Source organism: Carica papaya, chromosome 6 (genome assembly GCF_054855325.1).
Source record: "Carica papaya isolate Zhongbai chromosome 6, ASM5485532v1, whole genome shotgun sequence".
Taxonomy (NCBI): domain Eukaryota; kingdom Viridiplantae; phylum Streptophyta; class Magnoliopsida; order Brassicales; family Caricaceae; genus Carica; species Carica papaya.
The window spans coordinates 7,992,826-8,056,282 of NC_142314.1; the positions used below are offsets into that span (position 1 = coordinate 7,992,826).

General features: G+C 34.9%; 5 protein-coding genes across 9 annotated transcripts; 4 read left to right on the top strand and 1 right to left on the bottom strand.

Annotated features, from left to right (window-relative positions):
• The first annotated feature begins 25,515 nt into the window (after nucleotides 1-25,515).
• On the top strand, nucleotides 25,516-30,401 carry LOC110818941 (Protein phosphatase 2C family protein). Of its 2 annotated transcripts, none has more exons than XM_022047979.2 (5): nucleotides 25,516-25,833; nucleotides 26,426-26,849; nucleotides 27,278-27,645; nucleotides 29,624-29,860; nucleotides 30,038-30,401. In XM_022047979.2, the coding sequence occupies exons 2-5, from the start codon at nucleotides 26,531-26,533 to the stop codon at nucleotides 30,305-30,307; spliced, it is 1,194 nt and encodes a 397-aa protein (XP_021903671.1). In that variant the 5' UTR covers nucleotides 25,516-25,833; nucleotides 26,426-26,530; the 3' UTR covers nucleotides 30,308-30,401. The 2 variants fall into 2 exon arrangements, with proteins under 2 accessions (XP_021903671.1, XP_021903672.1); XM_022047980.2 differs by having other exon boundaries at nucleotides 25,529-25,833; nucleotides 26,413-26,849.
• Nucleotides 30,402-33,635: 3,234 nt separating this feature from the next.
• Nucleotides 33,636-38,376, top strand: LOC110818968 (protein ALTERED PHOSPHATE STARVATION RESPONSE 1-like). Its single transcript, XM_022048025.2, has 4 exons — nucleotides 33,636-35,241; nucleotides 36,565-36,788; nucleotides 36,982-37,205; nucleotides 37,297-38,376. The coding sequence occupies exons 1-4, from the start codon at nucleotides 34,263-34,265 to the stop codon at nucleotides 38,135-38,137; spliced, it is 2,268 nt and encodes a 755-aa protein (XP_021903717.1). The 5' UTR covers nucleotides 33,636-34,262; the 3' UTR covers nucleotides 38,138-38,376.
• A 315-nt stretch (nucleotides 38,377-38,691) lies between these two features.
• On the bottom strand, nucleotides 38,692-41,881 carry LOC110818969 (chaperone (DUF3353)). Of its 4 annotated transcripts, none has more exons than XM_022048028.2 (4): nucleotides 41,424-41,876; nucleotides 39,968-40,325; nucleotides 39,403-39,524; nucleotides 38,692-39,100 (listed from the first exon to the last, which is right to left on the bottom strand). In XM_022048028.2, exons 1-4 carry the CDS (start codon nucleotides 41,775-41,777, stop codon nucleotides 39,092-39,094), a joined length of 843 nt encoding a protein of 280 aa, XP_021903720.1. In that variant the 5' UTR covers nucleotides 41,778-41,876; the 3' UTR covers nucleotides 38,692-39,091. The 4 variants fall into 4 exon arrangements, with proteins under 4 accessions (XP_021903720.1, XP_021903719.1, XP_088078243.1 ...); XM_022048027.2 differs by having other exon boundaries at nucleotides 39,341-39,524; nucleotides 41,424-41,875; XM_088222117.1 differs by lacking the exon at nucleotides 38,692-39,100 and having other exon boundaries at nucleotides 39,421-39,560; nucleotides 41,424-41,881.
• Nucleotides 41,882-42,493: 612 nt separating this feature from the next.
• LOC110818979 (uncharacterized) lies at nucleotides 42,494-46,834 on the top strand. The gene is made up of 13 exons (XM_022048044.2): nucleotides 42,494-42,952; nucleotides 43,035-43,101; nucleotides 43,379-43,485; nucleotides 43,593-43,661; nucleotides 43,746-43,800; nucleotides 44,308-44,355; nucleotides 44,470-44,627; nucleotides 44,789-45,027; nucleotides 45,390-45,480; nucleotides 45,705-45,833; nucleotides 45,936-46,089; nucleotides 46,366-46,460; nucleotides 46,552-46,834. The coding sequence occupies exons 1-13, from the start codon at nucleotides 42,740-42,742 to the stop codon at nucleotides 46,735-46,737; spliced, it is 1,611 nt and encodes a 536-aa protein (XP_021903736.1). The 5' UTR covers nucleotides 42,494-42,739; the 3' UTR covers nucleotides 46,738-46,834.
• An 802-nt stretch (nucleotides 46,835-47,636) lies between these two features.
• LOC110818953 (V-type proton ATPase subunit B 2) lies at nucleotides 47,637-53,636 on the top strand. Its single transcript, XM_022048004.2, has 16 exons — nucleotides 47,637-47,732; nucleotides 47,828-47,916; nucleotides 48,611-48,675; nucleotides 48,909-48,964; nucleotides 49,076-49,174; nucleotides 49,460-49,519; nucleotides 49,739-49,850; nucleotides 50,002-50,210; nucleotides 50,895-51,023; nucleotides 51,146-51,283; nucleotides 51,655-51,805; nucleotides 51,898-51,980; nucleotides 52,510-52,557; nucleotides 52,681-52,734; nucleotides 52,821-52,904; nucleotides 53,098-53,636. The coding sequence occupies exons 3-16, from the start codon at nucleotides 48,618-48,620 to the stop codon at nucleotides 53,281-53,283; spliced, it is 1,467 nt and encodes a 488-aa protein (XP_021903696.1). The 5' UTR covers nucleotides 47,637-47,732; nucleotides 47,828-47,916; nucleotides 48,611-48,617; the 3' UTR covers nucleotides 53,284-53,636.
• The last annotated feature ends 9,821 nt before the right edge of the window (nucleotides 53,637-63,457 follow it).

Consider the following 63,457-nt stretch of genomic DNA (forward strand, 5'->3'; position numbering starts at 1 on the left):
AGTTTTGCATATTCTTAGAGAAAAGAAGTTGTATGCAAAGCTGAGTAAGTGTGGATTGTGACACGATCAGACTACCTTCCTAAGACACATCATATCAAATAATAGAGTGTCAAAGAATCCCAAAAAAGTTGAGGCAGTTCTTAGTTGGAAAAAGTTGACCTCGGTCAAGGAGATTTGTAACTTTTTGGGGATGACAAGTTATTACCGCAGGTTTGTCGAAGGATTTTCTAACCTAGTTGCTACTTTGACTCGACTCACAAAGAAGAATGTCAAGTTTGAGTGGAACGAAGACTGTGAAAGAAGTTTTTCAAAACTGAAGAAGTGGTTGACTACTGGACCTGTGTTGGCATTGCCTAGCGGGACAAGTGGATATACAGTTTATAGTTATGCCTCCTACTTGGGGTTAGGTTGTGTTTTAATGCAGTATGCGAAAGTCAAAACTTATGGGTTTAGGCAGTTGAAGAGTCATGAGAAAAACTATCCCACTCATGACTTAGAACTTACCGCGATTATCCACGCCTTGAAGACTTGACACCGTTATTTGTATGGAGAGACTTTTCATATTTATACTGACCATAAGAGTTTAAAATACATATTGACTCAAAAGGATCTCCACATACATCAGAGATGATGGATAGAACTCCTCAAGGACTACGATTCCAACAACTTGTATCATCTGAGTAAGGACAACGTGGTAGTCGACGCACTCAGTAGAAAAAGTATAGGTATATTAGTTCACATAATTGTTTTAGAGTGCATGGTAATAGAGACCGTACAACAGATACGATTTCAAGACCTGAAGAGAGTTACATGCTTGACTCACCTGACTGTTCAACCTGAGTTGATCCAGAGAATAAAGGAAGCACAATCCGCCGATTCCACCCTAACAGCCTCAGAAAAGATGCATAATAGAGAGTAATTTTAGAATTTCAAGTCTCCGCCATGGGTTACTCATATTTCAAGACAGGGTGTGTGTTCCATATGTGATAGTTAGTTGAAAAGAGACATCATGATAGAGATTCATAACTTAAAGTTTGTCATGCATTCTGGAAGTACTAAGATGTATCAAAGTATGCGATCTCGATTTTAGTAGAACGGAATAAAAAAAGAGGTGGCTGACTTTGTTTTCAAGTGTCTGGTGTGTCAGCAAGTCAAGACAAAGTTTCAACGCTCAGGCAGGCTACTTCCGCCATTACTAATTCTGGAAGACTTGCGTGACAGGATTCTCTAGGACACGCTCGGGACATGATGCTATTCGGGTAATTTTTGACCGGCTCACCAAGTCTTCCCACTTCTTGGCCATCAAGATGATTGACTCCTTAGATAAGATATCAAGAATGTATATTTGGGAGATAGTCAGTCTACATGGAGTGCTAGTGACAGTAATATCCGACAGGGACCCCAGGTTCACTTCTCGGTTCTGGTTTAGTTTTCAGCAAGCCATGAGAACGAAAATGTCTCTTTGTATTGTATTCCACTCTTAGATTGATAGACAATCAGAAAAGACGATTCGCATACTAGAAGATATGCTCCGAGCTTATGTTCTTGATTTTAAGAGCCATTGGGATGATCATTTACCCTTAATAGAGTTTGTTTATAATAACAGCTTTCAAATAAGTATCAGCATGACTCTGTACGAGGCGTTATATGGTCGCCCATGCAGATCATCAATCTGTTGGGAAGAGGTAGGTGATAGAAAATTGTTCGGCCCAAATTTTGTGGAGGAGACTACAACGAAAATAGTTAAGATCAGAAAGAACATTCAGACGGCTCAGAGCAGACAAAAGAGTTATGTGGACACCCGGATGAGGAATTTGAAATTTGAGAAATATGATCGTGCGTTCCTTAAGGTCACTTATTTTAAAGGAATCAGTAGGTTTGGCAAGAGGAAAAAACTAAATCCCCATTTTATTGGGTTATTTGAAATCTTAAACAGAATTGGTACCGTTGCTGTAGACTGAGATTACTTCCAGAACTATCAAGAGTTCATAATGTGTTTCATGTGTTCAGGCTACACAAGTAAAACTCGGACCCTTCTTACATCTTGACCCACGAGCCCCTTTCACTCTATGAGAATCTGTCCTATGAAGAGGTACGGTGGGCATTGTAGACCGAAAGAGTAGAGTACTCCGCAACTAAAAAATTCTCTTCGTTAAAGTCTTATGGCAGAATCACACACACAGAAAGGCCACATGGGAGCTAAAATCAGATATCAGAGCTTAGTATCCCTAACTATTTGATTGAGTGAGAGGGAGACAAATTTGAAAGACTAAATTTATTTTAAGAGGGGAGACTATTTAATTTGTTAGACGGGTATAAGTATCTCGCATCACACCGAACCTAAACCCTAATCACAAGCCTCCCATCGGAGAAGAAGAATTAGTCGTTAAAGAAGTGAGTCAACTGCCGCCCGCTGCTACGCCAAAGCCACATTTGACAAAAAAATGTAAAAATTCTCCTATCCGCTCAGAATTTGATTCCGAGCTCCTCCATGGCAAAATCAGAGCAAAAGAAATGGTGGATGAGCTAGAAATCGCGGGCAAAGCCCAGCGACGCCGCCGTAGGTAAAATCTTAAATCGCCCTCGATTAGTCCTTTCCTATTTCTCGTTTAGTACGATTTTTTCACTATTGTGTTCACCGTTTTATTTTTTACAAGTTGACTGAAGAAAAAGACCCAACCGCGAAGGTGAGCTGGCAAAGTCACTGCACCAAAAAATTCCACTGCCGTGAAGGTGAGCTTGGCGGCGGTGCCACCGTGCCAGAATTTTGAAATTGGGAAAAAAAAACGTTTTTAACACCGATTTTGGGTTATTTTAGGATATTTTAAGTACGTAAAGCATGTTTTAATCTCCCTAGGAAAATTCAAAAAACCTGAGGACTACCAATAGGCTCAGTAGAAAGTTTAGTATTTCGGATACCAATTTGGTTAAGAATTTCTTACCTTATTCTCTGTTATAGAATTGAAGCTTAATAATCGGCAATATGACATTTTTTGTAATTTAGAAAACTTTGAGAATAATTATAGGTTACCAATGGAGACGAAAACCGGTTTGTAATTTATTTGTTGTCCTGTTTAACTGATTATTGAATTTACAGCTTTAAATACACGATGATATACTGGAATGTTAATTGATTCAATTATGCTTCCTTGATATATATATTGCTTATCTTGCGTGATTTACGGTTGATTTGTGAAATTGGTAGTTAATATACAAATGAAAAATTGATTGATCATGTGAATTAATGAATGGTAGCCTTACTAGATATTCTCAGAGATGGTGGACATATCAGGTACATAGAGAATTCTACAGTGAACGTTGCCTCATACTGGACGGGGTATCGAGGATTGGTAATTTTGATGCTCATATCGAATGGGGTATGGGGACGACCCAATTCAACTTTATACCAGATGGAGTATTGAGAGATTGTATTTTTGGCACTCATATCAGATGTGGTATAGGAATGACCGGTTAGTTGGCATTGTTGAATATTGGTTCACGCGTAGTGGAACATCCCTATTAGGCCCTAGGGATACCAGTAGACAAATAGAAAGGGAAAGTTTTTTTTTTTTACTCACTTGAATATGAGATTGAAATGTTATTTGAGTTATTGTCTCTATAGATCAATTTTAGAAATCTCGCAACTGTAAATATATACAATAAATGGTTTTCTTTATGATAAATGAATATACTTAAATCAAGAACTCCTTTAGTTGTTTTTATAATTTTTACTAACATTTAGTTTCTGTATTAATAAGTAGTGTGATATTCTTACTAGGCTTGTGTAGCTCATCTTTTCATTAACTATTTCAGATCAAGAAGACCAAGACCCAAATCCCAATCAACATGAGAGTTGTAAATAGTTCACCCCCCGAACTTCCTCATTCCCCGTAAAGGTTGTCCTAGAATGCTCAGCATATTGCCTTTTATTTATTTTTTTAATTTTGTTTATTCTTTTAGAAGGGACATTCATGTATCCCTATTGGGCATTCTAAATTATTGTGTAAAGAATGTAAACCCTAAATTCTATTATTTCGCTTTCACTTTTAATTCATAACTTTATTTCCTTTAAAGTTCTGGGCCGCTTCAATTTATAGATTAATTTTCCTAACAAATGGTATCAGAGCTAGTGATTGAGATAAAACTAGATTTGATTAAAGAGAGATTGAGCAAATAGTCCTTAACGCTACCTAAAACAAACAAACAAATGATGACAGTGGTCCAAGAAACCAGAAGAAAGGAGAGAGGCATGGTGACCAAATTTGAGCATTCCCTATATGTTGGCACGAAAGGAGATGAATCGCGCACGATCTATCCCAATAGAAATAGATCGGTGCATGCAGTGTTAGGTCTAGTATATTTGGGGAGCGAAGGACTAGTGCACGATTGTAGCATCAAAGAATCTACTATAGAATTAAGGGATAATAATCAAAATTAGTTGTGACATCTGCATCTGGGTTATATGAGCGACAAAGGTTTATCTGTTTTGAGTAAGCAAAACTTATTGAACGAGCATAAAGAAAAAACCATAAATTTATGTGAATATTATGTGTTTGGCAAACATACCAAGATAAAATTCAACAAAAATGTAGTATATAAGACTAGAAGTAACTTGGATTATATTCATTATGACTTATAGGGTTCATACACAATTTCCTTCAAGGGTAGTGACATGTATTTCATGATGCTGATTGACAATTACTCTCAGATAGTTTCAGTGTACTTTCTGAAATCTAAAGAATAAGCATTTTCAACATTTGTTATATTGAAAATCATGATTGAAAAATAGACAAAGAGGAAGATCTAGTATCTTAAAACTAATATGTTAAAATTTTATAATCATGTATTTGATGGTTTATGCAGTACAAAAGACATAGTGAGACATTACACTTGTGGTAAAATACTAAAACAGAATGGTATTACAAAATGCATTAATAAGACATTTTGTGATAAGACATGAAACATGTTGTCTCGTTCAAGTTTGAAACATTAATTTTGAGTTGAGATTGTGAACACTGCTTGTTACTTGGTTAATATATCTTCATCCATATTTATTGAGTGCAAAATTTCTTTTGAGGTATGGTCTACATCACCGACTGATTACTTTCAATTAAGACTGTTTGATTATTCTTCTTATGCTCATGTAAGAGATGGTAAGCTTAAACCAAAGGCAAATAAATAAATAATTCTAGGATATGCATTTAAAGTGAAAAACTACAGATTATAGTATAATGACTCAAAGTTTTTAAGGTTAATCCTCAACAGAGATGTGATATTTAGTGAGTTTGTTTAACTCGTAAATCAAAATGAGAAGACAATAACAAAATTAGATCCCGGTGTCAGAGAACGAGTAGAACTAGAATTTCAGTCCAATAATCTAAAAAATAAAGTGCAAGTTCTTAATTAAGAATATTATAATGCATTTGATTAATAGCAACCATATAATATTATAATACATAGGGAAAGAATATTAAACCACCACAAAAGCATGAAATCTAGTTGTATATGTCTTGTCAGTTGCATGATAGCTGATTTATAAGAATCAAGTAGTTTAGACACATATTAGGGGGTTGGTGTTGTGTGTGAATAACTTAATGACAGATATCACTTTGTTTGGGAATTAGGCAGTAAGTCTAGGCATAATCTACACTTGATTGGAGTATATAATATTTGATAGTGCCATGTGAGGGCGGGGTGGCAAGACAATGTGATGAAATAGTTATTTTCTTTGTTGATTGAGAGAATTCAAGGCAAGAAAAAAATTTGTTGATGTGCCTTGATTATAAGGATATCTTATTTATATTATAAATAATATTTTATCTTTATCTTGTGAGATATTTATTTATTATAAAAGATATTTTGTATTTACCTTGAAGAATATTTTATGTATACCGTGAATAATTTTGTAGAAGAAAAACTTTATAGAAGGACCTATAATCTTATTGGTGATACATTGTACTATCTCATTTGATCATAGTAGAAAAATTTCTTTTCAATCTTATCTGTAAATGTAGACGCACTTGTCGTACCATGTTAAATTTTGTGTCTTTTCTCATTTTACTTCGTTTTGTTGTGATTATGCCCTGTTTAGTTATATTTTACCAACATTATCATTCTAACTTTCCTACATTAAAAACCTTAAATTCTCTCAATCTCAACAATTTTCTCCTAATAAGTATGTAAAAATAATTTTTAACATACTAAAGCATTAAGGTAGATCACATATATAAACATATATATAAGACATAAATGCGTATGATATGAATAATTTTAACATCGTATCTTCAGCATAAGCAAATATATATATATATATATATATATTAAAGAAATACTGAGAATTGACTCGTGTAAATTTTATAATTTTTTAACATAATTTTTTATTTAAAATAATAAATTAATTATTAATCAGATGCCAAGAAGATCTGCATGACTGGATTTTTTTTTTAACAAAATATCTTCTCACTCACTTTATACTTTAAGAGAGAAACTGATGAATATACTGTTGGCAGCAAAGATTCAACCTGGACTCTAATTAGGCATTAGCTTGCGGGAAATATAATATATATATATATATATATATATAACTACAAGCTCTTATTTAATTAATTTATAATTAATTACAACCTTTTAAATCATTTTCTATATAAATTCGTTTTTGATAAATTCGTTTTTGAAATAGAGGCAAAGAAGAGGGACACTGAAGAAGAGGAAGGGAGAGGAGGAAAAGAGTAGTCGAGCGGGAATGTGAAGGGGGAGCAGAGAACGGCCGCCACAAGGGAAGGAAAGAAAAAGAGAGGGTGGCAGAGGCAGGAGAGTGGTGAAGCCGAAGCCGAAAGGAAGAAAAAATAAGAGGAATCGGGTCGAGATGTCGTGTGATGGTAGAGACTGAAGTAAAAAAAAAAAGATAAAAAGGTAAAACTGGTCCCTTTCTCATCTTTTTTCCCTTATTTTCTTTCAATCTTTTTCTATTTTACACTAATTGGTTTTTAGGCATGAAAATAGTCACCTAAATCTCAAGCAAGCAAGGGAGCCACAGGTGGATGAGAAAAAACCTTCTGGAGCCAAACCTAGGTCGAATCGCACCACGCCGAGAATGTAAACTTTTTTCTGTGCTTTTGGTTGGCTCTTGAGCAATGGGAAGCGATAGTCGGTGTCAAGCTGTCGCACGAGCTTGGTCAGGTCACCTACCTGCTTGAGAACCGAGGAGCCTTCCTTGAGTGTGGGAAACCAAACCACTACTGAAAATCGAAGGGTCTTCCCCAGGCATGGGAACTGGATTCATCCATTCAGGAATCTAATTCACCACTCGGGAAGCTGAAGAGTCTTCTTTGGGACCTGGAATCCGATTCACCACCCGGAAAGCCGAAGAGTCTTCCTCAGGTACGGAACCCAATATTTTCAAGCATTTTATTGTGTTGTCATTGAAACTCGTAATTACGATTGAAATTAGCTTCTGTTTAGTGTTTAAGTTACAGTAATTAATTTGTGTCATGCGTGTACAGGGAATGGGAGGATTAAGAAAAATGGCCATTGCGAGATTCTATGTGTGGGTGCTATCCATGCAATGGGAGGATCCATTTTGTCTCTCCTTGATGAAGATATAAATGGCATTGCGTAATGAAACCTTATAAATTACCTTCTTAGTATATATATATATGATCTTTTGAGTGTAAGTGACTATATTTTGAGGTTATAATTGACATTTTACTGCATTGTCTCATATTGTGTGTTTTGCCTAAAATCTTATTTGGGTTGAAAGAAGGAAAATACTTATTGAGTTGGTGAAACTCATTAAATTTCACCCTGATATTTTTCAGATGAGAAAGAAGAGTCAGAACCGCTGCTAGACGAGGAGAACATGTAAAAAGGTTCCTGTTTATGTACTTTTTGTTCATATTTTAGAAATTTTCATTTTGTTTTATTAAACACTAAAATTTTGACTTAATGTTCTGTATATATAACTATTGTATATATCACGTGAGATGCTAGGTTGTATGATAAATTTTGAGCTATGCATATGAATATTTTATGGGCTTATTGTATGGAAATGACATGAGTAAAAATTGCGTCTCATATCGAATCTGCGGTGTTACAAATGGTATCAGAGCACACATTCCTAGAATCATACCTTGTGCATGAAGTTTTAGAGTTTAAATGTAATTTCTTATAACTTTTGAGATGTTGAGGAGTAGGAAACATTATATGAGAATGTTCTAATCCCATTTTTTTAAGGATGTAGGGTTATAAAATGAGACGTGGATAGGGCTATAAAATGAGACATGGACAACCTCCACTGGGGCAAAATCCCAATTATATGTCTTTACAGGAACACATTGATCGGTTGTATCACATAGTAGAGGAGCTTGTCAATCAGCCTAGGGAAGGGATACTTGATCATCTCCCAGCACCGGCTCCACGTAATCCAAAACTATCAGTTATGGATCCAGATTATCATAGGAAGTTTATGAGACTTAATCCTCCTACCTTCGCTGGTACTAAGAATTTTATTGAAGGTAAATGATGGTCGAAATCAGTTAAAAAGACATTTAGAGTTTTATGGGTGACTACTGAACAAAAGGTGATCCTTGCTACATACCTTCTTGTAGGTGAAGCTAATCGTTGGTGAGCATTCAGACAAACCACTTTACCTGCTCCTATCACCTGGGAACGGTTTCTGGGGGCGTTCAACGCTGAATATTTTCCTGCATGACTTCGACACTGGAAGGAGTTATAATTTATACAATTAACTAAAGGGAACTTATCGGTAGTTGAGTATGCACGGAGATTCACTGAATTGACTTATTTTTCTTCTACAATTCTGACTGATGAATGACAGAGGGCAAATAAGTTCCAGTGGGGGGCTACACTCAGAAATTCAGGATTTTCTTTCAGTTCTAGAATTGAATACTTATGATGAAGTCTTAGCCAAAGCATAGATAGTGAAAAGAAGACTTAGGGGTTCATCCTTATTAGCAGGCAATTCTAGACCCCTTGTAACTTTGAGAATGTTGACTCCAGTGTTTGGTTCATAAGATAAAAGGCCTATAATGATAACAGAAATATCTCCTAGACCACCATCAACTCCCGATAAGGCACCTATTTGCCTTACTTATGAAAAGAATCATGGTAATCAGCCGTGTCATCGTGTCACTCAATCCTGTTTCAAGTGCGGTAGCCAACAAAATCTAATCCACAACTGTCCACTTATGAAGGAACAAATAGAATCTCAGAGATGGGATGAGTGTATACTCTTACTTCATCATATGCTGAAGCAAATCCGGACGTCGTTCAAGGTATATGTCCTATCTCTAAGAGCTTAGTTAGGGTGTTAATAGATCTGGTTCCACAGACTGATTCGTGTCACACACTTTTGCATCACAATTGGGTGTTACACCTATTTATTTGAAATATATCTTGATGATATCCATACTAGACGTGAATGTATTACTTTTTGATATTATATATAAAAATTGTATAATAGAGATAGCTGATAGGGAAGTAAAGATAGAGTTAGTACTTCTGGATGTAAGGGATTTTGATGTAATTATAAGAAAAAATTGACTAGCAGCTCACTATGCGATTCTACATTGTCATAATAAGAAGGTTGTATTTAATATTTTTACTGAAAAAACTTTTACTTCGTAATAGAGTGATGTCATTTACAACATATTATCATTATTTAAGTTTTACAACTTATTAAACTTAACATGTGGAGGTTGACATGGTAGATAATAAAAATAAGGAGATTGATTTTTATGATGTGTTGGTGGTTCGAGAATATCCAGAAGTATTTCTTGATGAACTTTCAGGGCTACCCTCGAACCGTGAAATAGAATTCTATATTGAGCTACAACCAGGTACTTAACCTATTTATGCTGCTCCTTATAGATTAATAAGAGTTAAAATGGAAAAGTTGAAGAAACAATTAACAAAACTTTGAGAAAAAAGATTTATTTGTCCTAGTGTCTCCCCTTGGGGCACTCATGTGACATTTGCCAAGAAGAAGGATGGAACCAACCGAATGTGTACAGATTACAGAGAACTCAACCGAGTCACCATCAAGAATTAATATCCTTTACCAAGGATTAACGATCTTTTTTATCAATTGCAAGGGGCCTAAGACTTTTTCAAAATTGATTTACAATCCAGTTATCATAAGATAAAAATTAAACTAAAAGATATTTCTAAGATCACTTTTAGAACCAAATATGGCCATTACGAGTTCTTAGTCTTATCGTTTGGGTTAATGAATGCTCTGGCTATATTTATGGGTATAATAAATCGGATATTTGAGCCCTGACTAAAACATTTCGTTATTATATTTATTGATGATGTATTGATTTATTGAAAGAGTTAAGAAAAACATGTAGAATACTTGAGACAGGTTATGAAAACCCTTTAAAAAAAAAGAAGTTATATACAAAATAAAGTAAATGTGTATTCTAGCTTGAACAAATTGCCTTTTTAGGTCACGTGGTTTTCAAGGATGGAATATCTGTGGATTTGGCAAAAGTTGGGTATATTATGGGATTGGAATGTCCCACTACTGTGAAAGGTATCCGTAAATTTATGGGTATGGTTAAAAACTACTGCCGATTTGTGAATGGATTTTTTAAGATTGTAACCCCTCTTACCTGACTTAAAAACAAAGATACTAACTTTGAATGAACTCCAGATTGTGAAAATTGTTTCAGAGAATTCAAAAATTGACTTTTGACAGCTTCAGTCTTAACTCTACTAAGTGGATCAGGAGGTTATGCAGTATACACTGATGCATCAGGTAAGGGTTTAGGATGTCTGTTAATGCAACATCATACAATCATCGCCTACGGGTTAAAACAATTAAAGAGCCATGAACAAAATTATCCAACTCATAACTTCGAATTAGCTACAATTGTACATGCTCTTAAGATCTGATATCATTATCTTTATGAAGAGATATTGGAGATTTATATTGATAACAAGAGTCTTGAATATCTCTTCACGCAGAGGGAATTGAATATGCGTCAATGTAGATAGATGGATCTTCTTAAGGACTAAGATTGCAAGATATTCTGCCATCCAGGAAAAGGAAATGTGGTGGTTTATGCACTGAGTTGCAGCACCTCTGGTATGATTGCAAAACTAATAGCTTTTGAATGAAAGACTCTAGAGACTGTACAATAGTTACAATGGGGTGTTCACAAATGGGGAATGAATGTAGCCAACTTGGGAATCGAGCCACTATTGATTCAGAAAGTTAAATATACTCAAGAAACTGACTCTACTATAGAGATTTTGAGGAAAGAAATTGAACAGGGTTTAAGACTTGGTTTCAGAGTTCATGATGATGGGTTGTTTCGATTCAGATGAAGGTTGTGCATTCCTAATGACCCTAACTTGAAAAGACTCATCTTAAAAGAAGCACATAATTCTAGGTTTACCATATACTCAGACATCACAAAAATGTATTAGAATGTGCAACCTCGATATTGGTGGAATGGAATGAAGAAAAACATCTCTGAATTTGTTAATAAATATATCACCTATCATAGGATCAAAGTTGAACATCAAAAGCTAAGGGGATTACTCCAACCCCCTAACAATTCCAAAATAAAAGTAGGAACACATCACTATGGACTTTATGATGATTTTATCTAGAACTAGATTGAACCATGATATTATTTGGGTGATAGTGGACATATTAATAAAGTCAGCCTATTTTCTATCAATAAAAACTACAGACCCTTTAGAAAAACTTGTCAAGCTATATATTAAGGAAGTGATTTTGATTTCATGGCATTCTAATGTCATTAGTTTTAGGTCGAGATGCTCATTTTACCTCTAGATTTTGGACGATCTCCAGCAAGCTCTAGACACCACTTTATCTTTCAGCATGATATTTCTCCAACAAACAGATGACCAAACAGAAAGAACCATACAAATATTAAAAAATATGCTTAGGGCTTGTGTGCTAGAGATGGAGAAAATTGGGATGAGTATCTATCATTAATCGAGTTTGCCTATAATAGCAGTTATTAGTCCAGTATTGGTGCATCTCCATATGAAACACTTTATGATAGACCTTGTAGATCTCCTGTACGTTGGGAATAAATTAGAGAAAGAAAATTAATTAGACCCGAATTAGTTGAAGAAACTATATCAAAGACCGTCCTAATTAAGAAAAGTCTTCAAACTGCCTATAGTAGATAGAAGAGTTATGCGCTTATAGACGATCCCTCGATTCTCTGGATTTTTCTTTGGGAATTAAAATGCGCTATAAGTACCTACAAATGTTCTAAAAAAATTCAAAATCAGTCTCAGGACCCAATTTTGGCTAATTTTGAAATTCTGGTACGGCGGCTCCGCCGTGCTCCGGCGACGGCGGCCCACCTCGAGTCGATTGTTTTCGATCATTTTTGGTTGAATTCGACTGATTTTACATCAGTCCCTGCAAAAAAATACGTTAAGGGGCTTTAGTTGACCAAAAAAATACAAAAAATCAAAACTCACCGGTGGCGGAGCTCTCCGGTGCGGTGACTCCTCTAGCTCACGTTGTGGTTGGGTGTTTTGCTCTGGTCAACCTGTAGATAAGGAAACGGTGATCACAATAGTGGAAAAATTACTCTGAACAAGAATCGAAAAGGGCCTCTCGGAGGCATTGTGTGAAATTCTCCGCGGCGGTGCTGCCTGACTTTGTTCGCAGTTTTCAGCCTATTGGCCGATTCTTTTACTTCGATTTGGCCATGGAGGTGTTTAAAATTGAATTCCGAGTAAAAAAAATTTTTTTTTACCTCTTTTGGCGGTCGGAAGTAGCTCCAGCGTGGCGGCGGGTGGCGATGACTGTGTCTTCTTCTCCGGCGAGGGTGTCTGGCAGTTAGGGTTAGGGTTTGCTGTGAAGAGGATTATTTATATCTATCCCCATTTAAATATGACCGTCTAATCACGTTTGGGGAGGGAATGCATCCAGACTGTCCGTGCGCGCAGGAACAGATTTTGGTCGTTCGATCGCAGGTACGCAGATCGCCCGCGTGGCCTCTCGCGTGGCACCGCGTCAGCATCCATTGTCACGTGGCATGTTCTGGTTCGTCGGAGCTGCTGACAGGCATCCCACGTGGCACAACTTCTTTAAATTGTATATTGACCCCCAGTTTCTTATTTTTCTTTTAAAAATATTTTCAGAACCAAAATTTTCACCTCTTTTTTCTAAAATTATTTTCAATTTCATCCCCCATCAAATTTTCTTCATTTTTACACTAAATTAAAATAAAAAATTACAAAAATTATATTTATAAATTTATTTTAAATTACATTTAAAATTAAATTTGGGTGTTACAGTTTACGTACTTTTTATTCATATTTTAAAAATTTTCATTTTGTTTTATTGAACTCTAAAATTTTGATCACATATTCTGTATATATAACTATTATATATATCACATTAGATGATAAATTATATGATAAATTTTGAGCTATTCAGATGTATATTTTGTAGGCTCTTTGTATGAAAAAGAAATGAGTAAGAATTGTTCATCATATTGAATTTGGGGTGTTAGACAAGGAAAAATAAAATTTGTTGGTGTTTGAAATATAATATTTCAATTTTATATAATAAGCTGAATTCAGGAAAATTTTTATGAGATATCATGTATTAAGATTGAATATAACATATGATCATATAGAAACTACACGACATGCATATAAAGTTAATTTTATGGTCTAAAAAATCTTTACTAAATGTGAAGAACCAAAAATTCTGTTTTAGGATTTCCTATTCAAAAGTTCTAGTAATTTCACTACTAATGATGATGAGAGACTTAATTATTCAATTATATAACTATTTATGTTTATTAAATAAACATAATTTATGAATATTAATTATAGTTATATATCACATAGAGATAAAACTTTCAAATATAAACATAAAATTAATGTATAATATATATATATAATAATTATCAACTTAAATTTTTAAATATAAAAATATAATTTAATTTTTAATTATTTACAATACTTTGTATAATTAATTTTTTAAATCGTCATCTAGTTAATTATGATTATGATTATGATTATGATAATACAACTAGATTATTAATTAAATATTTTCATGAGCTTTACTGTAATTGGCAACAAATAGTGAAGCCAGAAGAGTGACACATTTGAATTGACTCAACAGATCAACTACTATTCATGAAGAAGAGCAGTCACGATGTATATGTATATGTGTGTGTGTGTGTAAGCAGGTGGTGTATTATGTCATCCCATCATATCAAAAACTACCCTATAAATTATTGCATGTGATAGTGGCCTCCCATTTGCCATTTCCATGCGCATGTTACCACTCACAAATCCTCTCCCCACGTGGTGTTTAATTCTCCTGTTATATGCTTTTCATTGAATTATTTGATATTATTATACAGTTGAATCAATTTATGTTTACCTTATTTCATAAATTTAAACCATCAAGTATACATACATACATACATATACATTATGTAGACCTTATGAAAATGAAACTAATCATGATAGGAGTGATCAGTTGTTGGGAAAATTACGATTCAAAAATATATAAGAGATAATATATATATAGAGTTTGTAATCACAAATACAATAATCTAAGAATTAAAATATTTATTATAAGATCGAACTTTATTAAAAACATAAAATTTATTACTTTATATAATTAATAATTATTATTTTTAAGATTAAAATTTTAATTTATTAATATTTTAATAAAATTATAGAGATTAAGTTAAATTTTATTAAATATTAATATATTTAAATAAATAAAATATTAAATTTTATTAAATGAGGTTGTCTGATAAAGTTTTTTTTTTAATTTTTTTTCTATTGATAATATTTTCTATTTGAATAATGAATAAGTAAACGAGATAAATCATTCTTTTGTAAGCTTAAGTGATAAGAATTTATTTATATTAATATTCTTTTAAAGGTATTTTACTCTTATTTGCTTATATATATATATATGTGTATATATTTTTATATTGAATGTATAAAACAAAATTCATCTTGATTTTTGTATTAAAATTTGAGAAATGTGCAGGAAAATATGAAAGTGGATTGAAGTTACGATCTAATTAAGACATGTTAAAAAAGTAATCTTTTTTAATAACTAGAATTATGGCAAAACACTTTAAATCTATAAATTCTTTTATAAATAAAATTAACATGACCTAAACATAGTGATGATATAAATGTATGCAATATAGTAAGAGCATCAACTCTATCTACTTGTATATTAGTTTCATTAATTAAAGTAATTTTGTTTTTTAGTTAACATCTATCATTAAATTGGAGGATAATAGTTTTATTGAATTATTTAGTTTAGTGGGAGGAAACGATAAGTTCTATTCAAATTGGTAATGGTAAGATATATACATATACATATACATATGCATATGGGTGTGTGTGTGTGTGTGTATATATATATATATATTTCATGCATTGAAAAGGTGGTGGTGTATTCTTGCAATGTGGGTGTAGTGATGAATGATGCAAAGTGTGACCTTTTTATCAGGCCAACATGTTCATGGACCTTCAATGGCGCATGCACAAACACGCACATAATGGGGTTGATGGAAAATTACGTACACACACACACACACACACACCATGAATGGACTCCATACTCCCTTCATTTTGAAATACGAGCACAAGAATATTCTTAAAACACTCTTTTCAATCCATTCAATTTTATGTCACCACAAAAAGTAACCTTCAAACATTCAATTCATCACTACCTTCTTTTTCATTCAATTTGGATTATCCTCTCCATTATTATTATTATTTTCAAATAATAATTGATAAATAATCCATGTGTTTAATTTTTCATTCGACTAAAGTCACAAATTTCGATTAAAATAATCAAGTTTTTTATTCACAATTCAAAAAATTAATTAACAATAATGATCTAAATACAAGTTTATTAATAAATGAGAGTCCGAATTAATAGTATTGGTTCAGTTTAACTTTTAATTTTAACGTGCATATAAAAATTTTGGCATGTACTTTAAATTTTAATAATTAACTATACCATTGTAAGCATCCACATTCAACTACTAAATTAATCTCTAAATTAAAAAAAATAATATTTCATTCAGTTTAACAAATATTTGTAAATATTAATATAAGTGGTGGGTCGTGCAAGCTGAGAAAATATATATAAAGCTTTAGGCAATTTAGTAATTGAGATGATTTTGGTACACGAGTCAAGTCTTTGTAAATGGTGTCTACCTTTTTGTTATTCAGCGAATGCTAAGTTATAATATATACATATACTGATCTTCAACATGTATGTGTCTATATCTGTATACATAGACCCTTTGCCAAGTGAATACCAAATCGTCCTGAGAGAGAGAGAGAGAGAGAGAGAGAGAGAGAGAGAGTTAGGTAGAATTGATTGTCTTGTTGCTCATAATTAGTTTGTACATGCATGGAACCCATTATTGACTATGATTTGAATTTAAGTGTTTTAGGGTAAAGAAATCAAACATGTGAAATAGATGTTTGATATTTGAGCTTAGTTAGAAGCCTAAGCTAATGGTTATCATGGATTAAATAGATCTTTTATTTTTAAAAAAATGCAGGATGTATTTTTATATTTATAATTTTGTAAGCAATATTTCAAATATAGAATTAACCTAAGGTTTGTGAATTATTTCTTTTTTTTTTTGTGAATTTTCATTTATCAAAAAACATAACCTACAAGTAATTTTACTAGAGAGCATACACACACACACACACACACACATATAATCATTAAGTTATTAGAATATAGATGAGAACAAATTTTAACTAAGTTTCAACAACATATTCCGCAAATGTTATCATCAATATCAATGACTTTTAAGCAAGTTATATGAATATACATATGTATAAAACTATGGGGATCTGCAGAGCTCGAGTGGTGAATGATGAAGGTTGTAGAGCCTTCTAAGGGCTCCACGCATGCATGTCCCAAATATGTAGATATATGTACTTGTACAATGTTAGGGTTAAAAGGGAAAAATATTCGTGTATGTGCCAAGTACGTGTACCTTATTTTCTCCTCAGTATAAATATTTCTTTTTATTTATCATCAATAATATGAAAAAAGAAAGGAAAATCCTGATTTAGGATTTCTTCAAATCACCACTCATCTTTTCTGTGATTTTTTGTCCTTTATTCTCCTAAATCTATTTAGATATTGGTCGGTTTTAGTCAAAACCCTTCTTCAACTAAAATTTCATATTATCATAGCAACAATAGATAATGAAAACTTTAATTAAACTGCAAACTTTACTCGTTTTTCAAACTCCATCATCATCGAATGAAATTATTTTCAATTCCCCTAATCTAAATAGTTTAGACTACATCAAAGCAAATGAAAGCACAAATGTAATGCTTCTGAGACAGTTAGTAGATTCGAACAACTATCACACCTGAACAAGATCGATGAAGTACATCTACAAATAAAAAACAAACTAAGGTTTTTCAATATAAGCTTAAAAAAACCGATAGATGCAAGCAGTCCGCATATAGAGCACTACCTTCAATGCAATGATATTGTTATACATATATAAGAAATATGTAGTCGGTCAATATTAAGTGTAATACCTTTTATGCAGATACAACTCACCAACTCTGGGTCGAGTTAGAATAAATATACTCACAATTTAATGCTCCCAATATTTATGAGGTAAAATAGGTAATAGTGAACTTAATACAAAATCAGGATAATATAAGTATTTATTTTTTAAAATTGAAAAATTTTATTGATAAACTGCTTACCTACGAATCAATTCCAAACTATACATGTGGAGGGCTAAGAACTATAGTAGGATATCAACAAAGAGATTGGGTAATAAAATTTTTCATGGGATTGAATGAATCATAAAAGAGTATAAAGACATAAACACCATTAATAAAAACTTTTTTCTTAACTAAATGAACTCTATTATATTGTCCAATAAGAAGAAAAATATAGGAGATGTCGTTAGATAGTTCAGACAATAGAATTTTGGCATTAAGCTTTAGGGATTCAAACAAAACTATCAAAAGATATATTTCAAATCATGAGAGATTGTATTATTCACACTATAAAGGTCATTCAGTTAAATAATGCTTTAAGGCTAATCCAAAAAAAGTTTATACATTCTAGTTGTAATAAGTGAAAACATAGTACGAAAACCTATTAAAAGTTGCATGGGTACCTAAAGGGGCATAAACTCCATAGGAAAGTAAAGCTAGCAAGTACGAATCAATTTTCTTCGTCCTCCATATATGAACAAAACAATGTTGAAAAATAGTCAATAATCAGGGGAGAGTAGTACACGCAACTAATGTCATTGTCACAACATAATCACTCAGTATACTTGGTATAATCATTTTTTTATTTTTGTCAAGACTCAAAAGTTTTGGCATGTTTATCAATTTTTTTTGCTACGCTAATACCTCATATCACATTGTGCCTACATCATATTTATACACAAGTAACGGAATGGACAATAACTCTATAATTGTTTCACAAAATAGTGATAAAGTTAATATCATGTTGGAATCAAGAAGATATCAAAAGGATTAGTTCTCCATAATATTTTGTGTTTCATGCTTTAATTTTAATCTTATATCAATCATAAGACTAGTCGCGAATTCAAGATGTTGCCTTATTTTCTCACATCAGCTTTATGTATGATATGAGCTTTCGATTTAAAAGAAATTGAAGTGGGTGAAGTGAAATATGATTTATATGAGGTGCAACAATTTAAAGTTTCTTTAACAATACATTATTAAGCCATGTTTCCAAATGTTACTTCAGAATTAAATTGAGGTGAAGGATTTGACCTATGGCATTACCATATTGGACACTCTTTATTGCTTAGGTCAAATTTTCTTACACGTGTCTCTAAAGACTTTAAAGTAAGCCTTGTTGTGTTTGAGCTCTAGTCAAACTTCATAAACTACCATTTTCAATTAGTCCATGTTGGTCCAAATGTTTCAATATCATGTATTGTGATTGGAGATCTTGCGATGAAATTTCTTACGAAGTTTATCGATATTTTCTTTCTATTATTGACGAATTTAATAAATACACTTGGATTTACCTACTCTAGTCGAAATTTAACACTAACTTTATTTTAAAAAACTTTTACACTCTCATAGAGACACAATTCAACATAAATATCAAAATCATTCGCAACGATAATGGAAAAGAATTTGAAATGAGGGATTTTTTGCCTGAAAAAAGGAGTTATCCATAAAAAAAAAGTTGTGTCGACACTTGAACAAATTGGGAGGATAAAAAGAAAAAAATTGATAGATATTAAACATTTCTAGAGCCTTAAAATTCCAAAGTGGCCTCAGTTTAAAATACTTGTGTGACTTCACTCTCACAACTATATATTTACTTAATAAAACACCTTCATATGTGATTGAGCACAAAACTCCATTTGAATTATTATCTGAAGCCAAGCTACCTAGATACATATAAGAGTTTTCGGATATTTAGCGATTGTCTCTGCTTTAACCAACAAAATACACAAATTTAATCCACTAGCGAATAAATGTATTTTTTCAAGGCATTCTTTTAGTGTCAAAGGATACAACCTACTTTATATAGAGAGCAAAAAAACATTAACCCTAAGAAATATAGTGTTGTATAAAAATATCTTTCCTTATAGGTCCTCAACCAAAAATACATTAATCCCAAGTACCTTGATCCACCACATACTGAACAAGAGATCACACAAGATACTTACCCAACTCAAAGGATATTTGGGTAGATCCTTAAAATGATCACTCAGATGATGCAGACATAAATCAACTTCATTCTTTACCCTCTGATGGAGAGAAACCTTTTGAAATTCTAAAGTATTGATTTTCTTGACCTAGTGAGAAGATCCACTAGAATTAGAAGGCCTCCTACCTACTTGAGGGACTTTGTTTGTGAACGGACCAATGCTCTAATTACCCACTCGCAACTGTCTGATGAAAAGAATACACTGTAGTTAAGCTTGTACCCATATCTTCTAATGTTTCGTATGATAGCCTTACTGATGGATATAAAAGCCTCGTGTTTTCCATTAATTCTCAAATGAACCAAGTTTGTATAAAGAGGTTTGCAATGATTCATGTTGGGCATATGTTATAAAAATTAAAAATGATGCATTGAAGCAAAACAAGACCTGCCTACTCGTTCATTTGCCACCTTATAAGAAGACTATACGATGCAAGTAGGTATACAAGGTAAAGTTCGATGTTGATAAAATAGTGGAGATATATAAAGTAAGGTTTATCGCAATGTGATTGACTCCAAATAAGGGATTGACTTATCATGAAACATTCTCGCCAATTGTGAAAATTACCTCTATAAGATTGCTTCTTTGTATATCAGCTACTATAAGGTGTCATCTTTGCTATGCACATATTCATTTCACATAAGGATTTGAAGGAATATGTACATACGAAGTCACCATTGGGTTAGCCTAATAAAGGAAAACCAAAGTGATTGTTAAGGAATATATATGGCCTTAAGCAAACATCACAACAATGGTATGCAAAGCTATTTGCCTTCAGCATTCAACTAGATTTTATGCAATCTAAGTGAGATTACAGCTTGTTTGTGAGGAATGATGGCTCTTCACTACAATATTAACTTATGTTGATGATATAATTATTAGCTAGAAATGATATGAGCTCAAGAGAACATCTAAACTTGTAATGAATATGAAATTCAAACTTGAGGATCCTTAAGACCTTTAAAGACTTCCTTGGGATTGAAGTTACATGGTCTAAGGACAAAATTCAAATATGTCAACAAAAGTATGTTTTAGGCTTGTTGAATAAGATATGGATTACACATGCTAGAGCTTTAAAATTGTTATTGCATCTGAGCCCCAAATTGTTAAAGGAAGATGGTGAGCTCATTTTCGACCCAACCATGTAAAGAAGGCTCATTGATAAATTGATGTTTTTGAAATGTCGTAAAAATATTAATATTAATGTTAATAAATAACTAATGGATATAATATTTGTTATAATGTATTTTTAAAATTTTAAATTGATATTCCACTAAACCCTTTTATTATCACCATATTGCATGAGAAATTTAGGTATTTTTAATATAAATTAATAATTTTTTTAATTAGAGATATCATTTACACATTAATAATATATAATATATAATATAACCAATTATAACATATATTTTTAAGACTGACAGATAAAAAATCATAACCCAATTCTAATTCATATCTTCATAGAAAAAAATAAAAATATCAATTAGATTGATAGATTGACGACTAATTTTAATAAAAAAATATAACTATTTAAAAGATTTGAATATGACAATAATTGTAACGCCCCGTTTTTTTTTTCTTCTTTTTTTCACGTTGGGCGTAATTAACAAAGCAACCAATTCTATAGTCAATCGGTCAAGCACAAGGAAACACTATCACAATCCCTTATTCAATGATCAAGGTAAATCTACAATCATGCACAAGACATCGCACATAATATAACCGTATACAATGTCTATGCTACCATCAATTTACACATTCTATTCAGTCAAAAAAACGAAAATCTTTATCCTGTTACTCTACACACTAGGTTCGAACGCCAACAACTTCCATCCAGACTTCGTCCTACACCATCTGTAAAGAGGAAAGAGTGAGTCCATTTAACTAAGTACGGTACAAATCAAAATACAGGTGTGAGATGCAACAATATAAACCCCAAGTTCCTACCAACAGTTCACTACCGAACCCCAGTCCCCCCCTGTATCCCACAATCCCACCTACCCAGGGTTTCCGTCCCCCGACGGCACCCCAGGCGTGCTAGTGATACCACCCACCACCAAGATCGGCGATCATTAACCACCTATCGATCCCTACTGGGCCACGCACGGACACTATTTTCCTTCATTTTTGTCACCAACATCGGCGACCATCATCCACCTACCGACCCTTATCGGGCCACACACACACACTCTAATCATTCTCTCCCGTCACCAACATCGGCGACCATTCGCCACCTCTCGACCTGTACCAGACCACACACACACACACCCTGATCATTCTCTCCCGTCACCAGCATCGGCGACCATTAGCCACCTCTCGACCTATAGCAGGCCACGCACACACACTCTTATCATTCTCTCCCGTCACCAACATCGGCGACCATTAGCCACCTCTCGACCTGTACCAGGCCACACACACACACACTCTGATCATTCTCTCCCATCACCAGCATCGGCGACCATTAACCACCTCTCGACCTATACTAGGCCACGCACATACACTCTTATCATTCTCTCCCGTCATCGACATCGGCGACCCTTAGCCACCTCTCGACCTATACCAGGCCACACATACACACACTCTGATCATTCTCTCCCGTCACCAGCATCGACAACCATTAACCACCTCTCGACCTATACCAGGCCACGCACACACACTCTGATCATTTTCTCCTGTCACCGACATCGGCGATCATTAGCCACCTATCAACCTATACCAGGCCACGCGTGCACACAATTTTCATTCACTTTCATCACCAACATCGGTGACCCTCATCCACCTATCGACCCCTATCAACCACACACACACACACGCTACTCATTCTCTCCCACTGCCCCTCTTCGCCCACTACCTGTGACATACTCTAAGTGTCCCTACTCACACCGTCTTTCCCCCGCCGGCATGAACTCTACTCATCCTGCCTACGCTTTCTCTCTCTTCCCCCCCCCCCCCGGTCCCGCTCTCTCCCAAAGCTCCAGCAACCCCACTCCACTCCCTCAAGCACCTCACTTACCCCCGGATCCTTCCCTTCCCCGGCGTTCACTCACATCATTTTTCTATCTCTCCCTCGGACCACATCCTCACCGCCACAACATCTTTCTCTTTTCTCCCGCGTTGCTCACACAACCCGTCCCCTCTCACACAGCTCACTAACCTCACACATCTTCATCTCTCCTCCCGCGTTGCTCACACAACCCGCTCCCTCTCACACAGTTCACACACATCTTCCTCTCTCCCGACCTCCACTCACTCCATACGCCTATCTCTCTCTCGGCCCACATCCTCACCGCCACAACATCTTTCTCTCTCCTCCCGCATTGCTCACACAACCCGTTCCCTCTCACACAGCTCACTAACCTCACACATCTTCCTCTCTCCTCCCGCTTTGCTCACACAACTTGCTCCCTCTCACACAGTTCACACACATCTTCCTCTCTCCTCCTGTGTTGCTCACACAACTCGCTCCCTCTCACACAGTTCACACACATCTTCCTCTCTCCCTTCCTCCACTCACTCCACACCCCTATCTCTCTCTTGGCCTCGCCCCTACCGTCACCTTCTCCCTCTCTCCTCCCGCGGTTCTCACACGGCCAACTTCCTTCTACACGCCTTATTGCACACACTCACCCTACACTACATCCTCCGTACACCACTACTTCCGTAAGCAATCACAACGCACCCACACCTCCAAAATTCCCATACACATTTCAAATCTCAAATCAACACACGTATTTGAAATATGTTACTGTACATCCCATTTCCATCTTCCTTCTTTTGGCCGATCGCGCTGTCACCGTTCGCGATCTCCTCTTCTCTTCGCTCTGTTTCCTTTCTCTCTCCTTTTGGAACCTTCCTTCCTCTCCTCTTTCTCTTTCCCGCTCCCCTTCTTCCTCTGTTCTTTCTCTTTTTTTTCCTTCTTTTTCTTTCCTTTTTCCTTCCTTCCCCCGCCCCCTATTTATATCACCCCCGTTTTCTCAAAACGTCGTCGTTTTCCTCCTTGCAGAATGACGTCGTTTTTTTCATTTTCCAAATGACGTCATTTCCCTCCCCTCTCTCCCTTTTTTTTTTCCAGTCATTACAATAATCATATATTTTTTATACTCACATTATAATTTTCTCTTATTATTTCAGTAAGATTTTATCTTTAGAATTTATATTTCTTAACTTAATGATTTAACTAAACAATAATAGTAAGAGAATGTATCATGATTTATATATGTCTATTTTAACCTATATTAAAATAATAGTCACATTAATTTTCCAATCACCCTTACCACGGTCTATATTTTCTTTTAAGAGGGTGTCATGAGACTTTTAAAGATGCATGATACAAAATGTATATAATTTTATCGGATTACTTATGAAAATATTTATATAAAAATAACAAAATGTTAATATAAATAATATTTTTATAATAAATAAAATAAAATAAAATATATTTTAATAATTATGCTTGCATTAAATAACACTTTTGTAATATTTTTTAATGACAATATTGTATTTTAATTATAAAGTATTTTACATTTATTTCTTATATTATTCCCGCTCACATTTGTTAAAATTTTCACCGCTTTAAACGTAGTTTTAAAATTTAAAAAGTCTTCAAAATGTTTAAGATATTAAAAAAATAAGAAATTAAAAAAAAAAAGTAATTAGTGTATGTACTTTCAATCAGCTTTGGGTCATTTTTAGAGTGATGATAGTGTTGTAATTAACATGTATATGTTATTATAAATGTCTATGAATTATGTTGTCTAAGAAAATAAAATAAAATAAATTGTTTATTAATTTAAAAAACAAAATTTTCAACCATAAAATAGATAAAAAAACCATATCGATGATAAAAACTTTAGAAGTAAATTCCAATTAATTAATAGTTTCCTTCCAAAATTTGGAAAATTAAAAGGAATAATCTTAGCAAAATTCCAAATTAATGGATGGTGGATGCAGAAATTAGATAAATCGGAAGCCTGTGATCCGATCAAACTTCCATTTTGGAGGTCATTAAAGGTCGGCGGATGTAATAACTGTTCTTAATCTTCATCACAAAATGCTTCTTGAGCTAATAAATGTAGGGTGTATCCAAGGAACCAACCAATAAGAATTCATCACGTCATCAAGAAGAGTGCAATGACGAAACTACCCTTTCAATCGTCAACCTCATTGGTGGATTTGTCCCAGACCTGTTGCTCCGAACCGTGGAGAAAATAGTACCCGTCAACATATGAACATTGAGGGCGTGAGCAACCAGAAAGGATGGCTCTGTTACCCGTCTTTAACAGCTACCCAGAGCGTCCATCACCGTAGGGGATAGAGGAATTCTGTGCTACGAGATGGAGGATTTGACACGTGTAGGGATGTGGTGGATGGATAGGGGAAAGTAGCAATGAGTGAGTTGTAGTGGGTTTGTTGTCGAACGGACACTTGTCCCACGTGTACTCACGTGAACGTGAGTTCATGGCGCACCCCCAGGACACAATATCATTGTCCTAAGTAAAACCTTGTTTCATTGACTCTCTCTCTCTCTCTCTCGCCATAGTGGTGTGGAGCCCAAAACTGGACCTGTTCTTTGCTGGCTTCTAGCTCTCCATTGTTGGTCTTTTATGGGTCTTGTCTGCTAAGAATTTACAGAAAGGCAAAACCAGAGAGAGAGAGAGAGGGAGAGAGGGAAAGAAAGAGAGAGGGAAGAAAGAAGAAGTTTAGTTGGGTTTGGGCCAATCCTTTCACATAAGAGATTTTATTTTATTTTTATCATTTGGGAAACAATTTTTTTTTAAAAAAATTATTTTTCTTTCTTTTTTGGGTTTTTCTTTTTGAGGGTCTTCTTCTTCTTCTTTTTCTTCTTCTTCTTCTAAATTATCTCATCATCATTTTCACTTCACTATACAGGAGGAAGTCCAGAACAATCAAAACCCAGCATGTGTTTTTGTTAATTCACATGGTTGATCTGATTGATCCACAGATCTAACAATTTTTCATGCCCGTATCATCTCTTGTCTCTTTATCTCCCCAGATCCTCTCCTTCTTCAGCTGTATCTCAAACTAGCCAATTTCGGAGGTAAAACTTTTATTACCTGCTTTCTTTTTCTTTGGGTGTACAGCAGGAGTTGAATAGTTGTGAATACTGGTCATCTGTGGGCTTAATTTTTTCAATGTGAAACAGTGAATCTTCTGGATTTCTCAATGGCTGACCAAGTACCTTGTGTGTGACAAAAAAGTTAAAATTTGACTGTTTTTCTTTTTCAAAGCGCCCTTTTAGCTGGGTTTGGTGTTGATTTTTTATTTTCTCTTCTCTTACCATTGTTAGCCGCTGTCCTATATTCATGGCTTTTCTATTTTCATTAGTAAAAAACAATTGGTTCCGGGTTATGAGGCCTTAATTCTCCCTATATTTATGCAATTCCTACAAGAAAACCAATCAAAAGGTGGCTTCTTTACATCATTTACCTTGATCTGTCTGCTGCTCTAGTTTTATCACTATTATTTCTTTTTGTAGAACTTGTTCTTGCTGCTGCTATTGTTTACAGGAGTAGAGGATGTATAAATTTCACAATTGGGGTTTCTAGTTCGAGTTGTTTTGAGTTCTTATTTCAGGTTACTAGTTGCTATTGGCGTCCTGTTGTTAATTCTTTTGCAGTGTGTTCTTGCAGTGTTAAAAAGGGATTCAATTTGCTATTGGGGCTTATTCGGTAAAAGTCGTTTCTAATGCTTCTTAGATGTGGAGTATTTGGAGGGTTATTTGGATGAGATGAGGGATGTTATCTGGGTTGATGAACTTTTTAAGGGCCTGTTTTCGGCCGAGGTCCGACCGATATGTACACACAAGTTCGGAATCCGGGGGTCGACAAGATGGGCTTTTGTGGTATAAAGACTCAGGACAACACTTGAATGGTGAATTCTCAATGGCTGTGGTTCAAGCCAACAATTTACTTGAGGATCAGAGTCAGCTTGAGTCTGGTTCTTTGAGCACACATGAGTCTGGTCCTTATGGTACTTTTGTTGGTGTCTATGATGGGCATGGAGGGCCTGAGACATCGCGGTATATCAATGATCACCTCTTTCAACATCTTAAGCGTAAGTAATTTCAGCACTATTAGTTTTTTCAGTGTCCACTTCGTTTTTAGGATCGAGTTTGTTTACGTTGTTGCCTCAGGAACTGAATAATTTGAGTGATTCTTGTATTGTGAGGAACATGCTCATTGTTTCATGTTCCGAGGATGAAAATCACTTCTTTAAGCCAAATCAGTGCTCTGGTAAAAGAAAAGTGCAATTTTTTATAACTCAGTTGGTACTTCAAGTAATTTCTAAATACAAGCTAAGCTGGAAAAAATTTAAATAAGAGGACCATTGTCAAGTTCCTTTTCACTACTATGAACAGCTTAGAGGACTGTGAACCTAATGATCCGACTTTTCTTTTTTCATTGATGTATATAGTAGGTTGTTTTTGTGTTGTATACCAACTTTCTTTTCTGAGGTTCAATGATTGGGGTTGTCTTTTTTAGGGTTTGCTTCAGAGCAACAATCGATGTCAGTTGATGTTATTCGGAAGGCATATCAAGCAACAGAAGAGGGTTTTATGTGTCTTGTTACCAAACAGTGGCCTATGAAACCACAAATTGCTGCAGTTGGATCCTGCTGCTTGGTTGGTGTCATCTCTAATGGAACCCTCTATGTTGCTAACCTTGGTGATTCGCGTGCTGTTTTGGGCAGAGCTGTTAAAGCGACAGGGGAAGTTATTGCCATTCAGTTGTCAGCAGAGCACAATGTATGTATAGAATCTGTCAGGCAGGAGCTGCAGTCTTTGCACCCTGATGACTCGCAGATTGTAGTTCTAAAGCATAATGTATGGCGTGTGAAGGGCCTTATCCAGGTAAATCCCTGCTTCTGCTGAATGGTTTTTGTGGTTATTATTTACATTTTAGGTAAGCTTTCTTTTACGGTAATCTAATCCTGTGCCATCCTTATATTCTAGAGTTTCTGATACTAATCCTTTACTGCTGCTCTTTTGGATTTGAAGGCATTAAAACCATAAGAAGTCTTCTTTTAGTATCTTGCTTCATCTCTTGTCATGAGGGATTGACTTCTTGGAAGTTGAGGTGGAAATAAGTTTCATTTTGGGTTATATGAAAAGGGTCAGTGCTGAGGAAGCATTGGTTGACTTTTTAACTTATGTTGGGTTTGGTTAAAGCAAGATGGAACTATATGTTTCTGATGGTAATAATAAGAAATCCTTTATTGTTCAGTCTGGAGGTAGCCACTGCAGAACATAAACTTCAGCAAGGGCATGTTTGAATCTCTGATTTTTTGGAAGCCAAAGGTAGGCCTGAGAGTGCATGTTTCTTTGTGCGAGAGTGAATTGATCCAGATGAATGACCAAGAGAAGGTTGAGAAGATAATTAAGGTTACATGTTTTGGCTTTGTGGTTGTTAGAAAAGACACTATTGTTTACAAAGGTTTACATTTTGCGTGCTCAAACAAATTTGGAGAGAAGGTTGATTTGTCAGCAGTAGTGGGATACAATCTATTCCTAATCCTGTCAAACTCCTCTTCCACCTCTTCAAAAGTGCCTCTCCTGCAATAAAAATAAAAAAAAATGTTCAGCCAATTCTTATTAGAACAATAAGTTTAGGACTGGGGGTTCATATGAGTGGAGTCTTTTGTTTTTCTTGCCTGGCCTCATTTGATGCTAACCAGAGCTATTCTGGGTTGTATATCTTAAGATTTCTCCCAGCTTCGTGACTCACAATTGGGAGATATTTCTTTCTATGCCCTTATTTCCATGTCATAATGATCCAGAAAAATAAACATGATTCCGTGGTGTATTATTTCATCAATATTAGTTATGTATCAGCAACTTGAACCTAACCAGATCATTTTCTGCCTTGCTTTTGTGAAAGTTAGGTATTGGAAATATGAATTTCCAAGTCTAATTGCTAGCAGTTTGGATAATTGGGAAGGAGAGGTAATATAGCTGCTCTCTTTACATGTCTAAATTTGACTGCAGAAGTTATTTATTGGTGATAAAATGTGAAGGACTGCAAACTATTTGCTTGGGGTTTTGAAACAAAATGGAGAAATTTCTGGGATGAATTAAAGCATAAAAATCAGTTGAAGCAGCCATTCCGTGAGTGAAGATGAGGGGTGATTTATTGAAAAGGCTATATACTGAGAATCTCTAGGTTATTTCTGCTGCTAGGTCTTTTTTATGGTTAAATTATTTGGTCATCATAATCAACATGATACTTTATGAGTCAACTGGGAATGGATAGTCAGCTATTGATTGGTCTTAAGGTCGATATCAATGCAATTCCTGTGACTTGTTTCAGTATTTTTCATCGCTGAATATGAGGATTAATTTTAGCTCTAAACAGGATGAATAGGAGCAATTTGCTGTGATGCTAATTAGTTTGGGATTGATTAAGGCCAGAGAGTTAAGTAGTTGAACTTTGGAGCAATTTGGTTTAAATTTCTCATCCGGCATAGGGTATTCGTAGCCCGGTTGATGCACGAATTTAACTTTCCCTGCCTTAACAACTGCTTTCTTAATGGTTGTATCTACCTTTCATTTCGCGGACACGATATTGGAATTTGACTTTCTATCTTCACTGCCAGTTTCATGAAGTTGGTCTCTCGTGTGTGTATTGGCGTCAGGATCCAGGGAACTGGATTTATTGTTTTCTTTCGTATCATTTTCCTAGAGATTAAATATTAACAAGATGATTAATATGTTCAGATCTATATCTAAATGCTTATGATATAACAGTTTATTTGGTATATATTCTTCTTATTCTTGATGTATCCTCTCTTATGACTTTTTCCTGATGACTATAATTTTTTTGACCCATCAGGTTTCGAGGTCCATTGGTGATGTATATTTGAAAAAGGCTGAGTTCAATAGGGAGCCACTATATACCAAGTTTCGCCTCCGTGAACCTTTCAGAAAGCCAATATTAAGCTCAGAACCTTCAGTTACGGAGCACCAGCTGCAGCCACATGATCAGTTTATTATATTTGCATCCGATGGGCTGTGGGAGCACCTAAGCAATCAGGAAGCAGTTGATCTTGTTCAAAATAGTCCACGTAGTGTAAGACCGATATTTCTTATAGTTCAAGTTGTTCAACAAGTTTTATTCTCATCAGATTCTTTTTGTCCTCTGATCTAATTCTTATGCTTTTTTCCCCACCTATTTAAGAGTAATGAATTCAATGGTAATGATTTTTCAGCTGGTGGAAGAATCTAATATTAGTTTGTTTTTTGGCAGGGAAGCGCAAGAAGGCTAGTTAAAGCTGCTCTGCAAGAAGCAGCTAAGAAGAGAGAAATGAGGTACTCTGACTTGAAGAAGATTGATCGTGGTGTTCGCAGGCATTTCCACGATGACATCACAGTAATCGTAGTGTTCCTAGACTCAAACCTCGTGAGCAGGGCTAGCTCAGTGAAGTCTCCGAATGTGTCTGTGAGAGGGGGCGGAATAAACTTACCCCCAAACATATTGGCACCTTGCACTACTCCAACAGAAGCCGTTGGCTACTGATGGACAAGTTATCTCATGTTTGGCTGTTGTATCATTCTCTTTTGTGTGAATACCAGGTAGCTTCCAGAAAGAGATGAAGAAGAGAGAGGCAAAAGTTATAAAAAAAAAAAAAAAAAAAAAGGATTAAGTCTCCAATTCTTTAATGTACACTGTAACTTTCTTTTTTTTGTTTTTTTAAGAAAAAAAAAACTGGAGAACTAATACTTGCTGTTTAGCTTCTGTGCCAAAACCATATAAGAAGATCCAGGGGAGTACAATGAGACAATTACTATATAGTTATTTAATTGCTATAGTTTTTTTTTTTTTTTAATTTTTTTTAATTAATTTTTTAATTATTAATGTAGCCTTTCATTATTTTTCTCTTCTGGGTAATGCTTTTTCCACTATTTGGCACTGTAAATTTTACAACTTTGGCCAATTAAAACTTCCTGTTTTCTTCTTCATGTGCATTCTTAAGGGAGACCCTTTAAGGAATTGGGTACTGAAAATATGAATGACGAGGAATTCTATGTTTTGCGTTAAAGATGTGAGATACTGTAGAAGAAGTAAGAAAGAAAAAAAAAAAAAGTTTTATAAAAGAGTAATCTTTGTCAGGCATTCTCTTCATTTTTTAAAATGGGTTTCTTGGAACAGAGAAAGCAGCGCAGTCCTCAATGACTTCTTGACTTGTCAGTTCATGAAACAACTAAAAATCAACACACATAGAAAGCTCCAATCCCTAATTTTAACATTATATTCCCCAATAACAAAATAATAAAAACTTAAAACTGGCATTGGGAGTACTAACAATAAAAACCCCATGTATTTGAATTTATAGTTTCTGAAATAACTTACCCTAATCATAGAGTTAATAAAAAAAGAAATGGTGGGTTTTACACGGCGGATATTTGGTTTGAGAAAAGAGAAAGTATTGACTTTTGTTTTTAATGGCTGCTCAATGAAAGATTCAACATCCCTTCCCCTGTCATTCTCTACAACTGTTTCAACTTCAATTATTCATTATTTTATAATTTTTAATAAAACATAATTAATTTAATAATGGAGAATTTTCTAAAAAAATTGTTCTCTTATAATTGTATAATTATATTATTTAAATTATATAATAAATTAACATTGTGAAAAGCTAACTTGGAAATATTTCAATTGAATGATTGGGAAAAGAAAATAATATTTCTACTTCTTTTAACCCTTATTATAATCACTCTCAGTTGTAATATAATCAATCTATATTATTATGTATTAGGAAAAGAAAAGCCATTATATACTCTGCCGGATAATAGAATTTCATGAAAGTATTTTATGTTGACTTTTGGATTTTTATTTTATTATTTAAAAAAAAAAATCTAAATTTTATAAAAAAAATAAAAATCTTATTTTTAATACAAAAATACAAAAATATTACCTTTTGATATAATATACATATAATATATTTTTGTTTCTAATTTAATCTACAGTACTTAATTAACTATTTCTTACATATAATTATTCATTTTGTTAATATAAATTTACATATTTAATATATGATAAAATGTTGATGTAATACAATATGATATGATATTCAAATAAAAATATACGAGAATACAATTTAATTTAAATTTATAATTTTTTTAAAATAATAATTTATAAAAAAAAATAAAATGTTGGATTAATGTTAAGATTAGTAAAAATAAAGTTTTAGACACAAATTAGGAAGGAAAGATAGTTGTGTAATTTTATGGTTGAAACCTTTTTTAGGTTTATTTACATTAAATATAAATCAGTATTTTTTTAGAAAAATTAAAATAATATCTATAAATATTTTAACTATTTTTAATTACATAATTAATATTTCAATTAATCTTTATGAGTTTTAGTTAAATTTTACTACAACTGTGTACGTGTTATTCATTATTCAAACAATATATATATTATTATTATTATTTTTGAATCAAATGTAAAATTCCAAAGTTGAGGTGGAATTGTCAGGCAATGAGTGGTACAACCTGATCGAGTGAAGTTATCATTCAATTCCATACTTACATGACTACATATATATATGTATGTATGTATGTTACCTGCACCCAGATCGTTAGAAAATTTGTATAAAGATGTTTTGGAGAAATATCTGCAAGACATTGACTTTTATTCTCCTCAATCCTCAATTAACAACAAATGAAATGATTATATTACAAACTTATGAAGGTGTTTAAAGAGTAAAACAAGACTAATACGACAAAACACTGTCTCCCTCCTCTGATCTCTGCAGTGGTCTCGTCACTTTCTTTTTACTACACTCACCCAGTTTGACTTCTCCTTCCTTTTTCACTCAATTCTCTGCCAACATTTTTCTATTTATCTCCTTTCATTTCTCCTACAATTTTAATTTACTCTCTCTCTCTCTCTCTCTCTCTATATATACATATATATATATATATATTTCAATTTAGCCTTAAGCATATGTATGGTTAGAATATAATTGATGATTGATTATTTGGTCACTTTCATTTTAAACTTTTTTGAAAGCTCAATTTCTAGACAATTCCAGTCACAGAGTTCGTGCAAGCCAATTATAGTTTTCAAGTTTATTGGCTAATAATTTTTTAATTAGAAGCCAACCATTACACTACAGCCAAAATTTATTAAGTAATTTTTTTATACGAATTGTACTTCATTAATGATTATTTTCTTTTTAAAAAAACATATAAAGAATGTTTATCTTGTTAATATATTATTTGAGTTAGTTTAAATCTGTTTATTGTAGAATTAATCGGGTGTACAATATAAATAAATAAAGATCATATGAGTGTTAAATTATTGAATTCATTTGATATTTTCTTTAAACATGAGATTTCTATATGACAAAATAAACTCAGAAGGAACAATTATATTTATCTTTATTTATAGACTAGAAATTATTACTAAACAAATCAACATAAAATAGAATATTTAATCTTCAACAAATAAAATATATTAATCTATGACTCCACAAATTTTGACAATATAATTGGTACATGTACAAAAATTATTTTAATATCTAGATTAGTTAAATAATTGATAAAAATAAAAATAAAAATAAAGAATTAATTACAAGATAAAATTAGTGAATACATTTAAAAAAATTGACAGGTGGGACGATCATTTTTACAATTACAAACCCAATGGTTAATAGATAACGTGTGCACAATTTTTTGTGAAGCTCCAATTTCACGATTATGAAAGGTAAAACAGTAATTTAATTGACCCACGATAATTAAAAAATAATAATTATTATTAAAATAAAATATTTAATTTAATACGGAAGTAAATTTAAAAATAATGAATATGTTTGGGAGTAGGGTGTAGAGAATAGATTACAGTGGTTGTATGGCGAGTACAAGTTGGTAGACACAATGGCAAACTCTTTTCTCTCTCTTTCTCGAGCCCCTACCTTCTTTCCCAACCCAACCTAGGGACTATGCTCTCTCTCTCTCTCTCTCTCTCCAGATTCTCTGCTAAATTTTTATCATTAATTACTACTAATTAAAACTTATAAAATCTATGTTTTTCTTTTTGTTTTTGGTTCTTGTTTCCGTCGAGCTAAATTTCTTGTGTATACAACAATACAACCATTACACATGCAGAGTCCTTCGTGGTCAAATGGGATGCTCCAAAACCTTTTCAAGAATAATCTTTGCAGAGAGAAATAAAAAAGGAAGCAACTTTTTTTGTAAAAGATGAGATGGGTTCCTCTAGATATCCTCCAAAAGCTTCGTTTTCCTTCCCTCATGCTCTTCAAATCTAACCTTATTCCTAGTTTTTGTCACAGCTTCTCCTCCTTTTTACCAGTTATCACAAAAGAATACGCAGATTCCTCCAAAAATCTACCTTTCTCTCACTTTTACCACGTCCCTGTTTTCTGAAAAAAAGACTCAACTTGGATACAGTCAAAGATAGAGAACAAAGGAAGATAGTTTACGGCTTTAGGAGGAAGGAAGAGATGGGATGTGCAGCTTCTAGGCTGGAGGAAGAACAAGTTGTGTCTATTTGTAAAGAGAGAAAGCGTCTAATAAAGCTAGCAGTAGAGAGAAGATATGAACTTGCAGAGGCACATTGTAGGTACTGTCAAGCTCTGTATGCAGTAGCAGCAGCCACTAAGCTCTTTGTTGCTAGACATTCCCCTCATTCTTCTCCATACCTCATCACTTTCCCTCCTCCTTGTCCTTCACCTCCACCAACTGATCAACAAAATGTCATAACCAACCCAATGTTTCTTCAACAAAAACCATCTGAATCGACCCATGAAGCTATTATTTGTGAGTCATGTCAGCCTTCAACAACATCCACGGATTCTACCGACGAAGAGACTAAAGAAGAGGAAGAAGAAGAGGAGGCGGAAGAGGAGGAAAAGCAGCAAGCAATGGTGAGAGAAGAACCAGAACAAGCTCGTGGGTACTTTTACATGCAAATGCCACCACCAATGCCGTCTCCACAGAGAGATTTCGGGTGGGATTTCTTCAATCCATTTGACGGTGTGAGACCAGAGAGTCTCAGTGGTTACCGGAGAAGCCTTGATGAAGATTTGAGGGTGGTGAGAGAGGAGGAAGGGATACCGGAGCTGGAAGAAGAAGGGGAGAGAGAAGAGGAAGAAGAAGAAGAAGAAGACGAAGAAGAAGAAGAAGAAGAAGAAGAAGAAAAAGAAGAAAAGAAGGAGGTGGTTGTTGAAGAAAATAGTAATAAGGAGCATCACGAGGAGAGTGGAGGTGAAATGGTGAAGGGGGTAGAGGGGTGTAATGTTAGCCATGTAGAGCAGAAGGGACTTACAATGATTGATTCTCCTGAAGGGGGAAGGGAACTGCTGGATGCATTGAAGGACATTGAGGATCATTTTGTTAGGGCTTATGATTCTGGCAAGGACGTATCAAGAATGCTAGAGGTCAATTTGGTCCATTTGCAGTCCGGTCTAGAGGAAATAAAAGGTGGGTATTTATCTTCTTATTATGTTATCTGCATTAGTCCTACATTCACTTCAATATAGCTTTTGTTAATTATCTTTACATTATCTTTAGCGATTCTTCGTAGTTCTAGTTTCCCTTTTCGTTTATGTACATTGTCTTGTTTATGAAGCTCGGTAACTTATTCTTTTTGTCTTTCAAAAAGAATGAGATAGGTCTGGGTGATTATCATGCAAGTATTTGTTCTACAGAAGTTGAAAAAATTGTATTATTGACTGTGCATCTCCTACAGCCCAAGATTTTTGGATGTGGTTGTACAGACAAACTGCTAAAGTGGCCTTTCATCTTTCTAACTTGAATTAGCCCCATGTATCTTGTTTGCCTTCGGCTTTTGGCTTGTCCTTTTGAGTTAATTCTACCGTTAGGAGCTTTTTTTCCTTCATACTTTTTGAGAAAAGTTATTTGCTGCTGCATTTTCTTTTAATATTCCTCTGAGAGAGCTTATGCTCTTCTCTATTGTTGAAGATGTTCTACAGTTTTTTTTTTTTGTGGGGGTGGGGGGCTTGTACGTGATCTGTTAGGTCTTTAACAATTAAGACCATTTATTTTTGCAATTCCAAGTTTGCTAGCTGTTTCATCTTTGTATCATTTTCTGTAATGTGCATTTTGAGTACTCACATGAGAGGGGTGATATACTTGAAATCATCTGTTGAATTTACTGGAAGATAATGAAAAGAGCTTAACATGCAATTCAATTGCCTAATACCTGATAGCCTGGGGTTGTCAGTATTTACTTTCCTGCAAGGCCTAACTCCCTGCGATTACTTAACAAAATTACTTAATAAAAAAGGTTTATTCATCATAATACTAATTTAAAAAAAATATTTACCAGTACATGCCACCATTAAAATGTATGCTTATTATTTTCATAATACATTCTTTTTTATCCAAAAAAAGTGTGTTATTTTTTCTGCATAATTTGGAGATGAATCCCACTCATTGTTTCTTCTTGATGCGTTATGCTATATATTGACCCCGTTAGATAAGTTATTTTTCTCTTAAAGCTGAAATTTCTGAGATCTTTATCTCCTGCTTTGGCATGTGGGTCTAAATTCACTTATTGCATTTGTTATGATTACACCATAGAGTTGGTCCATTTCTCTCCCTTTATTCTCTGCCATAGTTCTTTACTTTCTGATAATGCAAAACTCTAATTATGCTCAGGAACATTTGCAGTCATTATTTTATTCGGAAACATATGAGATAAAATCTATAATCTGCACCATAAGTTTCTTCCAACTAATAATACACATTTTTTTTTTTTTTTTTTCTGGTTTATTCACGCAGAGAACTCAACAAAATTAATCCAAGCTCTTACGTGGCACCGCTCCATTCCATCAAAGCCTTCTTCATGTAAGAGTCTTGTAGCATCTAGTTCGAAAAGTACTTCGGCATGGACTGAATGTAGGAACTATCTCTTTGAGGATTATGGAGGAATGGATTCAGGAAGTCATTCCCTCACGCTTGAAAGGCTATATGCTTGGGAGAAGAAGCTCTATGAAGAGGTTAAGGTAAGTTCAACTATAGTACAAAAATCTAGCATCAGATATCCGTTTCTTTACCTTGTTTACAAATTTATATTATCGACAGAGAAGTTAGTCTATATGCAAAAGGTTAGACAACTCACTACCACTTACTGGGTTAGCTGAGAACGATCGAATCATTTGCATTGAGTCTTTGACATCCACTAGAACTTGTAATTAGGCTGGAGACAGCACGAGGAAGATTTATCAAAGAAAATGTTTGCGGCTGAGGAACCAGGATGTTGAAGGATATGATGAAGTCAATGTAAACAAAACCAGAGCAGCAGTAAAAGAATTGTATGCCCGGACTTTAGTTGCTATTCGAAGTGCTGAATCAATCTCAAAGAGAATTCAAAAATTAAGAGATGAAGAACTGCAACCTCAAATTGTTGAACTGCTAAAGGGGTATGCAAATCTTTTCTAGAACCATGTAATCTCACCTTTTACTTCTTCATCTAGGTTCCATTGGGGTTTTTATTCCCCTTTTCTTGTGCAGCCTAACAAGAACCTGGAAAATTATGCTGGAATCGCATGAAACACAGAATAAGATCCTCTTTGAAGTGAAGTCTTTTGCCTGCCCAACATCTGGCAAGTTCTGCAATGATTCTCATCGACTTGCTACTCTCCAGCTTGAGGCTGAACTTCGAAATTGGTGTGAATGCTTTGATGAATATGTTGCTGTACAAAAAGCATATGTTGAAGCTCTCTATGGTTGGCTAACCAAGTTCCTGGTACCAGACATGGAATTCTACCCGAGAGGGAGGAGTTCGTCAGTGCCATTCAAAGTTAACGGTCCCAAGTTGCTTGTGATTTGCCATGATTGGTTAGCTTCCATGGATATGTTACCGGATAGAGGAGTAGCCTTTGCCCTGCAAAGCTTTTCAAAGGATGTGAGGGCATTATGGCATCACCAAGGGAAGGAACAACAGCAGAAGAGGAAAGTTGATGGTCTAGCTAAGGAACTCAACAGGAGGACTCTAGCATTTCAAAAGGCAGAAACCAGGTTTCTAGAGTCCAAGCTTATGGAGCAGAAATCTGAGTTGGAGATGGAAAACCGGAATGAATACTTGACAGAGAAGAAGACTCAGTTGGATATCTTCAGAAAGAAGATGGAGATAGAAAAAGAGAAGCACCACAATTACATGCAAGAAACACAGAGAATCACTTTAAATGGATTTCAGACTGGATTTTCTAATGTATTTGAGTCATTGACAGGATTCTCTAAAGCCTCATTGAAGATGTATAAAGACCTCATGATATACAGTGAGAATGCTGAAAAGGCTGGGAACCAAACCTATATTGAGGACTCCCAAGTTGACGACAAGGCCAAGAGATAACATGGCATTCACTACAGTTTTAGATCGTGAATTCATGGGTTCTGTAATGGGTTTGTATATTGTATGTAGTGTCAAAGCAGCTCGCGGAGACAAGTTTGTTTATTTACATCAGTATTCTTCACTGGGTTTCCACTTTGTTGAGTTGATAATTGTTCAATAGATATGTAATGGCTTGCACATATGTTGTTGCAAAACCTGTAAATTTTCAACTTCTACTTAGACATCAAGGGACTCAGGAAGTGGAGATTTAGCACTGAAACTCCTTAACCATAATTGCGGAAGTGAATGAATACCCTTGTGAGCTAAGGCATTTGCCTCGGTCGAAATAGCACTGCTTTCTACAAAAAAGCAACAGATTCCCAGAAACATGCCAACACTCATCTTCCTTTTAGAGATATGCCACATCTAGGCAAAAACTCATCTTTGCTTTTCTTTTTCAACAGTAAATGGGCAAAATTAGTGTCCTATGAGGAAAATATCAAGTTACTACCATAATCTGTGATTTCTTCACCAATTATTCTCTTTTATAACGGGATTTAATGGTAAACTGTAAATAGAAGAAAAGCTACAGCAATTCACAATAATCAATCTCAAAATAGAACATCAGATTCATCCCTCTTCCCACCAAGGCTTCAAAATTTAACAATATTATAATGCGATGAAGTTTGGAGTACGGAGATCAGCAGGCGTATGTGACTAGTGAGCAGCACCTTAATAATAAAGACTTTTTTTGGCAACTAAAAGTTTATGTTTTACTAATTATCTACATCAATTGTGAATCCCAATTTAAGAATACAATGGACTCCCCTCAGACTTCCTAATATACTGAACATGCAAGTACACATTAAGAAAAGGCCGAACACAAGGCAAGCTCAATTCAAAAGATTGGGATATAAGAGAAGGGCAGTTCTCAGCAATATAATTGAAGCTCGAGCTGCTCAACAATCCACAATTTCACAAGTCCTAGATATTAAGACAGACGAAAATGTTAAGCAAACTAGAAGGAAATTACAATTGGAGTCCATCTAATCAGAAAAGAAGTAGACGGTCAATTAAGTCCTTAGATAATTCTTAAAGAAGTCAAGTGGCACTACATTCTATTTATAGTTTTGTACAATGCCATGATACACATCCTAAAAAGCTGGGTTATGATCATGCAAATGAATAATTACAGGTTACTATTCAAATTATAATCAGAAATACCTTTTAACCTATCTTAGGTATAGCGAGACCAAGAATTGGGAGAAGAGTATAAATTCGCTAACCACGGTAGTAGGAGAGTGTATGCCTAGAAATGGAACAATGTCCACTTGCAACCAGCTCTCAACGGCTGATCCCACAACAGCGCCAGCCACAAGCCCACCTATGCTTATTACAGTAGCTTTCCCTGCAAATATGGGTTAGCCAATCACTTCAGATGCAACTGCCCTTCAAAAGAAATTGAAAATCTATAAGACTCCCTGTCCAGTACTATCTTTGCAAAAATGTTATCTATCACATGAATCTTTGCAAAGAGGAGACAAATTGTCTTTCCTGAATCCTTCCCTTTACTAGATAAAAATCGACAAACAAGTAAGATGGCCAGAAACAAAGTTATCCTCTAGGAAGGCTCAAGCTGCATGGATTTCCATAATGTGTTGATTTTTTTCTTTCTTAAAAAGATTTTGAATTTTCACTTCATCAGCAACTTAAGAGATTCAAGAATGAACCCTGACCTAATATGAGAGGTTAGAAAAATGACAGCTGCCTAGGCAAAGTTATAATATTTCCTTTTCTTCTGACAAATCTTCTAATTTAGAGAAGCATTTATATGCATAGAAAGCTGATTACCTAGCTTCACATTCTTTTTGGTCATGAAGTACAAAGAAGCTCCAAAACTACTTGCTAAGATCAATCCAGGAACATCAGCCCCGCCATAAGCTGCCCCAGGAGATGCAGCTCCATTGACATATGTCAAAACCATCATTGCTCCATATGCACCTGCTTGCATTCCCAGATCACCAGTTGATGGAGTTTCAATTGAAATAGGTGAATTTTTGAAAGTTGTCCGCATCCACTGAGGCATTGATGTCGTCCCAGAAGCAGTCATAGGTTTAACATCTGCATAGCGAATGTTGCTACTCACAACTTTGCCAGCCCGGCGCTGGGTTAAACTCCGCATAAGCAACATATCATATGCAGCTTCAACCTAAACATTAACCAAAATAAAGATAAGAAGAAGAGAAATACTCAAAAATTTATTAGTCTAATAGTAGTAACTTTTTCACAGGTTAAACCACACAATTCAATCTCAACCATGGAAAACCACCCCAGGACTGCTGAATCTTTTGACCTAAGGGCAACTCATACAGGTAAACCACCTAAAACATAGCAAAAGTTTACTTCAAAGATGAAGTATTGATGGGAGGCTATCAATACCCTTCATTAAAACAAGAAATTTGAACAATTTTTCAGCATGTTACAGAACACTGAACTGTGGGTCTGTAGTATGTTCATAACTACAGAGTACAGAATGAGTTCTAAATTTAAAATGAAAAAGAAGTCTGTGGCCAAAACTTAAACAATGGGCAGGCAGGGCAAAGGGCACATAAAACACTCAACAAAAGGAGCAAAAAAGATTAAGGAAATGAGACATTCCAGAGTTCACATTGCCAAGAAGAATGCGTCATATAGAGCCTACCAATTTCCACTCGCAGAATTTCGAAGGGTCAAACCAAAAGAAACCTGGCCTTTTTAGCGGCTTCATTAGAAATCTTTTGCTTCTTAGCGCAAGCAAAATTAAAAAAAAAAACATAACCAACATTCAGATTTGCACCGCCAATTGCCAAAACAAGGTAACCAAGGAAACAGTGAAAGAATTCGTAGCAAAGCCCAACTTATGTACACTCAAAATCCATGTAAGTAAAATAATTTATAACTCGACCACAAAAGTACAGCAAAGGAATTAACAGTAAGAAAAATAGAGGACGGAACTCTCACTAACAGCGAGAGAAATAATTAAATGAGAACAGACAAAGTGTCAAAATTAAACAAAAATCAGTTATTTAACTGAGTTAAGTAGATAGCCAGAAGCAAAATCTGGCATTTTTACTGCCAAAACCTCAAAATCAACAGGCTTTAAGACCTCCGACTAAAAAAGAAACTGCAATTACAAGAAGAACCCTCCCAAAAAGGAAACTTCAAATATTTGCTAGCTCAAGAATTTCCAGCCAAAAAAAGAAAGCACATGAAAAAGGATAAAGAAATGAAAGGCATAATTCTCTATCGACGTAATCAATGAAATCACCTGCACAATCATATCCTGATCATCCTTACAGGAAGCGACAATTGCGTTCTTTGCGCGGAGTATGTCATCGAAGGAAGCGCCATCCGAGACTCCGAGGAGCTTGAGCGCGTTCTCCACCGACATCTCGAAGGGCGCAGAGTCGTCTGCTCGGGACCCGGCCCTAGTCACGCTGCCGGCGAGAGAGCGTCGGGAGGGCGTACTCACGGCTCTCCAGGGCTCGGTCCTTTTTGCGGCGGGGTTTGCCGGCATCATTATTGTTGGCTGGACCGGACTGGGGTGACGAACCGGCGGTCGAGGGATCGGCGAACCGGGACTAAGCCTATTGGGCCGGACGGAGAGAGTGGCAGCTGCCATTTTTCGGTGACGAATGTGAGGCTTTGGTTCGTTTTTCCTAGAGTTGTCGTGTGTTTTTCACTGAACAAGAGACAGAGAATGAGTAAGAAACGGTTAGAAGAAAGATCTTATTTTGAGGAAATAGTTGGGTGTGGATGTGGTGTTGCTGATCTTTCCTTTCCTGCCGTTTGATTAACTGACCATGAATTTCTGATCATCATACTTATTTTGACTATTTCATTTAAATATTACTTTTTTAAGTGGATTAAATAAATTTTGGGAATAGACATTTTGGTTTTGTGTGATATTTTAAAATTTTGAAGTCCTTTACTTTTGTGTCGTTTTGTTTGTGTTGTCATTTTGTTGATAATTGATTTAGCAGTTTGAGCTCCATAATCTTCTGTTTCTTCAATTTCAGGCTACAGTTGGATGAAGAATATCTTTCATGGACAAAAACAACATTCTCATGCATCATTTATATAAGAACACCTCCCCCCAAATGATGATATTAAAACATATTTTAATATATAAAATAATATATATTAAAATACATAATATTATATATGTCATATCGAATTTGATTCGATTAATTTTTTATGTTTTAAACTCAAATCTAATCAATTTGATCAAATCAATAAAAAAAGAACCTAGAATAACATTTTGATATCAAAATGTTGAAAAAGACTAAAGCAATTGAGTTTGAATTTTTGGAATCAAAGATTTTTAAATTATAAAAGAATGTTTGATAATGAAGGGATGTAAGTAAAATTTTAATTTGGTATCTAACCCAAAAATATATTTTGAATTTTGTAGCTTTTCTAAACATACAGTAATGTTCTTTCTATTTGTGGTTTGGAAACAAGACACATCTCTCTTGCAGATTGCCACTCAAATCAAGCCAACCAATTTATGTAAGGGCAAATCAAACTGCAGAGAGATTTTAATTAGCAAAAAAGAAGATCAAAAGGGAGGGAAAGAAGAACATGTTGACATGTTGGAGAGTAACACCCACAACTCCACCATTACAACCACCTCGTCTTTCAAAAAGACACGGCTCAAGCTTCTGCTACAGAATTAATGCCCTTCAGAGCCCTGTCAATGGAGAAACTAACAAAACGATTGAGAAGAGAAAGAAGGTTCTCATAGTTGGCTCTGGCTGGTCTGGCCTTGGTGCTGCTCATCACCTTTCTAATCAGGTCCTCTCTTTCTCTCCCTCTCTTTCTCTTCACCATATACAATATATATGGATGCCTGATGTTACTTCACGTATTGTTTCAGGGTTTTGATATCACAGTCCTTGATGGTGGAACTGCTTTTGGTAGACCAGATGATCTGGGTATTCAAGGTAATCAGACAATCCTCCTTTAAGGTTGACTGATCATTTTTTTTTTTTCATAAGAAAAAGATGATTGTATTCGAGTGACAATTGGTTCAGCTAAAGATTGGAACTTTATTGACATTAAAAGTTAGATGAAGATTGGAACTTTATTGACACGAATATCTCTTACCTTTGGTAATAATAGCATGGCCAATCCATATAGAGTCCGAATGCGTTTGTTGGATTTTTTGTCAGAGGCACCAAAAGTTGGCTTAATTTCTTCTTCTGAATTTTATGCATCTAGGTTTCTGGTATCCCTATAAGAATATATTTTCTCTCGTTGATGAGTTGGGAATCAAGCCCTTCACCAATTGGACAAAATCTGCCCAGTATTCAGCTGAAGGACAGGAGGTAGTTAATGTTGATTGGCTTAGCTTAAAGAGATTGTTTTCTGTATCTTGTTATTCAAGCAAAACCTGCGCATTATTTTGATCATGCTACTGTCAGTGGGTTTGCAGATTCAATTTCCAGTTTTCCAAGATCTTCCTCAATTGCCAACTCCTTTGGGAACCTTTTTCTACACTCAAGTATTGCCTTTTTGATGTTTTTGTTAATCTAAACGATGCCTTTATTGAGCTTGATGTACATTAATTTTATCCTCCAATCTGCAGTTTGCTCGGGTCCCATTGGTGGATCGATTGACATCACTTCCTCTAATGGCTGCAGGCAAGTGTCACTAACAATTCATCTTTCTAGAGCTATAGTTTCTTAAGCAATGACAAGCAGTAGATGCTAAAATTTTTCCAGAAAACCAAGTTGAATCTTTTTTCGTCTACCTCACTAACATCTGGACTGTTATAGAAAACACCTCCATTTTTTAACTTAGAAAAGATGCTGAAAGTTTTTCCAGAAGACCAAAGTTGGTTCTTTTGTCATAGTGCACAACTCCATTTTTTATCTTACAGCAATTCATATTATCAAAAATGCATTTTTAAAATCATTCTAAACCTTGCTTGTGACCATTGACCCCTTAGATGTCCCTTTCCAAAGTATAAGTTTTCAACTTAAATTTGTCGTGTGAATTCGTTATATATTACTAATAGTCTAATGTTTGCTTTGTAACCTGAAATCTTGATAAGTTGTTGTTCAAGTTTAACCCAGCTCAATCCCCAATAATACTTCATATTGCTTCTTGTAATTTCAACTTCTAACTCTTCTGGACTTCTGTTGCAGTGGTCGATTTTGATAACACTGACCCAGCCTGGAGAAAATATGATTCAAGTAAAAATCCTGATCTCATTTGCTAAATTGCAGTGTAAAATCATTATTTATAACCTGTTCCAAGAAATCAAAGATAAAGTATTCAAGCTTCTTATTCTGAGGTGCAATCGGTAGGTACTGCAAGGGAGCTATTGAAACAGTTTGGCTGCTCCGAGAGACTTTACCAGGATGTTTTTCAGCCTCTCCTTCAAGTTGGATTGTTTGCTTCACCAGAACAATGTAGCGCTGCTGCAACATTAGGACTGCTGTACTATTTTGTCCTTGCTCACCAGGTCAACTAAAAGCTTCTGTTATTGCAAAATAATTGTGCTTTTTGTTTGCTCTCATTTCATTCTCATCAGAGTAAAAATATTCAGACACAGTTCGCTCTGTGCATTCACAGTATTTTTGTACTTTTTTAATCTACAAATTTCCTTTGAATGGATTTATATAGAAAGATTTCGATCTGCTTTTGTGTCGTGGGACAATTAGAGAAAAAATCTTTGAGCCATGGATGGACTTCATGAAGGTTAAAGGTTGTAACTTCCTGGAACAAAGAAGTGTGACAGATTTCATCGTCAATGAAGAAACAGGTTGCATCACGGAGGTAGTTTGTGGCAATGAGACTTACGATGTTGATGCTGTTGTATTGGCTGTTGGAGTCTCGACAGCTCAGGAAATTATCAAGAATAGGTGCGTTCTTCCACATTTCATTTCACTTTCCAACTTGTGTAGATTATATTTGAAATAAGTTATTCAGTTGAGTTGAGCCTTTAGCTTCTGCAGAATTTCATGACCTATAAATGCTAATTTTCAATTAGAAGGGACTGGTAAATTCCACTTTAACTTAGAGAGCTAAAAAGTAAAATAACAAACATCCTTATCGCTTATCAAACCAGAACACTCCGATAGTAATTTCTATCATGTATGAAATAGCTTTCTGGTCTATGGGTTTTAGGCAAAACTAAATTTTATGTCTGAGGATTCAATTGCATCTAGTGCTGTACTCAACTTTCTTCTTTATCCTATTTAACTGGCAGTTGAGTCCTGTTTAGTGCAGCACTACATGAAAAGGAGGAGTTCCTTAAGGTTCTCAACTTGGCTGGCATTGACATGCTCACTGTAAAGCTGAAGCTTGACAAAAAGGTGCTCGCAGAAAATAAAAATTTATGCTTGGTCATTTACTTTGTTCTTCTTGTTAATGGAGATTGATTCAAAAACTCTAAACTCTAAAGAGACCATAACATCAGTCCTCTTCTTTCTTACCAGCCTAGAGTGTTACATGATACAATTCTGCACCACTTAAAAATGCTTGATTGATGAGCTGATTGATTGATGAAATCCATATGTATTGTATACATATTAACCAGGTTGCCATACCAAATCCAAGCAATATTTGCTCTGGATTTGGTAATTCATATGCATGGACTTTCTTCGACTTGAATGCTATTCATGATAAACACAAGGACAGCCCAGTAACAGTTCTGCAAATTGATTTTGTAAGTATTATGCTTTTCTTGTTTTTAACAATCTAAAAGGAGGAACTTTGATTGCGTTTAATATCTCTATCATGTTCTTTCTGATGATGTCCTTGTATGCAGTATCATGCAAATGAATTGTTGCCTATGACCGATGAGCGTATAATTGCAAAAGTAATGTCTTACCTCTCAAAATGCATCGACAACTTCCAAACTGCTACTGTGATTGACCAGGAAATTGAAAGATTTCCCAGTTCATTGACTCATTTCTTTCCAGGTAGCTTATATTTAACAGTTTTCCATTAATCATATGCATGTAAATTTAGTAGGCTGAAAATGTTCATAAAGCAAAACCTTTTAACATTCATTTCTTGAAAGTTAAGTTAATAGAAAACCTGTTATCCAAAACATTCGAATGTACTCTGAAAGCACCAACCGGAGAGTAATAGCTGAATACTAATGAAATAAGTTATCAAAATGAGAATTCTTGCTACTACTTTGAGTTATGAGCGGTAAAAGTTATGTTCTTTTTGACATTCCTTCTTTATCAAAGGTTCATACAAGTACATGCTGCGAGGATCAACTAGTTTCCCAAATTTGTTGGTTGCTGGAGACTGGATTGTAACTCGGCATGGTTCATGGTCACAGGTCATGTTCGAATCTGTTGTTTACCTTGTTTAAGCTGGGTCATGTTTTCAATTGAACGTAAAGTCTTTGTATATATTTTGTGATTAAACAGGAAAAATCTTATGTTAGTGGACTCGAAGCAGCAAACCGTGTGGTTGACTACCTTGAAGAAGGCAATCTTGCTAAGATAATACCAGTGGAGGAAGATGAGCCTCATATCCAAGCTCTTCGCATCCTCAACAGACGCTTTAATGACATCAAAACCCAGATTCCCCTCTCTGATTTTTTTCTCCAATGAAATTTTGGATTGTGTTATTTGTACTCTTCTACCATTTTTCTAGTAACTATAAATGTAAATAAAAAATAAAAGATACAATCTTTATTTTGGTTCTTAATATCTCCTTTGATACCGAAAAATTTTAGAAAATAATTGTAGTTAATATTATTTTTTTTTAAATTCAAATTTTGGATAGGTGTTTTTAAAAATAAAAATAAATAAAAATTTAAATTTAATTATTACGAATATATTCGGTCTGATTGGATCGAATTAATATTTTTTATTCGTATTATATAAAACTAGTCCATATTTGAGTCATTTCTTGAATTAGAAGATGATTTACTCTTTTTATTTTTATTGTTAATTTGTTTTTTTTTCCAGTATTTTATTAATTTTTAAAATAAAAAATATTTTTAAAAAATTAAAATATTTATTTAATTTTAATGTATTTCAATTTAGTGTAAGATTTTCAAGATGACTTAAGGTGGATGAGGATTTAATAGATTATTTTTATTTTTTCAAATTTCCCTTTTTAGCTTTTATTTTGTATTAAAATTTATCAAAATATAATGTTCTTGTTTGCATATTTTCTTTTCATAATTATATGTGTACGATTCCATTAAATTTATTTGAAGTAATAATTTTAGGATTTAACTACGTACAGACAATACCAAACAATGGAAGAAAAATATCATCTGAAATTTAATAGTTTCCAAAAGTTATCAGATTTTTTTTTCTATTTAAGTACAAGGAGAATTTTTATTTATTATTAAAAATAATTTTTTTCTCTTAAACTATTTAAGAGTCAATATATATATATATAAATAAAATAAAATTTTAACTATTTAATATTTTAAGAATACATAGAATAGCATATTTAAAAGTAAAGTTATAATTTTTTAATACAACCTCAAAAAAAAATCCAGCTGTCCATAATAGCCACGTCATCTCTGGTTGTTCGTTGTTCTCGTGCGGAACCGCCCAGCAGATCCAAGCCTCACCTATCTAACTCCACGGTTATCCCGCACGCACAAGTTTCCTTGCTGTCCGGGTGTTATTTACCGTTATTACCATCAATCGATATCTCAAATTATTTATTTTTCATTTTCAGGTTTCACGATTAGATCTCGTTTTGTTCCCTCCCTCAGCCCATCTCTCTGTATCTGCTTCTGCTTCTTCCCTGAGTCCTCAGATCAACAGGTGAGGTCCTTTTCAAATCCATTTCTCATCTTTTTCTCACTTATTTTAATTTCTTTCTTTGATTAAATTTTATAATTACGATTTGCACCAATCGAATCCCAACCTCATTTGATCCGACTGTTAATCGATTATCTCGGCTCTTACAACATTTGTTAATAATCGACTTCTTGTCTGTTATTGAATTTTTTCTCGATCCTTTCCATTAGCAGTGAAGATTTTCAGTTTGATTGTAGCTTTTAGTGAAATGAAGCTGAAAGCGACCTTTTTCATGCATTGATGCTGGTTGGTTGCTGGGAAGATGTTCACCTATAGTATAACGGCATAACTTCTTGGGTTAGATATGCAGGATAGCTGCGAATTCCAGTTTTTAGAATGAGTCTAAATCAGAATTTAGTCTAGTGGAAGTTAATTAGAATTGACAACTGTGTCAGTCCTTGAATCTTCTAAACACCAATTAGCGACTATTTATGTTTACTATTGTTTAGGGCTTCACAACTCTCAGTGTCTTGGGTTTGATTGGGAGAATTGTTTTATGAGAATTTTTAATCTTGAATTCAGTTATCAATATTGGATTAGTTGCATTATATTTTCCTGCTAAGTGGCTGATTATTGCTGATCGGAATGCTGGGAAATAAAATGCATTTTGTTTTTCAAACATGCACCATGCACTTATTTGTTTGCTTGGTATATGAAGCTTGAGAATGGGTGTGGCCAAAAACAATCTCGATATGGAAGAGGGAACGCTGGAGATTGGCATGGGTAAGTTGTAGGTGGCACTTGCCTCTTAATTGTAGTTTCTAATTTTATTTGGTGCAGATGAAATTCATGTCATTCTTCAGAACTTAGGAACAAACCTTTTTTTCTCTGATGAGAATTGATGTTTGAGTTCAGCAACATGGATATTGATAATTTTCTTCCTAAAGCAAGAGAGTAACCATTGTTTGAAGTATTGATGAGGGTCTGTGCTCTTTTGTTTTCATGGTACCTTGCAGAGTATAGAACTGTCTCTGGAGTGGCAGGACCTCTGGTTATTCTTGATAAAGTTAAGGTATATTTTGCTCCTTCTACATGCCATATCTATTGTTATCTTATGCTTAATCTTGACAATCCCTCTCAAAAATGTTTATGATTCATGTGTTTTTCTGATATTCTACATTAGGGACCCAAATATCAAGAAATTGTCAATATTCGTTTAGGGGATGGAACAACTCGACGTGGTCAAGTCCTTGAAGTCGATGGAGAGAAGGCTGTTGTTCAGGTGATTGCTATTCAAATATTCTCTCAGTTCATAATTTTAAGCCTTCCTTTAGTCTAATTCAAATACTCATGTAGTTTCATGAGAAATTGGTTGATATACTTTAGTATTTTAATTGTAGTCCCATATGCCTTTTATCCCCTATTTTGGGAATAGACAACGCTTCCTGTTAATATATTATGTTTACGTTATTTGAAAATTATGATAGCCTACTCTTGACATTAATTGTTTGGAGTATTATTAACGGTAATGATGCATGCTTTGTTCATTTGATATCTGGTTGGCCAGGTTTTTGAAGGGACATCTGGAATTGACAACAAATACACAACCGTGCAATTTACAGGAGAGGTATAAATCCTTTCTTCTTATCCCTTACCATATACCATTTGACGTGCTTTTTTCAGTTTTCAATGTTATTGCTTTTGAGCAGCATTGCTTTAGTTAAATCTCGAGGGGAAAAAAAATTGTTTATCTCATCATTGCTTTTGTTCATATATTATACATGTTTCATTATGTTTCCAAGATTCTTGCCATTTATCTGAACCCCTAAAATTTTCACTTCTATAGGTTTTGAAGACCCCAGTCTCACTGGATATGCTTGGTCGCATTTTCAATGGATCTGGGAAGCCCATTGATAATGGTCCTCCAATTTTGCCTGAAGCGTACTTGGATATTTCTGGTCAGTGATGTTATTCTTTTCTTGAATGAATTGTTATTCATGAAAGATTTGGTGTTTTCGTGGAGCAAATGATATTTTAAATATCAATAAAATATTCAGTTTTATGCTTTTTGTAACACGGGCTTTAGATTATTTTTCATACTTTCTGCAGGGAGTTCTATCAATCCTAGTGAGAGAACCTACCCTGAAGAGATGATACAGACAGGGATTTCAACTATTGATGTAATGAATTCTATTGCTAGGGGACAAAAGATCCCACTTTTCTCAGCTGCTGGTCTTCCCCACAATGAGATTGCTGCTCAGATTTGTCGCCAAGCTGGTTTAGTTAAACGGTTAGAGAAGTCTGGGAATCTGCTTGAGGTACTTTTTATTTCCTGATATATATTAATAATATCAACTTCCAAACTATCCAATATGCTTACTGCATGGTTTCTTTTTATATATTTTTAATGCTTAGAAGATATTATATCTGGTGCATTTGAATTAATTTTGGACAAGTTAGTGATAGAACCAAATTTGAATTAGTATATTTATAATCTTTTGTCCTTATGTCCAACTTTTCTGTTAGCACAAATACATTTCCGGTCTTTAAAATTAATAATAGCCAGATAACCTATTTACTTCAGTTCCTTTGTACTCGGAAAATTTTGTTTTTAGTATATTTAAATTCTTTTTGGAGGAATTACTAATGGAGCCCAACTATTGGTTTAGGTTGCACTTCTTTCAAACAACTTATTATTTTTATCAGTATATTTATCATCTTTCATGCTTATGTCTTACTTGTCTGTTGGTAAAAATACATCTGTGATCTTTAAAATTAACAATAGCTTGATATCCTATTGTTTGAGTTTTTTTACGAGTAATTTGGTCTATGCAATACTTAGTTAATGTGTTACATCATGTTGTTTGCTACATTCTCTTCATTGGTTTCTGTTAAAAAAATCTATAATATGGAAAATCATTTAGTGCCATCTGTCACGGTGATAGATATGCTACCACCAATTTCATGCCAAGGTAAGTATTTGACATACTCCAGATTTTCAGGATGAGGAAGAGGACAATTTCGCCATTGTATTTGCAGCCATGGGTGTAAATATGGAAACTGCACAGTTTTTCAAACGTGATTTTGAGGAAAATGGATCAATGGAGAGAGTGACACTTTTCCTCAACCTAGTATGTATTTTCTTCAAAATGTTAATCTTTTGTGATGCACAGCTTTAATTTATGTTGAAAGGGATTTGCCCTTGACTTTTAAGTGATGAAGTTCCTGAAACTTGTCTATGCCAATCTTACAGGCAAATGACCCTACAATTGAACGTATTATCACTCCTCGTATTGCTCTTACTACAGCAGAATATTTAGCATATGAATGTGGCAAGCACGTCCTTGTTATACTTACAGATATGAGTTCTTATGCTGATGCTCTTCGTGAGGTAATCACTGACATCTATGTTTTATTGTTTTTGCTGCCTCCTTTAAGGAGTGCCTTATAACATGCTTACAGATGAAGCTTTAACAATATTCCTCTTTCAGAAGTGGATTTAATTAAGATGATTTGACCAAAACATTGATTTGTGAGTGGAAAAAAGGATCAAGATATCTTGTTCTTCAGTTGCGATAAATCAAATAATACAAACAGCAACTCTCTAAAGTGTTTGTCTTATGTTGATTGTAGTTCTTCCTAGATATTGAAGATATTTGAAGAACTACCTAAGGGTTCTAGGATGTTGTTTTTATGCCTTCTTTTCTGAATACTTCATTAGATACTTTGTAAAGGCTATATATGATGCCAAACTTCATGCAGGTATCTGCCGCGCGAGAAGAAGTACCTGGAAGACGTGGATATCCAGGGTACATGTACACTGATTTGGCTACTATATATGAGCGTGCCGGACGAATTGAAGGACGAAAAGGTTCCATCACACAGATTCCAATTCTGACCATGCCTAACGATGGTAATACAGCTCAAAGCCATGTTGAGTGCTCTGCATCATTCACCAATGTGTTGATTTTACAGTGTCTGAACTATTTCTCTTTGTTTGGCCAGATATTACACATCCCACTCCAGATCTTACAGGATATATCACAGAGGGGCAGATATATATTGACAGGCAGCTCCACAATAGACAGGTAAATGCTTCCAATGGCTCTTAATAGAATGTACAAGTCAATTGTCTGCTTTTATGATAGAATGGATTTGAAGTTGACCTCTCTACAACTGATTCATGGCGTACATAGCAATCTATTATCCACATAGACTATTGTATGCAATGCTGGTCATAGAATTGCGATGTAAGGGCATGTTATGGACAAAGGAAGTTGACTTGTAGCAATGCATTTATTTGCCAGTTATAGTTTTTCTCATCTGTCCTTGATTGCTTTGTTGAACAGCTTCGTTTTGATTAGTTAAGGTTCCTATCCATAATTTTCTTCCATAAATGCATATAACTATAGACTAATATAAAAGAAATATCGGTTGAATGTTGAATTGGAATCTATTCATCTGGTGCTTAAGTTTGATCTGCATCTCTTTCAAGTAACCTGGCAATTGGCATGAAAATGATTCAACGTGTGGAGCTTCTCAGTTTAAAAAAAAGATGGAAACTTGCAGAAATTTATTTGATGCTGAAACTGAATGTTGGCCTATCTGAGTTTGCAGATATACCCACCAATAAATGTCCTACCTTCTCTGTCTCGTCTGATGAAGGTATGAACGTAGCTCATTTCCTTGGAGTTTTGGTTTTCTAATGAGTTGCATCCAATCAGTTGAGGAGAAGTGAGCATGTAAATTGTAGTAATTCTGAATGCAAATACTGTAAAATTCTTGCAGAGTGCTATTGGTGAAGGGATGACTCGCAGGGACCATGCTGATGTGTCCAACCAGGTGCCACTTAATTATTTATGTAGCTTAAATTTGTTTTTGTTTCACTTGAAGGCTGAATATGTAGCTTAAGTTTTAAACCTTTTCAGTTGTATGCAAATTATGCCATTGGCAAGGATGTCCAGGCAATGAAAGCTGTGGTTGGGGAAGAAGCACTCTCTTCTGAGGACTTGGTCTCTCTCTCTCTCTCTCTCTCTCTCTCTCTCTCTCTCTCTCTCTCTCTATCCATCTCTCTCTAGTTATCTCTCTTACTCACACTCAGAAATACCAATTGTCTGTATAAAACAAGTCTGTATATACTTATGTATCTATTTGTGTCCATAGTTATTCTTTTATAATTGATGAGGTTCTTCTTGAACGGAACAGCTGTACTTGGAGTTTTTGGATAAATTTGAGAGGAAATTTGTGACCCAAGGAGCTTATGACACACGGAACATCTTCCAGTCACTTGATTTAGCATGGACACTGCTTCGCATCTTCCCTCGCGAACTTCTTCACCGTATACCAGCAAAGACTCTCGACCAGTACTACAGTCGAGATGCAACAAATTGATGAAAGAAACCAGCTCAGCTACCCGTCCTCATTGGTTGTCTCCACCTTATTCATTTTGCGTGCTATTTTAGTAGGCTGGGCCTGCTCTCCCTGCATAGAAATAAAGGCTGTAATCCCAAGTTGAGTTCCTCTCTTTCAGAGCTTTTGTCCAATTGAGATACATTAATGTTCTTTCCGTGAATACTTCTTAGAGCTCATTGTTTATGCACTTGGATACATATTAGCATGTTTATTTAGTTAATTTGGATTAAGATTTTCTTCCCTGAATTGAAATCAGGGCTCGTGTAAGAATTAACACCTTGTTTGATATTTTTTAACCATTTTACAAAATGAGGTACTACCTCTCTCTGTCAGCTCTTAGATTTTTGATGTCAAATCCTGGTAGTTCATTCGATAAACATACTACTTGCTGGTTTCCTATTCCACAGCTCTTCTCCTCTCCCAGGTTGGTTGACAGTTAAAAGGGGTGGACTAATATTGAGAAGAAAACACCAAACTTGAAGCATTGTTGCTTTGTCACATTTTACTTAGCCTCTTACAGTTTTTTGGAGTGATATTGGGCAAGTTTGTTTAACTGGAGAAATGGAGGAGAGCAGAGGCAAACATCAAATGCCGTACCCAGAAGTGATATTGTGAGGTTTCTGGTAGAGGTAAGCATTTGTTGGGTACTATTTTGACTTTATCACAATATGACTGTTTAGATATATATTTGATCTTTTTGTTGTGTCAATATTTAAGAAATAAAGAAGCTATAACTGTGATTAATTAACTCTGAGAGACCAACCGAGTTCTTGAAAGTATTAGGGTAATCATAACTAAGGATATAAATTCTTTTAGTTATTTGAAATGGAATTCGACTGCATAGAGTTTGTTTAATTTGGTTCGATTTTATTTGATTTTTGACAAATTTAGTTTTGGTTTTTGTTTTATTTTTTATTTGATTTGATTTTTGCATCAATTTATATCTTTCTAACTCTCTGTTGTTTAAGTATATTTAAGAAATATGTTAACAAGTTGAATTAACTTAAAAGTTTGACTTTTCAAATAATATTAAACTTGAATTCGACTTTACACTCTATTACATTTATTTTAGATTCAAACTTGTTTTAAAATATAAAGTTTGACCTCGATTTTTTTTTTTTTAAATAGAATTAAACTCAAATGAACTTAAATTTTTATGTACTCAAATTCAAGTTAGTTCAAATTATGTAAAAGTGATCGCAATAAGCTCTATGAAAGCCTAGTTTAACATGGTAACTACCAACTTTTGTTTAAAATTTTTTAAAAATATATTATTATATAATTAAAATATAATTATTTGTAAAATAAATTGAAAATAATAAGAATAAATAAGAACTAAATAATTTCAATTTGAATTCAGTTTCTTTGGTTAAATACGTTTTATTTTTCAAAATTAAATTCAGGTTTGATTTTAAGTTTGCTCCAAACTTATTACAAAGTTTTGTTAATGTCAATATATACTAGGAATGGCAGTCTTGTGGGTTTAGAACGAATTTTATTAAATCCAAACCTAATTCAATTATTATCATATTAATATTAATATAACTATATTTTATATTAATAAAAAATAAAAAATATATTTATTAATGTAATACCCGAATCTGAAAATTTAGTTCAGAAAAATTTAACATTAATAATATAGTGCATTAAAGTAATTTAACTTGTCTTTTTATTTAATAATTATGAAAATTTTGAGAAAAATAGATTTAGAGATGAAATTGAAAATAATTTTTTTAAAAAATAGGTGAAATTGTGAATAAGAGTATAGTGTTTTTTAAAGAAAAATTTAAAATAGAGGATAAAATCGTAAAAAAGAAAAATACAATCACGTGGGATAGCCATGTCAGCAACAATGACGAGTCAAAACGCGTCGCGTGGCGAACACACTGACATCAATTCCACATGGGAGGCCACGTGAACAATCCACGTACTAGCGAATCCAACGGTCTAGATAGCATCTCGCGCACACGAACGACTTAGATGTATTTTCTCTTCAGGCGTGATTGAACAGTCATATTCAATCCGATCGTGTGGCCCAAATTTATTCTCCGAATAAGAGAGATCCAAAGGACAGGAGAAGGTCACATGTCCCTGCACGGATGGCCCAAATTGACTCGGAGAGGGTATTTGAACTTCGCGTTCTAGGAAACTCTAACTTTAGCCGCACCAGTCCTCATTAGAGAAGAAGAAGAAGGGCGACAAAAAAGAAACTGACTGTCATTGCCGCTGTACCAGAGCCACTGCCAATGCCCAAAAGGTATTTTTTTCCCCTACTCGTACGGAATTCGATTCTAAATCTACCCACACCCATATTGGAGTCGAAAGGCTAATGGGTGAGTCCAAAAACACGAGCGAAGCTCAGCCGAGCTGCCGCGGTCGAAATCCAAAACCTCTTCCAATGAGCCCCTTTCCGTTTCTTGTTTCTCTCGATTTTCTGACCATTATGTTCCTCGTCTCTTTTATGTGCAGGTTAGTCGAAGGAGAACCCCGACCACGAAGGAGGAACGACGAAACCGCTGCACCTAGATACTCTTTCATTGGTAGGGTTTTGGTTTTCGCATTTTTCGACCAACAGAGGCCCCCTAACTTGTTTTTTGCATGTTTCTATGCAAAACTGGCCAAAACCCAGCCTAAGCCAGCCGAAAACAGCCTGACCGAGAGGAATCGCCACCGTAGGCGGGAGATCTGGCACCAGAACACGGTAGTGCCACCATGCCGGAACCCTAAATTGACTATAAAAGTTTAAAAACAACTATTTTAGCCTTTTTGAGTATTTTTGGATACGTGGCAGATATTTTGAATTTCCACAGAAAAAATCTAGGAAACACGAGGACCACCAGGAGGCGTAGTGAAAAGTACAATATTTCGAATATCGATTTAAGGTAAGAATCTCTCATCTTTCTCCCCATTATGATAAATTAAAGCTTCATAATCGATAACATTGTGTTTTGTGAAAATTTAAAAAAAAAAACCATAAAATTAATTACAGGTCACTAGTGGAACCAGAACTGATCAGTATATAACTGCCCTAACTCATTTGTGTTGCCTATTTATTCACTTATACTGCCTAAATTACTTATTGTTACACCGTGTACTTTAAATTGTAAATTTTAATTGTTTTCTCGTTTATTGATTGTCTAACCGTTATTTTTATCTGTTGACTAATTTGAAATAAATACTCTAATTACATTTCTTGATGGTTAAAGTATAAATTTGTATTCTTTACTTAAATGTCATTTTATTGATCTATGAATATGAAATGAGATCTTGGTATGCGATTGGTGATCAGTTGATGATGTGAATCTATATATGAACAGCTTATTAGGTACCCTGGGAAAGGGTGGATGGACCAGGAACATAGGAAAACTCTACCGTAAATATTATCTCAGTCGAACAGGACCAAGAAATCTTATACCGGAAGGGGTTGGGAGGTATAGTTCACTCTCATACCGAATGGAGTATTGAGACAGTGGCATGTTTGGCACTCATTACCGGACGAGGTATAATGACGGTCGGTTGATTAATAAATTGGATATTGGGTTTACATGTAGGAGAATATCCCTATAGACCCCTAAACGTACTAATAAGCAAGTAAGAAGGTAAATTTATTGTTATTGTTCATTTAAATATGAAATTAAAATAGTATTTATGTTATTGTTTTTGTAGTTCGATTTTGGAAACTCATAAAGATAAGTATGAAATTTACGTTTTTATATATATAACAAATATAGTTCAAAAAGACAAATGACTCCATTGGTTGTCTTATGATTTTTACCAACTTTTCATTTTTTATATCGGTATTAAGTGTGATATTTTTACTGGGGTAGTGTACCTTATTCTCCTATTTTAAAAATTTCAAATTAAGAAAACCAAGATCTAAATCCTGAATAACAGGAGAGTTGTAAATAAAGATTACCTCCCGGACCCCATCAGAATTGCCTAGCAGAGGTTAACGTCATAGAATTTTTATTTTATTTTATTTTAACTATTTGTTCTGTTACTATGAACTTTTATAAAATGATATTCTCGTATCCCTATTGGGCATTCTGATTTCCTTTTTAAGGAATGTAAACCTTAAATTCTAAATTGCTTTCGCTTATAATTGATATAATTCAATATTTTCATTTCCTTAAGCTTTGGGCTTTTACAGTTGGTATTAGAGCCATGTTCCTTAGAATTATTCTTTACATAGAGATTTAAAATACTAAAATACAATCCGATATTCAACCCTTTCTTGTGAAATGCAAGTACAAAGATATAAGGAGAGGAAGACCTCCACTAAACCGAACAGCTTGGGATGGGTCGCTTCAAGAGGATACTGATCGACCTTTCGAGATGTTGGAGAGACTTATATCTGCCCAGTAAGCCTAGAAAAAGAAGAAAGAGCTATCTGAACCTTCTCCACTATCACAATATGAGCCACCCTTACAACGAGAAGATCCAGTGCCACCCCAATATAGTCTTACTCCTCAACTATATCATCTGGTACTGCTACAGTATAATCTGATGCCCCCATCATATAATCAGGTGTCGCTAAAGGGTCACCCGGTCCCTCCCCAGCATAATTCAGTCCCTTTTCAACGGGACCCAGTTCTACCCATGATGGACCCATACTACATTGAGAGTTACGAGAGACTAAACTCATTTATCTTAACAATGGCATTCTCTTTCAAAGAGGTTGAATATTGGTTAGTCGAGATAGAGAAAGCTTTCGCAACTCTTGGGGTGGTTCTCAAACAAAAGGTTGTACTTGTCACCTACATGCTTGTAGGTGATGCAGGTCACTAGTGGCAGCTGAAGTAGGCCACTCTGCTCATTCCAGTCACTTAGAAATAGTTCCTGGTAGCCTTCAATGCAGAGTATCTCCAAGAGTATCTTTGACATTTAAAAAAAATAAAGTTTGTACACCTGATCCAAGGTGAGATGACAGTGTTTGAGTATGGCAGAAAATTCCTAGAATTAGGTCGATATTCTCCTGAGAGTATGATAGATAAAGGCAGAAAGGTAAGGAAGTTTGAGTGGGGTCTCCATCTTGAGATCAGACAACAACTGTATGTATTTGAGCTCAGCACCTACTCAGCAGTTCTGGCCAGGGCACAATTAATAAAGAGGAACCTTCGCATTTTTCCTCCAGCAGTGGAAAATTTCAGAATCCCGATTCCACACTGCAAGCCAGCACCTACTGCACCGACTCAACAGAACAAGAAACCTAGGCCTATGATTCAAGCTTCTACTCAGGCTCCACCAACATGACGTGGTAGGACTTGCCATCACTGTGGCAAGGATCATGGAGATTGACCATACTATCGCCTCAACAATATCTATCACATATGTGGAAGTGTCCAACATTATGCGAGAGAGTACCCACAAAATCATAATAAAGCCAAAGCTCTCATCTAGGGTAGAGCTTACACCATCACCCAGCAGGATGCTGAAGTCAATTCGGATGTGATATATGACGAACCTAAGAAAGAAATTTGCATTCAAGAAATCCTTGTGGTCAGAAAATTTTTGAATATATTTCATAATGAACTACCCAAACTGCTAATGGATAAGAAAATTTAATTTACCATAGATCTTAAACGCAACACCCAGCCCATCTCAGTTGTCCTTTACCGCAGAGTCGAATAGAGATGGAAGAACTGATGAAATAGATTAAAGAATTGCAGGATAGCGGGTGCATCTGACACAGTGTATCTCCTAAGGTGCTGGAGTCACGTTTGTAAGGAAAATGGATGGGTCCTTAAGATTGTGTATTGACTACAAGAGATTGAACATAGTCACAATTAAGAACAAATACCCTCTCTAGAATCAATGATTTTTTCAATCAGTTATAGGGTGCTCAGATTTTCTCCAATATAGACTTATGTTTGGGTTATCATTAGGTAAAGATCAAGGTAGAAGATATTCTCAAGATAGCCTTTAGAATCAGGTACGGACACTATGAGTTCTTGGCCATGCCATTTGGGTTAACCAATACGCTAGTTATTTTTATGGACTTGATGAACAGGGTTTTCAGGCAGTTTCTGAATTAATTCATCATAGTATTTATTGATGATATCCTGGTATATTCAAATAATAGGGAAGAACATGCTCAGCACCGGACTTAGGTTTTACAGGTTATCAAAGAAAAGAAGTTAGATGCAGAATTGAGCAAGTGTGGGTTCTGACTCGAGCATACTACTTTTCTAGGGCACATAATATAAAAGGATGGGGTGTCAGTGAATTTCGAGAAGGTTAAGGCAGTACTTGGTTGGGAGAAATTGACTTTGATTAAGAAGATTCGTAGTTTTTTAGGAATGATAGGTTATTACCGTAAGTTTATGGAAGATTTTCTAATCTAGTTGCTCTTTTGATCCGACTTACAAAGAAGAATGTCAAGTTTAAGTGGAATGAGGATTGCAAAAAGAGTTTTATAGATTTCAAGAAGTGGTTGACTACCACACCAGTTTTGGCTCTACCAAGTAGAATAGGTAGATACACAGTATATAGTGATGTCTTCTACTTGGGGTTGGGCTGTGTTCTGATGCAGTATAAAAATGTCATAACCTATGGGTCTAGACAGTTGAAAAGTCATGAAAAGAATTACCCCACCCACGATTTAGAACTTGTCGCCATTATCCACGTGTTGAAGACCTGATGCGCCACTACTTATATGGGAAGACTTGTGATATTTATACAGACCATAAGAGTTTGAAGCATATATTTACTCAAAAGGATCTCAACATGCGTCAGAGGCATTGGATACAGCTCCTCAAGGACTATGATTGTAAGACTTGAAAATGGTTACATGTCTGACCTATCTAACTGTCTAACCTGAACTGATTCATAGAATAAAGGAAGCCAAATTGACTGATTCCACAATACTAGCTCTCAGAAAGGATACAAAATAAGGAGTAAATCTAGAATTTCGAGTCTCTGCTGATGGGTTGCTCAGGTTCTAGGACATAGTATCCTAAATGACAGTGAACTAAAAGGGAATATTATGACACGAACCTAGAACTCAAAGTTCACAATGCATTTCAGAAGTACTAAGATATATTAAATTATGCAACTTCGATTTTGGTGGAGCAGGATGAAAAAGAAAATTATTGATTTCGTTTCCAAGTGTCTTGTTTGTCAGTAGGTTAAGACAAAACATCAACGCTCAGGCGGGTTACTTATGCCATTACCAATCCTAGAGTGAAAATGAGAATATATCATCATGAATTTTGTAACAAGGTTGCTTAAGACACGCTCGAGATATGATGTTATCTTGATAATTATTGATCGGTCACCAACTCCTCTCATTTTCTGATCATCAAAATGACCAACCCCTTAAACAAGCTAGCAAGTTTTTTAATTTATATATGGGAAATAGTCAGGCTACATAGAGTTCTAATGACAGTGGAATCCGACAAAGACTGCAGGTTCACCTTTCGGTTTTGGTCTAATTTTCAGCAAGTAATGGGAATAAAATTGTCCTCCAGTGCCGCATTCCACCCTCAAACAGATTGACAGTCAGAACGAACAATTAGTACACTGGAGGATATGCTTAGAGTTTGTGTTCTAGACTTCGGAGGACATTGGAATAATCATCTGTCCATGATAGAGTTCGCCTACAATAATAGTTATTAAGCAAGTATTGGCATGACCTCATATGAGGTATTGTATGGTCGATCTTGTAGATCGCCGATATGTTGGAAAAATGTGGGTGATAGGAAATTATTTGGTCCAGATCTTGTAGAGAAGACAACAACTAAGATAATTAGAATCAGGAAGAACATTTGGATAGTTCAGAGCAGGTAGAAGATTTATCCGGATACCCAAATGAGAGATTTAGAATTTTAGAAGGGCAATTGGGTGTTTATTAGGGTCACCCCCTTTAAGGATATCAGCAGGTTTGGAAAGAGGAAAAAAATTAAGTCTTCGGTTCATTGGACCGTTTGTGATCTTGGACAGGGTTGGTACGTCCGTCTACAGACTACCACTACCTTCAGAGCTATTCATAGTCCATAACATATTTCATGTGTATATGCTATGTAAGTACAACTCAGACCCCTCACATATCCTATCTCGTGAGTCACTTTCATTCTAGGAGGATATATCCTATGAGCAAGTACTGATAGGTATTTTAGATAGAAAAAGTAAGGTATTTCGCAACAAAGAAATTCCCTTTGTTAAGGTCATATGGCAGAATCACGCGAAGGACAAGGCCACTTAGGAGATAGAATCGGATTTCAGAGCTCAGTACCCCTAACTATTTGATTAGTGAAAATGCGACAAATTTGAGAAACCAAATTTCTTCTTAAGGGAGAGAGAGTTATAATAACAGGCCCGAAAATTTAGTTCGGGATAATTTTACATTAATAATATAATGCATTAAAATAATTTAATCTTGTCTTTTTATTTTATTTTTATAAAATTTTTGAGAAAACTAGATTTAAAGATGAAATTTAAAATAATTTAAAAAAAAGGGGTGAAATTGTGAATAATGGGGGGTTTTTTGAAAAAATAATTTAAAATAGGGGATAAAATCGTAAAAAAAAAATACGGCCACGTGGGACGATCACGTTAGTAGCAACGATAAGTCAAAACATGCCGCATGACAGACACACTGACATCGATTCCACGCGGGAGGCCACGTGGGCGATCTACGTGCCAAGGAATCTAACGGCCCCGATCGCATCCTGCACACACAAACGACCCAGATGCATTTCCTCTTCAGGTGTAATCGAACAGTCATATTCAATCCGATCATGTGGTCCAAATTCATTCTCCGAAGAAGAGAGATCCAACGAACCGAATACTGTCACGTGTCTTTGCACGGACGGCCCAAATCGACTCGGGGAGGGTATTTAATCTTCACGTTCCAGAAAACTCTAATCCTAACTGCACCAGTCTTTGCCGGAGAAGAAGAAGGGCAGTCGGAAAGAAATCGACCGCTGACCGCCGCACCGGAGCCACCGTCAACACTAAAAAGGTTTTTTTTTTCCCCATTCTCGTACATAATTCGATTATAAACGTACCCACACCCATATCGGAGCTGAAAGGTCGACAGGTGAGCCAAAAAATACGAGCAAACCTCAGTCGAGCTGTCGCAGTCAAAATCCAAAACCTCCTCCAATGAGCCCCTTCCCATTTCCTGTTTCCCTCGTTTTTCTAAGCATTGTATTCCTTGTCCATTTTTGGTGCAGGTTAGCTGAAGGAGAACCCCGACTGCGAAGGAGGAATGGTAGAGCCGTCACACTCGAAGACCCTTTTGCTGGTAGGGTTTTAGTTTTTGCCTTTTTAGACCAACAGAGGCACCATAACTTGGTTTTTCGCATGTTTCCATGAAAACTGGCTAAAAATTGGCCTAAACCAGTCGAAAACAACCAGGCCGAGAGGAACCACCACCGTGGGTGGCTGAACCAGCGCCGGAGCACGGTGACACTGTCATGCCAAAACCCTAAATTGGCAAAAAAAGTTTTAAAATATCTATTTTGGCCTTTTAAGTATTTTTGGATACGTGACGAATTTTCGCAAGAAAAATTTAAAAAACCCGGGGACCACCAGGAAGTATAGTAAAAAGTATGGTATTTCGGACACCGATTCGGGGTAAGAATCTCTCACCATTCTCTCCGTTATGGTAAATTGAAGCTTAATAATCGATAATATTATATTTTATAAAAACAAAAAAACTCTAAAATTAATTAAAGGTCACCAGTTAAGCTAGAACCGGTCAGTATATAATTTTCCTAACTCATTCGTGTTGCCTATTTATTCTCTTATACTGCCTAAATTGTTTATTACTATACCGTGTGCTTTAGATTGTAAATTTTAATTACTTTCTCATTTATTAATTATCTAACCATTATTTTTATCTATTGACTGATTTGAAATAAATATCCTAATTACGTTTCTTGATTGTTAAAGTATAAATTTGTATTGTTTGCTTAAATGTGGTTCTATTGATATGTGAATATGAAATGAGATGTTGGTATGCAATTGGTGATTGGTTGATGATGTAAATCTCTGTATGAACAACTTACTGGGTACCCTAGGAAAGGATGGACGTACCCGGTACATAGAAAAACCTTATTGTGGACATTATTTTAGTCGAACAGAGCTAAAAAGTCTCATACCGGAAGGGGTTGGGAGGCAGACATATTTGACACCTATTACTGGACGT

Excerpts from the sequence above, each read along its gene's own strand:
- LOC110818969 (XM_022048027.2), bottom strand. The coding sequence starts at position 41,777 with ATGGCAGCTGCCACTCTCTCCGTCCGGCCCAATAGGCTTAGTCCCGGT. Across the intron at positions 40,326-41,423 it reads ATCAGGATATGATTGTGCAG|GTTGAAGCTGCATATGATAT; the intron begins GTGATTTCATTG and ends GTTAATGTTTAG. Across the intron at positions 39,525-39,967 it reads CAAAAAGAATGTGAAGCTAG|GGAAAGCTACTGTAATAAGC; the intron begins GTAATCAGCTTT and ends CCATATTTGCAG.
- LOC110818968 (XM_022048025.2), top strand. The coding sequence starts at position 34,263 with ATGGGATGTGCAGCTTCTAGGCTGGAGGAAGAACAAGTTGTGTCTATT. Across the intron at positions 35,242-36,564 it reads CGGTCTAGAGGAAATAAAAG|AGAACTCAACAAAATTAATC; the intron begins GTGGGTATTTAT and ends TTATTCACGCAG. Across the intron at positions 37,206-37,296 it reads ATTGTTGAACTGCTAAAGGG|CCTAACAAGAACCTGGAAAA; the intron begins GTATGCAAATCT and ends TTTCTTGTGCAG.
- LOC110818979 (XM_022048044.2), top strand. The coding sequence starts at position 42,740 with ATGTTGACATGTTGGAGAGTAACACCCACAACTCCACCATTACAACCA. Across the intron at positions 46,090-46,365 it reads ATTGACTCATTTCTTTCCAG|GTTCATACAAGTACATGCTG; the intron begins GTAGCTTATATT and ends TCTTTATCAAAG. Across the intron at positions 46,461-46,551 it reads GGCATGGTTCATGGTCACAG|GAAAAATCTTATGTTAGTGG; the intron begins GTCATGTTCGAA and ends GTGATTAAACAG.
- LOC110818941 (XM_022047979.2), top strand. The coding sequence starts at position 26,531 with ATGTTATCTGGGTTGATGAACTTTTTAAGGGCCTGTTTTCGGCCGAGG. Across the intron at positions 26,850-27,277 it reads CCTCTTTCAACATCTTAAGC|GGTTTGCTTCAGAGCAACAA; the intron begins GTAAGTAATTTC and ends TGTCTTTTTTAG. Across the intron at positions 27,646-29,623 it reads GTGTGAAGGGCCTTATCCAG|GTTTCGAGGTCCATTGGTGA; the intron begins GTAAATCCCTGC and ends TTGACCCATCAG.
- LOC110818953 (XM_022048004.2), top strand. The coding sequence starts at position 48,618 with ATGGGTGTGGCCAAAAACAATCTCGATATGGAAGAGGGAACGCTGGAG. Across the intron at positions 49,851-50,001 it reads AGCGTACTTGGATATTTCTG|GGAGTTCTATCAATCCTAGT; the intron begins GTCAGTGATGTT and ends TACTTTCTGCAG. Across the intron at positions 51,806-51,897 it reads TCTGACCATGCCTAACGATG|ATATTACACATCCCACTCCA; the intron begins GTAATACAGCTC and ends TTGTTTGGCCAG.